Below are 72089 nucleotides of genomic sequence, written 5' to 3' on the forward strand. Positions count from 1 at the left end.
GTCCAAGGTGAACCATTATGAAATGTAACAGCCATATCTGTTTGTGATGAGCTATTCCTGAAAATAGTGGCTTTTGTGAACCACTATGAGAAATTACAGTTTATGACAATCCTTTTGGTGAATTGCCATGAGGAAATTGCTAAAGAAAGGAATTTTAACTCTGTGGTGCTACTCAGAGGGGAGGGCTGGAAATGAAATGCTTGTTGGTAGTAACAAGAGGGGCTGTTGAGACACCTACAGCAGGTGGTATGATATGCAGGATGTAGATGATGAGGGATGTGTTAATGCAGTGGTAAAAAAAAAGAGGGCAGAAGATACAGTGAAGAACGTAATATGCTGTGCATGAAGGACATAAAGGTGAAGAGTCACAACAGTCTCAAAACTGTTGTGGATGCCCGTGAAGAGTGTAGTGGCTGTAGTGGGAGGGTGTAACCCTGAATAATGCTACAGAGCACAGTACATAAAAAAAAAAAACATTATAGGATTACAGGTGCAGTTATATACCTATATTTCTGCAAACATGGAATATCTAAACATAGGGAGTGCCAAAACAATAGTGTAATAGGTACACTACCTTTGTGAGAGATAAGTGGTGTTCATGGTAAATAGGAAATATGTAGTAAGTTAGATATAAATATTGCGAGTACAGAGGACAGAAGCTGTTGTATCGCAAAACATAGACGTGGCTAGTGAATATGCAGGTGCAGGGAGCGAGGAAATAGAGTGGCAATGTTAGGGATAACAGGCATAAATAAAGAAACATTTATGCTAATGACAAAAGCTACAACATATGAAGCTATGATAGTGAAACAGGTAATACAATGCATATGGAAGTGTATTTAAACGAAAATCAGATTGCAATTTAACTGAAATACTGTCAGTCACATAGTACCTGATGTACAAATTTGCAGGAAAGGGTGTAAGCACCGGTTGCTGCAAATAAACAATGAAAAGTGAATAGAATACAACCGGGGAGTGACAACATATGAGGATATGTATATAGATGACCTATAATAGACAAATTATACATAGTTTGCATAACTCAAAAGAAAATTTCTACACTGATTTCATGATAGTTTGTCAATTTAATGAGAAGGAACTGGTTATATGGGCCACTGTCAGAGGTGATTCACAGCAACTATTGAAAAGGATAACACTGTTGCAGATAAAGGGATGATGCTCTGGTGACCAGCACTTTGATGTGACATGACCGCGCTTCTTCTTTCATGTAATAAGAACCCAAAACATGTAATTGGCATGTTCAACAAGAAATGCAAAATATCAAACCCATTCAACCTGCTAAGATATTGACATTCATAGTGAAATAACAGTAGGCTCATTTCAGCACAAGACCTTCTGAACATGTTCAGCAACTGAACTCTTTGCATCTTCTATTCTGGAGCTTGATAAGTATGAGGAACCAATACCATTGATCCCCAATTCTTTCAAGAAACGTTAATGCTGTATTAAAACATAACATGCTTGGCAATGCATTCTGGGAACTGGGAGGCTGTTGGGGGGTGCCAGAACAATGCGTGTGAGGTACAGGAGATGGTTTTACATAATCCGCACACGTGCGACGTGAACAAATCCTGAATACTCTTATGACCCACGATCAATAAAAAGGGAGAAGTAAACAAGGTAAGATGAAAGAACTGCCTCTAAGTAGGAAAAAAAAAACAAGACTAATGAACAACATCAATTAATGAAATAACTTGAAATAATGGAAATACGACTGCAGGTCACAAGTTTCAATGACTGAGACAATATACAGCAGATGGATGATGAAACAGAACACGACTAAAAAAAAATTGCCATTAATAAAATCTAAGGCAATGAAGTGAAGCACATATTTATGATATGAACATAACGAAATCTTGAGCATTTTGAACAACATGCTGATAACCTGCATCAAATGAGGCTTAACTGGTGCTGTTAGCGTGTATATATATATATGCTGAAAACAAGATGATAAAAGCATACACAACTTTCCCTGATTGCTCACAATATCATTATATGGTCTTCAACACTGGCTGAATATTTTCAGAACCATTATAATGCTTGCAAATCTCTTACTGGGCACAAATTATGCAAATAACACTAGGGTCTAAATTCTCAACTTGAACTACGTACACGCTTACCATCAAGGGGATTCTTTCCAACTAGATATTACACAGTCCATTAGTCTTGATACCACAGATGTTGCAAACTGAGACTTATACTAGTAGGCTGATGACAACTATATTTTTTTTTTATGAATCCGAATTTATACACCACCATCGACTATAAAATACGAATTGGAGCCAATAGTAGATGATGATTGTGATCCAGTGAGTTTGTCATAACGAAACCTCCAATATCAACAGCAATTCAATACGCAAATTTTGAGATGAAAGAAAAAAACAATGGGATGCATGATGTAAACAGTGAAAGAAAGGCATAAACAGGCAACAATCAAAGAAAAAAAAAGAAAACAAAAGAATCAATGCCAGTATTTCTGAAAATGCCAAATGTCGAGACACATTTTGATATCTGAGATTTCGACCCCGTTATAGAAAGTGGTTGACACAGGAATGTTATGACAGAAGTTGTAACATCAGACGATGTTGCTGATGGATTGAACATTAATTCTAGAAGGGATTGTTAAGATAACTTAAAATAAACTGGCGAGACTGATCTCTCTGTGGGATATTTCTGTTTTATTGCAGAAGATGCAATAATCTGTTCATAATCTTACCATGGGATCACATGGATTCTTGCCTCAACTATGCATAAGAAATGCTAAACTACCTGGACAGGAATCCATCAACGCAAATGAATAGCAAAATAGGAAACAACTGTAGGAACTGATCGTTCCATTGATATCGCATAGTGGTGGATCGGTTTTCCATAGGCAAATCATTATTGCCCTGGTGCTTTAATAAAAAAAGAAAGAAATAAAATAATAAAAAAAAGGGGGAAGAAAGAGGATGCTTACCGCGACTCCGTTGGAGTTCTGGAAGAGGGAACCAATCTGATTCCTTCAATCGACCAGAAGAGGCAATGTGATTCCCTCGGCTCTGCTACAAGATTCTCTTCAGTCGATTGAAGATGAGAAGAGGGGGAGGAGGAGACTTCTCCAGTGGCCTTGAGGGGAATAACTCAAGGAACAGAGGGGTCATGAATGTTTGCTCAGAAACGATCGCCCTCCAGAAGTAAAGTCGATAATGGATGATGGACAATGATGGTCGATGCTCCAGAAGAAAAAAAAACCCGACAGTTGCTTAAAAAAGATGGATGATGGATGCACCAGAAGAAAGGTTGATAATGGGTTATCGAAGGAAGAAAATGGATGCCTCGAGGGTTGCTGCGTGAAGGTTCGTGATAACGGATGAGGAAAAGGGTTTTGGGTGGTTTGTTTAAATAAACCGAGAATAAAAATTGGGAAGGATCGTTCAGTTGGAGATGAACGAGAGAGAGAGGGGAGGATCGACCCATTGCTGATGGGCGATCATGAGAGGTGAAGCAGAGAGAGGGAGAGAGTGCGAGAGAAAGAGAGAGCCGCCCTATTTTAGGGTTTTCTCTTTTTTCAAAACAAGTCCCTCTATTTTATAAAATTTTCCAAAACGCGGTAAAAAGATAGGTTTTATCAAAAAGGGCGCTTTTTCAAAGGGGTGGTTTTAAGAGCTTATTTCTTTGTATTTTCTTTTTGCTTTTCTGATATTTTTGTATTTTTTTAGAATAAAATCCTAAGATTTAAGAGAAAATAAAGATTTAAGACTAATTTTTTTGTATTTTTGCAAAATATTTACAAAAGAAGGTTTTCTTGAGAATCCAAAGCTATTTCTCTGAAAAATTCTTTAGAAAGCGAATTTATATACGGATTTTGAGAAAATATTCGAGGTTTAGAACCTCAAATCGAGAAATGCAACGTTGTCGATCCAACAGAATACCAGATGGGCTGTCTGAGCCTTTCAAAATTTATTTTTGGTATTTTAAAATTTTAATTTAAAAATTCGGATAACGAGGCTCAGATTTGGGTTTTGATACTGGGTTCGGATCCGAAATCAAGTTGGATATATCAACATGGAATTTAATTCAGAAAATCTGAAGAATAACTGAATTTTGGCTTTGAAATTGCTTTGATTTTCTCAGAAGATGGGGCCAGGGTCAAAAAGGACATTTTTTACAAAACTTTGAAAAATTTGGGGTGTTCACAAGCACCCATCTGCTGAAGGCACATTTTTTGTAACACGTTATATTTCACCTTCTTCACCCACCTTTGCTACACTCTCCACACTATTGCCACCATTCTTCAGCATCTGCAAACTGCACTTTCCCTTCACCACAAAACCCAGGTTGCCACCCATAGCCACCTTCTGCAGCATCCACCTTCCACTTCCCTCACTGCTTAACACCATCGGCATACATTTGCCTATTGTATTTCACCTCAGCACCATTTTTGCTTTTACCTGATATTTAGTTACTTCACCTGCATTTGATTTTCACGTTAGCATTCACCACCTATAAATATCATCGCATGTTAACAGCAGGTTTGTCACCATTTTTTCATATATGTCAGTACATATTTGACCTTCATTGCATACTCCCAGCATGCATACATACAGTAGGTATATTTATTAAGTCCATCACCCAAACTCCACTAAGGTGCTGTTACATTTCCAGCACCATCAAGCTTACACTCCACCTACTATTTTTCACAATATTATCTTATAACATTTGTCAATGGTTACCTGTTGTATATCTCCACAGCAACGTCTACCACTCTACCATCCACCTACTGTGTCATCTATATACCCTCACAACACCCATCCCATTTCCAGCCCATTGCCATGCTTTGCACTCTAGCACATTACCCCCCCCCTTATGCTTTCCCTCACATTCATTTCACCTCTAACCTCCCCTCATAGTGGCACCTTTGTGTTTCTAATTATTTCCCTGCATCTTTCATATCTGCCATATTACATTCTATTCATGTTCTCAGCTTCACGATACCCACTGTGCTACCTATACAACACTTCCCATAATAGCATCCTCCACAACATTCATCTTCTCCATAAACCACCCAAATAAGGTTGTAGATCCTAGGTACTTGAATCCCTTTTTCCATTAGGTTGGTGAATCACATATATGCATTCTAACATGTAATTTCTTTCATGAACCTGTACATTACCTTTAGACCAAGTTATGTAAGTTTTTCCATCAATGTAAGGCATTATATATGCCTTTTCAGATGCTAACCCAATATTTTGCAAGAAATACATGGAGAATGTTGTTTTCTTTCCTAGATTAGGGATTCTAATCTCAATTTCAATTTGAAGATTGTAATAGTTAGATATAATGAGAAGTTTACATTTCCAGTATTAGAATAGAATGTAGGAGCATGCAAATGACACTTGTTTCATATTAATTTTCTCTTTCATTTCAAAATTTCACATGATGGAACACAAATGGCACATGCACCATTCTAATGAGAGGTAATCAATCCTAAGCAAATGACTCACATTGATGGCCATAGTCAAAATGTGAGCAATGCTTATGATTCTTATCTTTTATGGGATAATACTGGATCCACATTAGATCTTTCTTTCAAAAATCATCATATTTTCAAATATTTTCTTCCTTTATTAGAGTTTAACTTAAAATTAACTCAGGATATATATCAATGGCCATAGTCAGGATATATTGAGAGTTAATTTCATTTTCAACTCTATAAAGGCACAAAATGTGTTTTATTCTTCACTTGAATTTAAATATGATTACTATATAATACATTCAATGACCATAGTCAGGGATGTATTACATCTTTAATCTTATTTTAATTCACTTAAAGAATGAAATATGCTTTTCAAGTTCAATTTCAAAATTCTTTAATTCATTTCATCATTTAGGATAAGATTACATCATATTTTCAAAATTCTTTTTTTAAACATCCAAGTGATTTTGAGATAATTCTTCAAATACCTTCTTCATTTCTTAAATCAATTATCATTTATAAATTCAAATTCTTTTTCTCGATTCTATCTCATTTTAAAATTCTAATTTCAATTTCAAAGTCCAATTTGACTTTGAAATTTCAAAATTCATTTTTTGTATTAAAAAATTCAAATTCCCATTCAAGTCAAATTTCAAAGTTCAATTCAAACTTTGAAAATCCAAATTCATCTTCAGAATTCAAGTTCAAATTCAACATTTTCAGATCAAATTTCAAAGATCAATTTAACTTTGCAATTTTCAGATTCATCTCCAGATTCAAGTTTCATTCTCTGCCCTTCCTTTCAAATTTCAAGAGTCAATTTAGATCTCTTAGATCCAATTCCAGGTTTCATCTGGATTTCCGAAATCCAATCCTATCTTCAAATTCTATGGGAATTTCTCAAATCTACTTCAGATTCAATATGGATTCTCAAATTCAATTCCAGATTTCTCAAAATCTGATTCTCCACTTTTTCCAACTTGTATATTTTAAAGATTCCAATCCAAATCCAATTTAGATCTTGAAATCCAAATGCATATTCAAAAACCATAATTCAGGATCCAACTCCCCTTTAGGATTCTAGATTTCGGATTCCAGATTCCAGATTCCGGATTCAACTCCATTTTGGATTCCAGACTTTGGATCCAAATCCATTTAAGATGCCAGATTTCAAATCCAAGTCTATCTTGATTTCCAGATTCCAAAAACCAATTCCATTTTTCATATCCCATCTTGATCTCTTAAAACCCAATTCTATTTTCAAACTCCATTTGGATTTCTCAAATCCAAATTCCATCTTGATTTCAAACTTTGAATCTGGAATTCAATTCCACTTCAAATTTTATCTCCTCTCCTGAATCCAGGTTCAAAATTAAAATTTAAAGTCCATTTCTGACTTTGAAACTTCATTTCTTTTTTTCTCAGCTTCAAATCATTATTTTCAAATCAAGATTTATTTTCCCAACTCTGATTATTTCAAAGACTTAGAACTTCAAACGTCTTTTCAAATCCATCTCAAGTTCTAAGTTAAATTCAATTATTCAAAAATCATTTCTTTATTTCCTTATCACATTTACTTCAGAATCACTTGGAAAATCTCAAATTTCCAAAAGTGTTTTCTCAAAAGCATACATTTCTGCATTTGCATTGCACAAGCATGATTCTTTGTGCATTTTAGACTTAGAATAAATTCTTAGATGACATTTTAGCAAAGCAAAAAGGCATAAATTTGATCCTTGGTTCGATTACCCCTGGTAAAGGCGCTAGGAACGGTCGAACCTCATACCGACGAGCAAATCCCCTCTCCCAATTTTTCCACAAATATTTCAAAATGGAGGTGAGTAATTTTTCTAAATATTTTCAAAATTAAGGTCAAGTGAGACCTTCGCAAAAGAGTTCCTTTTTTTCTTCTTTTCTTTTCTCTTCTCTCTTTTTTTCTTTCTTTTATTTTCTCTTTCAAAGAGGAGAAAATAGAGGTTAGAAAGGAAAAGAGAAAGGAAGAGAGAGAAACCAAGAGGAAAAATTTTGCGATGATCACAACATCACATCCTGACACTCGTACTGAGTAGTGTGTACCTCGACTGGTACATTGCTTAAGACATTGATGAGTGCACGAAGTGCACCTAATTCATAAAATGAAAAGGCTAATACACAAAGTTTGAACACCATAGGGTATGAATAACATTATTTTGTTGGACTCGGTTGGAGTCTTTGGGCAAGGGCCCTTTTGTCGTGAGTAAACTCATGTGTGACTATACCCTAAATTATGAAAGAGATAATGTGGTGTTATGATCTCTTTCACGAGCGATGTGCTCTTGTTAGCCGTGTGAGGCTGAGCACGTGAATGGGCAGGCTAAGTCCTCGTTTGCGTACCCCGCGGGGACCACGAGGCATAAATTCTTCGTCAGGAGGTGTGACTGAATAATGAGCCTAAGTAAGATAAACCTACTTCGCCCCATTCACAAGACAGTTCACCTTAGAGAGGGTGGATGGTACAACCCTGAGTGACTTATCGTTACTACGACACATGTTTTGACAGAAGCTGTAGCGTCCTTTGACCTCCAGTCACTCAGAGTCAGGGAGGTCGAGGTTGCCTTTTTAGGACCTCACTACTGTAGTAGTATGGATTGCAATCCTTACCTATGTGAGAGTTTCTCTCAGCTACGTGCTGCTCGCATAAAGTTTACTCGGTCTGTAGCATCCCTGGTTACCACATTAGAAATTGAATAACAGACGTCGGGTGCATGTCTCACAGAATGCGAGGTTCCTTCGCATACCCGAAGGAGTAATAAGAAGAACTTAAAGACTAACCAATCACAGGACATACTGTAGATGTTACCATACTTGCCCTCTTGTTTCAGTTCTTGTTACGTTTCTTACTGCCTTAGTACTTGTTTTGCAGTTACTCTAGTTCTGTTACCTGTTTCACTTGGTTAGCACTTGTCACATATGCACTTACCTGACACTGACACATATACATGTTATTTTATGTTACCACTTTCTGTTTTTTCTCATAGAAGTGAGATATATATATTGTTGTTGTTTCTTCACCACCTCGCAAGAGGACTGACCCCGTTTTATAGGGATGCAGGTGATGAATAGGTACGGTGTTGATGCGACGAGACACGGTGGAGGCTTGGTGACCCACACTTAGCTGCAGATCTTGCTCCTGTTGGTTTTGGGTTTTGTAGGGATACATTCCCTATTTTGAGACTTGTTGTACTGTCACATTTTGTAACTTTTAAAATGTTGGATTGTATACCCCTCGATACTTGTGATTGTACCCTTAATTTGTTTTAATAGTCATGTATAATTTACTTACCTGTGGCCATCCAAACTTGCGGCTTTGCTACCTAGCTACCCTCTTTACCCTTGTTTCTGCTGTTTTCAGTAAAACCATTTCAAAAAAAAAAATCATAGAAAATTTGTGGTTTTTTCAAGGTCGGGGTTTGGGGCGCCACAGAGGTTGGTATTAGAGCAGAGGTTAAGTGTGGTCCAAGGCTTTATCATGCATCATCCATCGCACTGTAAGTATGTTGAAATTTTATTTATTTGTATGTTCCTTGCTTCTTAGTTAGAATTGTATGCTTTATTCTATGTGTGTGGGTTAGATGTCGACGAACCCAAGTTACGAGAAGATTTTGGATGTTCTTCAAGACTTAGTCCGAGGCGGGGAGTCTTTTGGTAGAGCTGTGCAACACCTAGCTCGTGGTGTACACATGTTGGCACAACAAGCACCTCCTTGTGCCAGATGTCTTGTGTATCACGCAGGACAAATTTGTCCCCGTGAATTGAACGATTGCCCCTATTGTCATTTTTGGGGGCATATCGAGGAAGAATGCCAGACGAAGCTGCGAGATGAGCTCTGGAAGAGCAATGCTGATGCCATTGACGATGTAACCTCGGTCACTAGACCCATTATGGTTGAAGTGGACAGTCAGGATGGAGACAGGCATGGAGCGCCAGACTCTCCCCAGTATTCTCTGGAATCTTATGCTTATGCGATTATATCAGAGTACATGTCGGATCCTCCTATGCCGCCAGTACTGATAGAAGTCCAAGAGATATCTGATACGCCGTTGAGAACTCATGCTTTCCCTCCTTGTATCAGGCCACGACGTTGTGGAAGTCGGAAGGACTACCAAGATTTCTATACTAGCAAGCCATGATGATGTCATGTTATGTTGTTAGAGACACTGAGTCAGTGTTTCATTTTTGGGTTCTTGCTTAAGTTATTAGTAGTGTTTTGGATAACCCTGTCTAGATGAAGGGTGTTTCTGTCATATAATGCATGCAACTTTCTTATTAATGCAATGAATTTTCTATATTCAAGTACTTGTCTCGTTGCTTATGTATGATTTTTGCCTATTTAGATGGCGTGGAGTGCGCGTTGTGACGACCTCATGGAGACGCTCAACAACCTCACTGAGGTGGTTGGCCATCAGGCTGAGACGATGAGGAACATGGGCGATCACATCCAACAGACCGCCTAGGGACAGGGAGCACCTGCCCAAGTTCCTGGTACCGTATTTCCATACAAACATTTTATGAGTATGAATCCTCCTTCGTTTGACGGGAAATCGACACCGGAAGCAGCAAAAGACTAGGTACGAGAGATAGAACAAATCTATCGTGTTTTACAAGTGATGAACAGAAGGTTGATTTTGGGATGTACCTGTTTTCATCGTAAAATTTTTCCCTTCCCTATGAGAGAGATCGAAAACCTTCTGTGAATTAAACTTGACCAGAATTTAAAAATTGTTTTGAAATACTCACCTCCGTTTTGAAATTGCGAAAAATATTTCGTGGAATGGGACTCGACCTGTCGGTACGAGGTTCGACCGTTCCTGGCGCCTTTACCAGGGGTAATCGAACCAAGGACCAAATGTGTGCTTGGCTTAGCTAAATTATCAAAATCATGTTCTATCCTAAATGCACAGGAAATTCAGGCATGTGCTATGAAACTTTGTAAAATGTAGGTTGGAAAACATGATGTATGCTTAGAAAATGCTTTGGAGTTGGAAAATATTTCTAAGGAAATCAATTTCTCAAGAAAACTCAGATAAAAGGATTTGAAAATCATAATAAAGTTTTTGAGGATGTGAGAAAATCCTGGGAAAGTGGAGAGAATTCTTGAGAAAAGATAAACATTGAAAGAGAAAATGTTTGTTAGGAAAACTCCAGCTTTGAAAATTTTCTTTGGGAAATGATTGAAAATTCATAAGAGAACTCTTTGGAGAAGGAAAATCAAAACTCAGGAAATTGAAATTCTGAGAATCTCAGCCTTGAAGTATTTGAAAATCGATTTTGATTCTTGAGAATGATGATAAACTCCTTTTGAAAATAAATCTTAAGAAAAAAACATTTTCCAGGGAAAATCATAGGAAACTTAACTTGAGAAAATCCAACTTTGAAAATTTTCAGAGTCTCTTGAGGAATCAATTTCCTTAGAATGAAATTTTCTTGAGAAAAAGTATAAGAAATGCATGTAATTTCATGATGCAAACTATCCTGAATGAATGAATGTCTTTTTATGAAAACATCTTTTCAGGAAAATATGCAATTTTAAAATTAAACTAAGATAATATTACCACATATTCCGACTATGGCCATAAATATGCTTATAATTTACTTAGTTAATTCTAAAATATTTTATAAAATTGAAGATATGCAGTGAATTTTGGAAGATAGCCTAAGAGTGTAGGCTCGATGTGACTAGTAGGAAGATGCTGAATCTGGGTCTCATCCATATTTCGACTAGGGCCATAAATATGGACTCCACCGAGTTCATCAACTCCCTAAGAGTTGTTGCACGTGCCATTCGTGTTCATCCACAGTGATTTTGAAATCCAATGCATGAATCGCATAATCAAGATATTGCAGGAATTCAAACTACATGATATGCATCCTAATCTAAGCAACAAATTAAATCTCTTATTCCAAGGTTACACCTAATTGTTACATTGCTGACGTAAAGCAAAAAAAAAATATAGAGCTAAAAGAATCAGCATCCTTCAGATTTTCCCTGCAAATGAGAACTGGCACACAAAATAGAAATACAAGATATGCAGAGGAATTGAGAACATCATATTTAAGCTAAAATGTTTGTGCTAATGATGAAACCTATGGGCAATGCCTGAAGATTATACCTATACTAAATGAAGGATGTCTAAGATTATACCTAAGTATACTACTGTGATCATCGCAAAAATTTTCCTCTCTTGTATCTTTCTCTCTCTTCCTTCTCTTTTCCTTTTCTAACCTCTATTTCCTCCTTTTTCAAGGGAGAAAATAAAAGAGAGAAAAAGAAGAGAGAAGAGAAAAGAAAAAAAGAGAAGAGAAAGATGAACTCTTTTGCGGGGTTTCACTTGACCTTGATTTGAAAATATTTAGAAAATTACTCGCCTCCGTTTTGAAATAGATTGCGGAAAAATGGAGAGACGGGATTCGCTCGTTGGTACGAGGTTCGACCGTTCCTGGCGCCTTTACCAGGGGTAATCAAACCAAGGATCGAATTTATGCCTTTTGCTTTACCTAAATATTAACTAAGAATTTATCCTAAGTCTAAATGCACAAAGAATCATGCTTGTGCAATGCAAGGATGTATGCTTTTTTGAAAGATGTTTTGAAAATTTCCAAGTATTCTGAGATGAACTTGATAATGGAGTGAAGAAACGGTTTCTGAATGGTGAAATCTAACTTCGAACTTGAGATAGATCAGAGAAGTTCTAAGTCTTTGAAGTAAATCAGAGTTGAAAGAATAAATCTTGGTTTTGAAAAAGAATGATTTGAAGCTAAAATGAAAGGAAAATGAGTTTTCGCAGTCAAGAATGAACTTTGAATTTGGATTTAGGGAAGGAAATGAATATTTGAAATGGAATTTGAATTTCAAATTTGAAATCAGAATGGACTTTAAGAAATTCAAATGGTATTAAAAATAGAAATGGATTTAGGAAGTTCAGATGAGATCTGAAAATAGAATTGGATTTGAAAATCCGGACTTGGGAATGGAATTGGATTCTAGATCCTAAGTAGAATTGGATCCAAGATCTGGAATCCAAGATGGAATTGGGTTCTGAATCCTAAAATGGATTTTGGATCTTAAAAAATGGATTTAGGATCTGAAGTCTGAGATCCAAAAAGGTGGAATTGGGTTCTGGACCCTAAGATGGATTTTGGATCTGAAGTCTGAGATCCAAAGTCGAAGTTGAATTTTAGATCCTAAATGAATTATGGATCTGAAGCCTGAGATCCAAAAAGGTGAAGATTATACTTGAAAATCTGGATCCAAGTTGGGATTAAAATCTAACTTTGTATTTGGATTCTGAAAGTCCAAATGGGACTTTTGAAGATGGATCTGGGTTTGAAAACCCAGATTGAATTTAAAATTTAGAAAAAGACTTGAATTTTGAGATTCAAAATTAATCTCAAAACTTGGATTTTTGGATTTGAGATGTTGATTTGAATTCGAATTTGAATTCCGAAGATGCATTAAGAATTCCAAAGTTTGAACTGAACTTTGAAATTTGATTTGAATTTTAAAAATTGAATCTTGAATATACAAATGAATTTAAAAGTCAAATTGGACTTTGAATTTGAAGTTTGAGTTTGGAATCAGAAGATGAATCAGAGATTTCAAAGTTAATTGAACTTTGAAATTGGACTTGAATTTGGAAATGGAATTTTGAATATAACATTGAATTTTGAAATTTCAAAGTCAAATTGGATTTTAAAATCAAAATTTAAAATTTTGAAATAAGATAGAAGAATGAATTGAAATAGAGATTGAAGAGAAGGTATTTTGAGATCACTTGGATTTTGGAAAAGAATTTTGGAAAATATGATGCAATTCTATCCTAAATGATGAATGGATTTGAATAATTTTGAAATTGGATTTTGAAAGGCTATTCCATTCTTTAAATGAATTAAAGATGAGATTGAAGATATAATACATCCCTGACTATGGTCATTGAATGTATTATATAATAACCACTATTAAATTCAAGTGAAAAATAAAATACATTTTTTTGGTGCTTTTATAGAGATTAAAATGAAATTAACTCTCAATATACCCTGACTATGGCCATTGGTATATATATTGAATTAATTTTAAATAAAACTCTGATAAAAGAGGAAAATATTTAAAGAAAATATGACGAATTTTGAAAAAGATCCAGTGTGGATCCAATGTTATTTTATAAAAGATAAAAATACTAAGTTTTGTTTACATCCTGACTATGTCCATTGATGTAAATCATCAACTTAGGATTAATTACCTCTTACGAAATGGTGCATGTGCCATTCGTGTTTCCCCATTTGTGAATTTTCATAAATAATGAAACAAATATTATTTACAGGCTCATCTATTCTAATCTAGGACTTGGAAATGTAGAATTTTCATTAATATCTGGCTTATTACAATGTTGGAGTTGAAAACATTGAAAAATTTCTAATTTCAAGCTTCTCTCATGTTTCTGTAAGATAGAATTTGCACAAAAGGAAATTTAAAATGTGAGTGTAAATGATTATTCAAAATTTTACATAAGATGCTTTATTTATATTTGAATGAGAAAGGCATATGGCCTACCCTGCATTTGTTAGAAAACACACACATATATATAGGAATATGTATATATGTACAAAGAGAGAAAAAGTTACAGCGGTTCCCGGTGAACCATTGTAAAAGAATGATAAAAATAAAGATGATAGTTATGATAGTTCAAGAATGAACTATCATAACAAAGAGAGAAGAAGTTATGGTGGTTCCCTGTGAACCACTGTAAATGATGAAGAATGATAAAATGACAATTATGGTAGTTCAAGAATGAACTATCATAAGAGGGAAAAAGCTTATAGTGGTTCCTTGTGAACCACTGTAAATGATAAAGAATAATGAAATGACAATTATGATAGTTCAAGAATGAACTACCATAAGAGGGAAAAAGCTTACAGTGATTCCTTGTGAACCACTGTAAATGATAAAGAATAATGAAATGACAGTTATGATAGTTCAAGAATGAACTACCATAAGAGGGAAAAAGCTTACAGTGGTTCCTTGTGAACCACTGTAAATGATAAAGAATAATGAAATGACAGTTATGATAGTTCAAGAATCAACTACCATAAGAGAGAAAAGGCTTACAGTGGTTCCTTATGAACCACTGTAGATGATAAAGAATGATGAAAGGTAGTTATGGCAGTTCAAAAATGAACTACCATAAGAGAGAAAAGTTTACAGTGATTTATAGGTGGCATTACAAATAATTGGGAGTCAACCACATCAGCAGAGCAAAACCACATTTGGGAATTAGACAATAAATACCTGCGTAATAGGCTTTCTTCATACATTGTTGATGGAATCTCGATCTCTAATAGAATTTGTTTAATGAAGGAGAAAGGGTTAACAAAAAAGGATAAAAACTCCTAACAGATGACAAAAAAAAGGAAAGAATGAACTTCATCATGTTTCAAGATATCATTTTCAGAAAGAGAAGTTTTAGTAACAATATAGTGATAGCTTACTGACAGGATTTTGTAGATCCTGGAGACTTACCTGGACACACTTCCAAGGCACGATTTTAGGCTGGCACTTGAAATCAGAAAAACAACCGAACAGAGCAACTTGGCATGCTTAAACAAAGAACAGAGTTTTCTAACTGCATTCATTCTGACTTTTCCTTTAGGACAATGATATATGCAGCAGGGATGGTCGACCAAAATATCAGTCAGAAAGACTCAGCTGAATGTGGAAGCAGTAGGAACATGTGTGGCACATATATGGACATAAAAATAAACAAGCTGGAGAACAACTGTGATAATAAAGCTATAAGCAAACTACAGTTTAAACTCTTACCTTGCCAATCAGGAATTTATCTTCCTTTCAAGACCCCTGAGGATTTTGCAATAAGTAAAAATGACACACGATTCACAAGATATTTGAAAAAATGGAAACTACAGAACACTTTAATCAAAAGGACTATATGACAAAATAGAATAAATGAAAACCAACATATGAAAAATCTCATACCAAAGCCTAAGAACATTCCTTTTCTAAACCTGCGGCAGACAAAGTGCCTTCTTGGGATTGCCTCTTACGATGGGATCCATTTTTTTTGATAAAGTGATCCACCTTGAATCAGAATTCCACATATTCAATTTGTTGTTATTGTTGGCCGAACTGTAGATTCCTGATTCTTTAGTCTATACTGTCATCAAAACTCGTAAATCCAATTTTCTGAGCTTGTAGAACTCAAGGGCCTTTGCGATGCACATGGGGAGTCACAACAGAAGTGCATTTTCCTGTTTCTGTGCTAAATGTTGCAGCTTCTTTGTATACCAATCTTCAAAATCAGAAAAAAAAAATGGACCTTATTATCTATAAAAAGTTTAACCTTAAGCCGACCCAAAATTCTATTTGTTGCAGCTTCCATTTGACAGGAATCAACCACATTGCGCACAGGTTTGTGGGAATTATGAATGCGATGAAGTCCTTATAATGAAACCACCTTGTCTTTTACAAGAGACCAACTTGAAGGGTGTCTCGAGGATTGCAAACTTGGCACAATAGGATGGTCATTGTGAATGGGACGCTACGGGTATGCAAACATCATACTCATGCCGATGCTATACTTCTGCAAAAATTAACGAGTTAGATGTACAGGTATAGGCAGAATATCCTAACATGCTTGAACCATTTGAAAGCTAAAATTAGGCTTTTTGAGCTGGAGCCATCGGTAGCTCCACTGGATCCAAGAGCTGAAATAAGCCTTTCCGCGACTGTAACAAATTTATGGTGCGCAGGGATAGTCCTGGAAAAGTTCTCTTTCTGTGATTTCAGCAAGCTCAAATGGACCTAACCGATTTTATGTCTAGGGCTCCTCCCTTTTCTCGAGTGAACATTGGCTTTCCTACCAGATTGGTAGCATCCACTCGCTGGCTTAGGTTCAGGATAGCCACTGATATTCTTGATCGCATAGCCGAACTCGGTATAGGTGTCATCTTCCCAGTCCCAATCTCAACCATCGAAATGCTTTGCTACGCAAGACATCCATGGTGAATCATCAATGTCGACAAAATAACATTGACCTCTTATACGATGGTTATTGAAACATCTCCAGTACGACACGCCTAACTTGCAACCTCGTTTGATCATCATTATGAAGCATATACGTTTTGGCCCTTTATCAGCAATAGCATCTTTGCAGGAACTGCAATTGGTGGAGCAAACACACTCGTAGGTTTCCGATGCATGTGCTGGGCATGCGATACTCAGCAAGTGGAGTTTGAATGCCACCCAATCACATGATTATTCGAGCTATGGGATCAGCAGAGGTCTAGCGAATGGCATTTAACAACTTCCAATTATGGGCATTCCTTGGTGAGAGGTCAATTGGTGCCATTGGGACAGGAAATCCAGAAAAATAAGGTAATAAAATTGCAGATGTAAAGGATGACTCGTGATTTTTATCATTAGGTGCAGGAAAATCAGATAATCCAAAATATGATCAGAGAGAGATGCTGGAATCTATACAAAAGATATCATGAGTAAAAATGCTGAAGAGAGAAGAAAAAAAAAGTATATGCAGGGAACATCAACTAACTATATACAGTGTGATGCGTGAAATCAAAACAGAAAGAAAGTGGTGAATCAGGAATATAACAGAGAGCGAATATGAAAACTAAACATAATCAAGTGTAAAGAAAACACAGAAATTATAAGGATAATAAGAGAACAATAATCCCAATACAAGACAAGAATCATATACGAAAGGGAGAAAAAAAAAAGAAGACAGAAAAAGAAAGAAAGAGAAAAAAAAAGGTGAAAATAGGTGTAGGAACTGCACGTTCCGTTTATTATAGCACAAGGGTGGGTTGATGTTGCACAGGCAACTCACCCCACCAGAAGTGCGTTAATGGGACGATGAAATTAGAAAATCCAAAGGGGAAATAAGATAATAACAGAGAAAAGGGGACTTACTGGGTTTACAGGGACTCCGAATGAGCGAGTCGAGATCTCTCCGGTAGCGTGGCTAAACCTGGTTGTGCAAAACTCCGAAGAAGGGAGGGAAGGAAAAAAAACTTCCTCTCGTTCATCAGTGGATTTGCTTCTCCTACCAAGGAGGGAGGAGGAGAAAAATAGAAGGCAATAGAGGATAAAAGGGTGATGTCGAAGAGGAGAGGTAAACAATCAATGGTCCAGAGAGGTGCGGTGGTAGGGTGAAAGCCGGTGAAGATTGGGAGCCCTGTGTGCTCTTTTTAAAGAGAAAAAGGGGAAAGTTCGGGAGGGTGGTCGGTTGGAGATGAGCGGAGGAGGATGGTTTCGGTGGATTCATTAGAGATGGGCGGCGACGGAGAGAGGCGATGGGAAAAGGGGTTTTAAGGGTTTCGTGAAAAGGGAAGCCGAGAAGGGGAGAGAGGGAGAAGGAGAAAGAAAGGGTTTGGAAGAGGGTTTGTGAAGGGTTTATTTGTAAAAAAATTTAGTTTTTCCAAAAAGAGGCTCCTTCAACAAGATTTTTCATAAAAATGGTTTTTAAAAATGATTTTTTTTGCAAAATCGACTTAAAAAGTTTAAACTCATTTGTTTTTCTCGTAATTTTTCCAATTTTTTTTTGGTTTTTGCATTTTTTTTCCATTTTTTGCATTTTTTAGAATAAAGTCCTAAAAGTTTCATGAGAAGACAAAGATTAAAACTAATTTTTGTGTTTTTTGCAAAAATATTTACAAAAGGGAATTCTTTTGAGAAATCAAAGCTATTTCTCTGAAAATTTTCTTCAGAAAGTGAATTTGGACCCGGAATTTGAATTTGAATATATCACTACGGAATCCAATCCAAAGATTCTGAAGAATGATTGAAATTTAGCTTTGGTTTTCTCAGAAAATGGAACCAGAGGCAAAAAGGATATTTTTACAAAACTTTGAAAAATTTGGGGTGTTCACAACTACTTATACTAGATGAGAAATGGATATGACTTGATAGAATGGAATGGGAAATGCATAGGATATATCCTATTGAAAAATACATATAACATATGTAAAGTGGAAATGAATGCTTATGCTGGATGATGCATCAATACCTAATTGGACAATGAAGGTGAGTAAAAGCCATTGTGACATAAACATGAATCTCTGAAAAACCTTGAGATGCAGGGTAGGTTTCCTCTTCAAAATGAGCATGTGACGATTGGACATATTAAGCTTCTATAGTGAAAAACTGCTTACTTAGAAATTGGAACAAGTCAATCAGAGATCCAGAAACTGTATTGACGGATAAGTCTAAACCCAGATAACAGTCATCACAAATCGCAGGGTGAACCTAAAAAAAAAAAATGGAATGATATCTCAAAGAAGATTCTATCAGCATGTCACCATCTTGATTCCCTAGAACTTTAGTGTTAGGTTCTTATGAACAAAAATGGGCAAACAGCAAGTAAGCTGCTAGGCTAAATGAAATATCATAGGCTGGAATGTGGTGTTGGTGATGCCTATAAGGTGGAGAAAGTGGATATGTATTAGGATGATATTATAGAAAATGAAACAAACACCAATGATAGGAGTAAAATTTGAAGTAGCGATGGGCTATAATGGCTGGGTCTATATACAAAATTCTGAAAGTAAAGACACAACATATGCTAAACTTATGACACAGACCCACTGGGGGCAGCACACATATTTATACAATAGATGGAAGCACATACAGTAATAACATGGGTATATCATATCTAAAGACCACTTACGATGTAATCAGAACTAAAAGGGGAAATCACCACTAGGGAAATATCAGAACAAATGCAAATCTTTCAAAGCAGTCAAGCTCTGATCACAGCAAGCAAAATGATAGTAAAATGTGCAACAGTAACTACTGAAAAGACCTAACTAAAATGTTACAGATAATGAAAATTAATCACTATTGAATGGAACTAATTCACAGACGTCAAGTATTTGAGATAAAAAGGCTAAATAAGATCAGACTGAATCTCATTAGATAAGGACGCAAACTGGCCAGAACACAGAGGCATACAATAAATTGAATATAACATTAGAAAATCGGAGGATATATACAGTACATGAAGTGCCTAGAGACATGAAAACTGAGATATGGGTGTAAGAATGATGGCAAATGAATAATATACAATGAAAGAGTATAGGATGCAATGCCAACTATCAAAGTGTAGAGGAAATGCTTATCGCCTATAGCCTTTGGGCTGATAGAAGTGTTTTGCAATATCGATTTCGTTTATATATAATTATGATCATCGCAAAATTTTTCCTCTTGTGTTTCCTTCTCTTCCTTCTCTTTTCCTTTCTAACCTCTATTTTCCCATTTTGAAGGAGAAAATAAAAGACAAGAGAAGTGAGAAGAGAAAAGAAAGAAGAGAGAGGAACTCTTTCGCGAAGGTCTCACTTGACCTTAATTTTGAAAATATTTTAGGAAATTACTCGCCTCTGTTTTGAAAATTTGCGGGAAAAAATGGAGAGACGGGATTCGCTCGTCGGTACAAGGTTCGACTGTTCCTGACGCCTTTACCAAGGGTAATCGAACCAAGGATCGAATTTATGCCTTTTTGCTTTGCTAAAATATCATCTAAGAATTTATTCTAAGTCTAAATGTACAAAGAATCATGCTTGTGAAATGTAAATGCAGAAATGTATGCTTTTGGAAAAAATGTTTTGAAAAATTCCAAGTGTTTCTGAAATGGACTTGATAATGGAATGAAGAAATGGTTTCTGAAAGTTGAATCTATCTTAGAATTTTGAGATAGATCTTGGAAAGATGTTTGAAATTCTAACATAATCAGAGTTGGGAAAATGAATTTCGATTTGAAAAGAATAAAGAAATAAAAAGGGATTTAAAGCTGAAATAGAAAAAATGAGGTTTCAAAGTCAAAATGGTCTTTGAATTTGAATTTTGAATCTGGATTTCGAAGTAGAGATGAAATTTTGAAATGGATTTGAATTTCAAATTTTAAAATTCGAAATCAGGATGGAATTTTTTATTTAAGAAATCCAAATGGAATTTTGAGAATAGAATTGGATTTAAGAAATCCAGATAGCATCTGAAAATAGGATTGGTTGTGAAATATGGGATTAGGAGTGGAACTGGATCCGAAATCTGGAATCCTAAATGGAATTGGATCCGAAGTCTTGAATCCAAAATGGAGTTGAATCCGAAATCTGGAATGCTAAATAGAATTTGGATCTGAAGTCTGAGATCCAAGATGGAGTTGAATTCGAAATCTGGAATCCTAAATTGAATTTGGATCTGAAGTCTGAGATCCAAGATGGAGTTGGATCCAAAATCTAGAATCCTAAATTGAATTGGATCCGAAGCCTGGGATCCAAAATGGAGATTGGGTTTTGGGAATCCGGATTCTGAGTTGAATTGGATCTGAAGTCTAGATTTGGATTTTGAAAGTCCAAATGGGACTTTGAAGATGGATCTGGATTTTGGAAATCCAGTTTTGAATTTAAAAGTGGGATTTAATTTTTAGAAAAAAAAATCAGATTTTGAGATTCAGAATCAATCTCAAAACTTCGATTGAGAATCAAGACTCAATTTTTAGATAGGACTTTGAAGATAAAGAATAAACTTGATTTTAAAGTTTGAATTTGAAATCAGAAGATGAATAAAAAATTTCAAAGTTTGAGTTGAACTTTGAAATTGGATTCGAGATTAAATTTGAAATTGAATCCTAAAAAAAAAATTGAATTTTAGAATTTCAAAGTTGAATCAAACTTTGAAATTTGATTTGAATTTGAATTTTTGAATATAAGAATGAATTTGAAATTTCAAAGTTAAATTGGACTTTGAAATTGAAACTTGAATCTTCGAAATAAGATAGAAGAATTAATTGTAATAGAAATTGAAGATTGATATTCAAAATCACTTGGATTTTGAAAAAGAATTTTGAAAATATGATGCAATTCTATCCTAAATGATGAATGAATTTATAGAAGTTTGGAGTTTGAATTTGAAAAGCATATTTCATTCTTTAAGTGAATTAAAATAAGATTAAAGATATAATACATCCCTGACTATGGTCATTGAATATATTATATAATAATCATATTTAAATTCAGGTGAAGAATAAAACATATTTTGGTGCTTTTATAGAGTTTAAAATGAAATTAACAATCAATATATCCTCACTATGGCCATTGATACATATTTTGAGTTAGTTTTAATTTAAACTTTAATAAAAGAAGAAAATATTTGAAAATATGATGATTTTTGAAGGAGATTCAGTGTGGATCTGATGTTATTACATAAAAGATGAAAATTCTAAGTTTTGTTTACAGTCTGACTATGGCCATTGATGCAAATCGTCAACTTAGGGTTTAATCACCTTTTATTAGAATGGTGCACGTGCCATTCGTGTTCCCATTTGTGAAATTTTGCAATAAAAGAAGAAGAATGATATGAAAACAAGCATTTCTAGAATATCTATGCTCATACATTCTAATCTATGTTGGAAAGTAAATATTCTTATTAATGTTTAGCCATTTCAACATTGAATTTGAATCAAAGTCCCTAAATTAAGAAAGAAAAGCAATATTTCCATGTATTCCTGCAAAATACCGAGTTAGCACAATAATTGACGTGATAATATAAATGATATTAAAAAATATTATTTTAAGATCCGATATGCACATAATCATAATGAGACATACATATGCTTATCTAAATATGGTGATATGCTGGAGGTTGGAGGATATAACAACATGGAAGGTGGCAGTGAGTGGGTGGATGAATGCAAAATAACAGGCTAATCCCAGTGTAAATGCCAAACAACAAATATATACACATACGACAACAACATATTACCTTTATATCCACTACCGAACCTAGCAAAATGGCATTCATATGGTGGTTTGTAAAAGATTACAACATCAACGAATTATTTTTTGCCACGAAGAACCAACGAATTGATCATGACATACCAAGTCGGGGAATAGCTCCTCACAGCTATGAATCAGTTTCTGCAAGTATTCACTAGAGTTTAAGGTATGCCAAATACCTATGGGCTGCTGCCAGTACAGAATGCGTGGGCACCAGGACAAAATATATAGATGCCAGGACAGTGATGTCAGCAAATAAAAATATATATGATGAATACATGGGTGCTATTATAGACATGGGGGTATATCTGGTGGAATGTTGTAGGCAACATAATGAATAATGAGTACCAAAGGGATGCTATGTAGCAAGCATATAATGGATGGTGCAGAATATCAGTGGCAGGTGATAAAATACCTAGCACAACCCACAAATGATGAAAACACAGAGAATGTGCAGATATAAAAATGCAGATGTGGTTCAAATGAATGTAGAAACGCATATGTAAAACGAACAAATAACAAGGCAATCACATGATAGAAGAATGTAGTAGGTTGGTGGCTCAAACTAAATCGATTCACTGAGCACCTAAATTTGCAGGTTATTCTTGATAGCTCCAATTGATACTACAATATAAAATGTGTATGCATAATGTATATGTACAATGTGGAAGCTGCAAGTGCAGTGTAAGCATGCTAAAGATGTGACAGTAGCGATGAACAATACTATTTTACAGGAAAAAGGCAGACATATATGGCTGAAGTGAATGTGCAGCAGGTAATGGTGGAAAGATATACAGTGTACGGTGCAACAGGGGAAAATGAGGGGTGGTAATACAGTGTTCTATAGCAGTAGAGTGAATGTGGTATGTGCTGGGGCCATACACAGGTGAGTATAACAGGTAAGGTAGATGGATGATACAAAAATGGTGAGAATCTATAGGTAAACTAACCTGTGCATGGAACTAACTAGCCAATGACATATTGGTGAGGGATTTATATGATATGCTACAGATAGTTTTGCAAAGAATCTAAATGGCACTCTGCCAAATCAGATGATGACATAATGTGATATGAGAATCAAATGGCCTATTACAATAAATTACATAGCATGCCATGAAAATCAGAGGATATACTATGAGTGAACAGGTACACACATTGCACATAGCATGAAATATGAATGATGTGGGATGTTGTAAGAGGCATGCAAAAAGTCACACTTCATTATTAGACCCTTTGTTAACATTGATTTTCTGCATCAAGTAGGATACTCAACAAGGGGGCATCCTGCTAGCTGCTTCTTTTATGCCCTATCGAAAAGAAAGGAGTTACCTAAATCACTTGTGAAAATTTTTACCCAAATGTGACTTTATCAGGATATTGCACAGGCGCTCTAAAATCAGCAACTTCATTATCGAAGTTAGTAGCCACTGACTGGTGATGGACATCAGACCTATCTGTAGAAAATCCAGGCGCCTCAAGGTCACACCTTGCAAAGCTTTGACGAAGGAAACAGGATTAACAATATCAGACAAGCCATTGACAGAACAACAGTAAGGTCATCATCAGGAAGCCTATTGCAATAGGACTTCCCTAACTCTTGCATTTCTTTTTACCAGCCTTAACCACATCTGACAGAGCGTCCTGCTGAACTTCAACCATTTCAAAATGAGAATCATAATTTTAAGTCAGGTATCTCCAAGGGCAAATTCGGCCTCACAAACATCAGCATTGAACTTTCAAGACCACGACACTAATTCAATTCATTTCGGATATGGGCTATCTAAAGCAAGCAACACTTTCACATCCTAAATCCCTGATTCAGATGAATCTAAATCTGTTGTTTTGGTTGACATCTTGGCATAAGCAGTTAATATTTGGGGTATAGTATTAACAACAAAATTTTCATGGGAACCATCTCAGTTAATCCAACTAATGTAAGATGATAAGAGTCATCATCATGACAGTAGTGGATTAAAGAGTCCAAGAACACAAGAGAAAACCTCTTAATATTGTATTTCTCAAGCAAATCAGCCACAATTGAAGGGACTTCCCTAATTCTGTTGAGACACACTTCCAAGGCAGCATTCCCCCTTTTTTTTATAGATGGTGACTGAACAAGGTTTTAAAATACCCCTAAGGGACATTTGAAGCAAAGACAAGTCACCTAGTTCTCCCACTTCCTGATGCGTCATCTTTATAAGGGAAATAACCAAATCTCTGAACAAGACCAGGGCCCAGCGTGAAAAGGGGTTTTATTATGAATCGTGTATAAAATCTGTTCCATATCAGACACAGGGATTGATCTAGATTTTTCATAGTCAAATCTGATTCCATGATAAAAGAGATGTGCTCAGTAAAGAAAATGAACTGGATATTACAATTACATTTTTCCAGTAAGCCGATATACAATCGTTTCAATTCCTTCATAGGACACCAGGTTGATGCACATGCAATGAATCCCATCTTGAACATTCTGCCATTCAGAGAATAAACTATGGCAGAAAAAGAGCGATGCAGATGATTGATAATGAAGTTGAATTAAAAACAGGAAGAAAACCGTGCAGAAACAGAAATAAATGGTAAATTAGGCCAAAACATGCCAAAAATCAAAATGAATCCAGAAATAAATTACGAATAAGGGAAACAAATGTTGGAATAAGTATATTCCATTGATATTGCACATAGATAGATTGATGTTGCTACAAGCAACTCGATGCTACCCAGGGTGCTTCAGCGGGGCAACAAACGAGAAAAATCAAAGAAAAACAGAAATCACAGAGAGAAGAGGGAGTACTTATCGTGAGTTTGATGAAATGAGAAAGAAGGAAGTGGTGATTACTATATGTTGCTGCAAGGTGAGGTCGGCTCCCTTCAACCAAATGGGGAAAATAAGCCAAAGAAAGAAGGAGAGGTGATCGATGGGTTGACGAAGGAAATGGATGCCAGAGAATGGATGCAATGGATGGCTGATGGATGTTGAAGGAAAATTGATGTGAGAGAATGGATCCCCTCGTAAGACCCTTGTGCTTTGTTTATATAAGAAGAGGGGGAAGATTCGAGAAGAGGAGCGACGGTTGGGCATCGACGGGGGGAGGAGAGAGGCAGCCGATCAGAGGGTCCTCCGACTTCCTTCCTGCGGTCTCTCCTTTTCAACAAGAGACCGTTGGAAAATTTACTGTCTTGATCCTTCTAATTTTTTGAAAATTTCCAAAACAGTGTCATTTTTGCAAAGTTTGTTAAAAGTGTGATTTTCAACAAAGAAAGTTTCTAAAGGAGGCTTGAAAGCCATTTTTTTCTTTGGATTTTCTACATTTACACATTTCTTTTTCTTTTGAAGTAAAACTCTAAAACTATGGGAAAATAAGAGATTTAAAACTTTTTTTTTTGTATTTTTAAGAAATATTTATAAAAGAAGAGTTTTCTGAGAAAATCTTTTAAAATTTACTCAAACAACGGGTTTAAATCCGTATTTTGAGGAAATGTTCAAGTTTTTGAACCTGGAACCGAGAAATACAGATCATCAAATTCAAATGGACACTGGATTGACTGTTTGAGCCTTTCGAAAATTCTTTTTGGTATTTTTGCGAATTTAATTTTGAAAATTGGATAAAGAGGCCCAGTTTTGGAATTTGGCGATTGACCCGGATCCAAAATCGAATCAGATGGATAAAGATGGAGCTTATTTCAGAAAATTCGAAGAACAACTGAAATTTATATTGAAATTGACTCAGTTTTCTCAAAAAATGGGGTCAGGGGCAAAAAGGAAATATTTACCACATTTTAAAAATTTTGGGGTGTTCACAGATGCCCCTCTTTGCTACTATGTCGGTTGTAAGCCGAGCTTAGTGGCAAAGAAAACAATCCAAATTTTAAAAAATGCCCCAGTCAGCAGCTCTAAACTGGGTGTGGAAGAATTTATTTCGAAAGACATGGTTTCTCAGGCTTGATACCTTATCCTGAATGGCTTTGGAGAGACAAAATCGTCGAAAATGATATGACTGAATAACAGAAATAAGGAAATCGCGATGGGACCTTGGGTGAAGATTCTCAAAATGGTGAAAATAAGAATTTTGATCAAGTCTCATGGGTGAGACGAGATCAACTTTTTTGGAATGACTCAGGTTTAGCCTTTAACCTGGATGGGATGAAGATATATAAAGATGAATTGAATAAGGAAAGGAATACATGAGGACCTTGATGGGACATTTTTGGAGAATGCCTCGTGAGATGAAGCTCAAGTAGAATCCTATCCCGAATGGATATACAAAGCATGGATTTCTCGATGGGAAGAACCATGATGGGATTGGAAGAAAACATACCTCGTTGAAACAAGAATCCTCATCAAAACGAGGATTAGGTTTAACCCAAACCTGAAAGGAAGATACCTCGTGGCATGAGGTTCAAGCCTAACCCTTAACCTGAAAGGGGCAACTATACGGAATCCTCGAACGAAGAAACCATGATGGGACCTTCAGATTTTGAATGAATAGATCCGAAAGGGGGTTTGCGAAAGGAGGAAAATGGGGTTCCCTAAAGCTTTGGAAAATGGATGATCTTGGGTGCCTCATTGCTGAGACTAAATCAGCTTTTGAAATTGATGACCTCTCACAGAAAGTACAAGTTTGACCCTTAACCTGAGCGGGAACGACCATACGGATTTCTCGAATGAGGAAACCGTGATGGGACAGGAGGAGATACCTCTCCTGAATGAGGCAACTCTTTTGAGAAAATATAAACAATGCTAGGTTGCATCAAAATAGATATTGAATATTTAAAATACTTTTGGATAGCCAGAAAATTTTGCCAATAAGATAAAGCTTGTAGTTAATTCAAATGCTTGAGAATGTGCACGTGTGTGCGAAAGATATTCCCTCTTTATACCTAAAGTATCCCTTCCAAATGAGCTTAACTCCCCGGTTTTTAGAGTCGAATTCAAATTTTAATGTTGTTGAGTTTCTTCAAGGAAGCTATCTCTTTTCTTGATATGAATAGAGAAGAGATATTCTTAATTTCATAAAAGCAAATAGTGAAAGGACATTGATGAAAGAATTTCACATAAGAAAAGATGATTTCTGGCAATTTCGGCAGTTTGACATCCTGGGGTTTTCCCCATAATGATCTTTCTGGCACTCCTTTTGAGACATGGAGCTTTCTTGGGTTTCAGGTAGAAGTTTATTACATCATCCTTCATTTTTGGAGATGTCCTGGCTTTTTCTTTTTTTCTTTGGGGGAAGGGTGTGTCACAAACTCTTTCATCTTGGAGATGCTTCGATCCTTCTTTTTCTCAGGAATTATACTGGTGATATTGGCTCATTGGTCAAAAAATCTCTTGATGATAACATCAATCAAATATCTTTTAGGGTTTGTCGGGAGGTTCAGCGCGGTCACTTTCATCTTAACGGTGATCTGAACTTTCCCTGGAAGGATCCGTCACAAACTCCTTCATCTCGGAGATGATCCAAATCTTCTTTGGCCCCGGGGGTCAAACTTGCATATTCGTCTTCATCTTGACTACAATTGAGAGATCCTTTTTGCGGATATTTGATTGTAGCTTAAATGAATGAAAAGATATGGATTGAGTGGATTCTTTTTATCGCTTAGGATATTTCCACTGTCTGATTGCCAAAAAATCATCTTTAAACATGCATCATAGCTATGATCAAATATCAATTCGCTTTTGGCTTTTCAACATCATTGAATATTTCTTTTGCTAATCATACCAAGGATATTTCTTACATCCTTTTGGTCGACCAACAAAGAAAAGATTTGAATTTTACTCTTTTTCGCAAAAAGCTTCACCCTTTTTAGAAGAATACTAAAGGTAATCGGAGGTGATTATTTTGTGTAGTAAAATATTGGAATCAACACATTTTTAGCAGATTGGCAAAGTTTTCGAGAATCCTTTTGTAAAATAATCACTCAATATAGATTTTGATGAGACCTTTAGCTGAAATTTAGAGGAATTGTGTAAGAATCAGACTTTGGAAAACTCGACTGGTAAAAGACACTAGATCTTGGAAATCCTGACCAGTTATAAGAAACTGGATTTTGATAATCCTGACCAGTTATGAGAAACTGGATTTTGATAATCCCGACCAGTGAAAAATTCTAGATTTTGATAATCCCGACCAGTGAAAATACTGGATTTAAAATCCTGACCAGTTATGAAAAACTGGATTTTGATAGTCCCGACCAGTTATGAGAAATTGGATTTGATAATCCTGACCAGTGAAAATACTGGATTTTGGTAATCCTGACCAGTGAAAAAATATTGGATTTTGGTAATCCCGACCAGTGAAGAATACTAGATTTTGAAATCCCGACCAGTAAAAACACTGGATTTTGATAATCCCGATCAGTGAAAATACTGGATTTTGGTAATCCCGACCAGTGAAAAATACTGGATTTTGGTAATCCTGATCAATGAAAAATACTAGATTTTGATAATCTTGACGAGTTATGAGAAACTGGATTTTGATAATCCTGACCAGTGAAAAATACTGGATGTTGATAATCCTGACCAGTGAAAAATACTGGATTTTGATAATCCTGACCAGTGAAAATACTGGATTTTGATAGTCCCGACCAGTTATGAGAAACTGGATTTTGATAATCCTGACCAGTGAAAAATATTGGATTTTGATAATCCCGACCAGTTATGAGAAACTGGATTTGATAGTCTTGACCAGTGAAAAATACTGGATTTTAATGAAAAGTTTTTTATCCGATGTTTTGAAAATGATTGAATTTGGGAGATTATAACTCGATGTTTGAGGAAATGATGAAATTTTTTAGAATATTGCAACCCGAAGGTTTGGAAATGATAGATTTGAGAAATTGAAACCTGAAGGTTTGGAAATGATAGATTTGAAAAATTGAAACCTGAAGGATTGGAAATGATAGATTTGAGAAATTGAAACCTGAAGGTTTGGAAATGATAGATTTGAGAAATTGAAACCTGAAGATTTGGAAATGATAGATTTGAGAAATTGAAACCTGAAGGTTTGATTGTTAAGTAAATCGATTTGGGAGCTCGACCGATGCGAGCTGGAGCCTTTGAAATATATGACCAGTGAGAACTGGATCCTTTGGAATACACAACCAGCGAGAGCCGGATCTTTTGGAATACCTGATCAGCAAAAGCTGGATCCTTTGGGAATATATGACCAATGAGTGTTGGATCTTTTGAAATATATGACCAATGAGAATTAGATCTTTTGAAATAGATGACCAGCGAGCGGGAGCTAGATCCTTTAGAATGCATGATCAACAAACAACTGGATCTTTATGGAATACATGACCAACGAATGTTGGATCTTTTTAAAATAAGTCAAATTTGGGAGTTCAAGTCAGAACTAGAATTTTTTAGAAGAAACAAACTTTAATCAGAAGATTGAATTTTGAAAGTTCCCAGTATGAGAACTAGGTTTTGCAAATGAGCTCGGTATATGATTGAAAATTTTGAGAAATAACCAGTGTGAGGACTGGGTTTCTGCAAATGAGCTCGATTTTTAAACTAAATTTAGAAAAATAAAGATTGATGAAAAATTCTGGATTCATTAGACCCTCATAGTTTACTGTATGTGGGTCACTTTCAAGATAATTCCCTTATCCTGAATGGGGAAAAGAATAAAGGAGTACCTTATTGAAAGGAGGCATCAGGTTTATCCCTTAACCTGAAAGGGTATTTAAAAATAAAGATTGATAAAATTTAATAATAAAATTGACGAAAAGTTGTTAAAACTTGACAAAAATTGGTAATAGTTTGATGAAAAATTGATTGAATCTAAAAATAAACAAAATGAATGAGATTAGTAAAGACCACAAGATTGATCGAAAATTGGTAGGATTTGAGAAAAGAGTTTTCGTATAATCCTGCCTGCATGTGATGAAGGGAAGACAGATGTATCTAAAATAAAATGCCCCAGTATTATGGAAAAGAATGCGAGAATTGATAGAAGATTATTGTTTTATTGAAACGGCTCTTTAAAGAGTACAAAAGGCTAGAATGAACATTTCAAGTATAAAACTTCTTCAGATGCAGAGCATTGACAGGATCTGGCATTTTCACCCCATCTGCGTTGATCAGACGATATGAATTACGAGGAAGTGCTTCCTTAACCACATAAGGGCCTTCCCAATTGGGTGACCACTTGCCCCGTGGTTGATGCTTGAGATGAGCTGTCGATCTGAGCACCAAATCGTTAACTCAGAATTTTCTCTCAATGACGGACTTGGCATAGTGTCGAGCTACCCTCTAACGATAAGCTTGAGCATGCTTTGCTGCCTTGAGCCTCTTTTCATCCAGTAGATCCAGCTGCACCAATCTCTGTTGCTGATATTGATCAAGTGGCAATTCTATAAGGGAGGCAAATTTGAGAGCGGGCTTCTGGACATGGAGAGGTAACACTACTTCAGTTCCGTAAACAAGTTCTGAAGGAGTGGCATTAGTCGGAGTCCGAATGGTGGTTCGGTATGCCCAAAGTGCATCATGAATTTTCTCATGCCAATCTCGACCTATTTTCACAGTCCTTTCCAAAATGCGGATTAAAATCTTATTTGTAGCCTCTGCTTGGCCATTCCCTTGAGGATAATAGGGAGTTGAGAAATAATGGCGATTTTTGAATTTAGAACAGAAGGTTTTCATCCTCTTATTTTTTAAATGGCTTCCATTGTCTGAGACAATGTCATGTGGTATGCCGAAGCGGCAAAGAATGTTCCTGTGAATGAAAGAAACCACATGGCGGCCTTTTACTATGCGCAGAGTGACAACTTCAACCCATTTTGTGAAGTACTCTATAGCAGCCAGAAAATACTTGTGGCCGTTGGAAGCAAAAGGAGTAATTGGGCCTACAACGTCGAAAGCCTACATAGAAAATGGCCAAGGAGAAACAACTAATTGTAGATACGTGGTTGGCGCATGCATTTGGCACTTGACGCTATTCTTCACAAATCGATGGCAGTCTTGTTGCATGGTATTCCAGTAGTACCCTGCTCGGATGATCTGTTTGACGAAAGTTTGATAGCCAACATGGCCACCACAAATCCCTTCATGTGCGTCTTGGATAATTTTCATAGCTTTGTTCTTGTCTAAGCATCTGGTATATTCAGAACTGAACCCACGACGATAGAGAACAAGTTGATATCTTGGTACCAAGATATCAAAAATTTCACCAATCTCAATGAAATTTTTGATATCTTGGTACCAAGGCTTCTTCTTCTAATTGACCTGGTTTACTTGCATGGTTAAAATGAAAGCAGGTTGCTCAAGCCTACCAACTTTGAAAGAACGACATGATTCGCCGCCTTTGAAGGATAAAATGGAGCCCAGGCTGGCTAAGCCATCGGCTATCTGATTCTGCTCTCTCTTGATATGATTGAGCTGAAATTCCTCGAAGCTGTTCACAAGAGCTAGGACGATCTTCTGATAGGGGATCAATTTTGAATCTTTCAACTGTCATTCAGTGCTAACTTGACTGACAACAAGTAATGAATCGCCAAAGGCATGCACTCTCTTGACATTGAAATTTTGCAGAATTTTGAGGCATTGTATTAGAGCTTCGTATTCGACCATGTTATGAGTGCATTGAAAACCAAGCATGAGAGAATAAGGGATCATTTCTTTTTCTGGAGTGATCAACAAGACTCCAATCCATATGCCAGACATATTTTTAGAGCCATCGAAAAATAGGTTCCAAACTGGAGGATGTTGGACATTGTAGATGTGCTCATCAGAAAAATCATCCTCTGCTTTTATTTCTTCTGTCAGGGGAAAATCTGCTAGCTGATCTGCGATAGCTTGGCCTTTGATTGACTTTTGAGAAACATACTCTAAGTCATATTGCATTAGAAGGATCTGCCATTTTGCGATTTGTCCAATGAAAAATGGTTGCTCAAGAATGTATCTGAGAGGATTAAGTTTTTATAGGAATTTGATTTCAGATGCCAACAAGTAATGTCTTAACTTCTGGCACATCCAAACCAGAGCTAGACAAGTCTTCTCCATCTGAGAATACTTCTTTTCTTAATCAATGAAAGTTTTGCTCACATAGTAGATGACGTGTTCCATCAGGCTGCCTTCTTCATACTGTGCAAGGAATCCACCACATGCATTCTGATTGACGGAAATATATAATAAGAGAGGCTTCCCCAATTTTGGCGGCTTCAAGACTGGTGGATTAAGGAGATACTGCTTAATGCGCTCAAACGAGAGTTGGCATTCCAATCCCCATTCGAATTTTACTCCCTTTCTTAGCAAATAATTGAAAGGCTCACATCTCATAGTCAGATTGGAGATGAATCTGCGAATAGACTGGATACGCCCTTGAAGACTTTGCAGTTTTCTCAGATTAGTTGGAGGTGGCATATCAATAATTGCTTTTGCTTTAGCTGGATCCACCTCTATTCCTCTTTTGCTGATAATGAAACCGAGCAATTTGCCGGATTCTACTTCGAAAATGCATTTCTGAGGATTAAGTCTCAACTTGTAAAGAATGAGTCTTTCAAAGACTTGACTAAGAGCATCGAGGTGATCTTCCTCTTCTTTAGACTTGACCAGGATGTCATCCACATATGCATCCATATTTTTGTGCATTTGATCATGGAAAATAACGACCATTGCCCTCTGATAGGTTGCCCCGGCATTTTTGAGCCCAAATGGCATTACAATATAGCAGAAGGTTCCCCATGGTGTAGTAAAGGAAGTTTTTGACTGATCACGAACGACCAGTTGTGAACACCCCAAATTTTTCAAAACTTTATAAATATTTCCTTTTTGCCCTTGGCCCCATTTTCTGAGTAATTAAGTCAGTCTTAAATCTAAATTCCAGTTTATTTCTCAAGTTTTACTAAAGTTAAATTCATTTTATATATCTGACTCGATTTTGGATCCGGATCCATTGTCAAAAACCAAAATCTGAGCCTCGTTGTCCAAATTTTCAAATCAAAATTGCAAAAATACCAAAATAATTTCAGAAAGGCTCAGACAGTCCATTCGGCGTCTGTTTGGATCCACTGCTCTGCTTTTCTCAGTTTGAGGTCAAAACCTCGAACGTTTCCTCAAAATCCAGATGTAAACCCATTTTTTGAAGAAAATTCCAAAAGATAACCTCGAACTTTCAAAAAAGCCTTCTTTTGTAAATATTTGTAAACTTTCTTTAGAAATCCCATAGTCTTAGAGTTTTTATTTTAAAAAATACAAAAAAATGTAGAAAATTTCAAGAAAAGAACAAAAAAAATAAGAAAAGAAAAAAAGAAAACAAAAAATGGCCTTTCAAAAGCACCTTTTTGAAAATCGAGTTTGTGAAAACACTTTTTTAGAAAAAAAAATTGTTAAGGCTTCCTTTTTTTGGAAAAATTTATAAAAAGTAGGGACTCGATCTGAAAGGGGCCTAACGGCCACCTCCTATAAGATCGACCCTCAGGGGGGTCGATAGGCCATCCGCTTCTCACCCCCTCACCCCTCGTTTCTTCTCCTTCCTCTCAATCGACCGCTTCTCACCCCCACACCCCTCGTTTCTTCTCCTTCCTCTCAATCGACCGCTTCTCACCCCCACACCCCTCGTTTCTTCTCCTTCCTCTCAATCAACCACTTCTTCAACCCTCCCCTTTACGATTCTATTTTCCTTCATTTTCCCCTTCTTGCTTCTTCTCCTGGTTTTTATCCATCGACTAAGGTAAGTCAACCTTACTACAGAAGCATCATCGACATAAGCCTTTCTCCCTCCTTTTCTAGTTTTTCTGTGAATTTTTTCTTTCTTCACAAGGTTTATTCGTTTTAAATTTCACTCCTTTTCAGTTGCTTTTGATCTCCTTTTTTTTATTTCTGTTTAAATCGCACGGTTAGAGCACCATTGTGGTGTCAGTTTTGCATATAGCAAACACCGATCCACCTACATCGTGCAAAATCAATGGAATATTCCATTCCAACACTTTTTTTTTATCCATTTCACATATTTATTCTGATTGCCAATTTATATCGGATTCCTTGTTTTATTCAATCTGTTAAGGTGCTTTGATCTAGCTGTGCCTTAGGGCCTGAGCACCATCGACGATCGTATCATGATACAGGTCGGCAGTAGAAGCATTTTCTTTATGTGGGTTCCTTTCTTTCTGTATGCGTGTGTTTCTTTTTTTTTTTTCTTTCTCTGTGACGCCTAAACCTTTTGGGGCTTCGCGATATCCTGTAAAGAATATACCAAGGTGTTACGTTCTTGTTTGTCTGCTAATCATCTCATAGTGGGACTGAAGTTGTCACAAGTTATTATGAGATTATCGTATGATTTGCAGAAATGTCTGGTACATTCCACTGAGATGTGTCCTACTGAAAATCAGTTGCTCCTATCCACTATGACTTCATAAAACCAGTCCATGGTTAATTTATTTTACTTTTTTTTTCATTTATGGTAATTTCCAATTCATATTTGATCTGTGTCTTTCTGTGGATAATCGGCCATTACTTATGATTCTCTATTGTTCTCTGTATGCCTATATTTTTGCAGGATATCTTCATTTCTTGTTCACTGATTCAACATATTATTCACATTCCTTTTTCTGGGTTTTATCATAACTCATTTTTTGCCCTTTCATTTGATGCTCGGATAGCGTGTCATCCGATGGTTTTACCTCAATGCCTGTTGGTTTTGGAATGAATATCGGATTTCAGATCCCCTGCAAAAAAGAGAAGAGACCAGTATAAACTCATGTTTATTACTGCGTTCCACATGTGTGGTTTCAGTTTATTAATAGATTTAATCATTTATGTTATATTCCTTTACTCTTGCCTAGCATTACTAACTTTTTTGTTTCATCGGTTGATTCCTTTTATTATTTTCTTTGTTCAGCAATATTGTAATCATCTATAGTACTTTTTTTCTCTCTCTGTTTGCTATCACAATGTTATTTCCCCTTTGACCCCCCCCCCTCTATCCAATGTTGCGACAATGCTCTGGTCGCATGATCCTTGCCTTGTTAAGCTGGTGAGGTTTCATAGAGATGATCAAATGGCTTCTGGAGGTTTAGCTCCCTCCTAATTGAGGTGTCCATGCTCTAAATGTTTTAGACAGGTTATTTACCCTTCAGAAGGCTTCTTTTGGGTGAACCGGCGAAGTGTCTCCTTCAGAATTACGCAGCCATGGTATACTCAGTCCAACTATTCTGAGAGTCTCGCTGTGATTCAATACAAGAAACCTAAGGGACGTATACTTCTTTCAATATGCTTAATTCATTTTTTTTCTGATGATTCATTACAGACATTACTACTTCAGTTTTGTGGTCAAATATTTTAAGCTTATCTTTTGATGACTTAGTTTCAGGTGATGCTCAACTAAAATCTCAATATTGGGAGGAGACGTAACTGATTAGATATGAGTTATCCGATGCTGATGGATCGATAACGGTGTCAAATTCTAGGAGCTTTCGGAGTTCCGGTGTTAGAAACTGGCTAAGCAGATGATATTGAGGTATTACAGAGATCAATCATTTTTCCATTGACATCGTTATCTGCTGCAGTAACTGAACAAACCTGCCCCACCAAATCTCTATTGAGATTTCTTCCTTGTTTCACCACATTTTCGTTGGAAGGTTAGTTCACCTTAATTTTATTGCTAAAAATTTATTTGCTGATAGAATATTTCCTGATTCATTGTAAAGGTCCTTCACATGAATGTTTGACAGCATCCCTAACAGAATTTACAGAAAATTTTCCTGAGTGAATGACCCAATATTGTTGTAGTGGTTCAAAATAGCATGTACTGCTGATTTGAAACTAAATATGCTTCCATTGCACAACTCTTGGATAAGGACTTTGGTCTGTGATTGGCTGAACCCATTTTTAACAGTGTGTAATTGAAATTTTTTTGTGGTGATTACCTCTAGAGTTGGTCTCAGTACATCATCCTTTATGGTTTACCTGTGGATGGTTCAACAAGCATAGTCGATATAATCAAGGAAAACTCGTTGTCTTAATTTCGTTGCTTGGAGGACCTTGAATTCTTTGCGTATGGTTCGTTTCACGAATTTGGTGATTTCACAAATTCAGGGTTGAATCTTGCGGTGGATGCTCTTGATTGTAAAATTTTGTTCAAAGTAGTGAAGTGGCTGGTTGCGTCAGCCAACGTTTGGGCAAAGTTGCAGCTCCTACACTTTATGAATCACTGGCTAAACCTCTTGGTATTTCTCTCGATGGTGTCTTGCCCTGTGTCTTGAAGATACTAGAAACAAGGTATGATTCATCAATTATGGAGTATCATACATTCGCATTTTGGATTGACTCAATTTGGGAGGAAAATATGCAGCACACAGAAAATAGAGGAAGTTTTCTATCGATATGTTGTTATCTCTGTTTGAATTCCATAACAAAGCTGACAGCTGGAACAAAAGTTTGAATGTAGTTAGAATCTTATTCCTGGCAAAAGGGACGCCAGAATGGGAATGGAAGAAAATGTTATGTCAATACCGATTTGTTGGTCTCTGTCTGTGTTCAAAGAATGATGTTTGAACCTACTTTGACCTTTTGTTTCACCTTGCACAACAACACCCTTTGTAGCCTACGTTCCTCACATTAATTCCCTGCTACAATTGCAATTGCAGTCACTATTTCCTCTGCTGCACAGCACCTTATCACTCCATCTACACCTATGTCCACTGCCCTTCATCATCAGCATAACACTTGTCCCATTCCCATTTCTTGTATCACCGTATTTTTATATTGCCATCTCAGTCATCAGCATACTAAATCTCATTTATGTATATAGTCCCAACATCTATATATGGGTCCATCGTTTGTGTTGGCAGTCATTCTAAGTTTTATTTGATCATTTACATATGAATCACTCACATTAGGTATGTCGATCAGCATATAAGTACAATCATTGTTGTAGCATAGCATTTATTTCACCCCATTTTCCGCTGCATTTGCATATCATACTGGGCCATAGTTTTGCATCCCATTTTGTCATTACATCTTTCATTTACAATCACACTTTTACACTCACCAACACTTGCTACATCACATTAAATACACAGTATATCTCACCTCTCACCATCTTGCGGCACTGTCTCAGCTCAATTCTCTGTCATCGCTGTCATACTCATTTCATCACATCCATGAACCTCCGGCACTTGCATTTTCAGCAAAGATATCTCTACATACACCTTGGCAAAGGTATATCAATTCATATTGTACCTAAGTCAGGAATGTGCATCCTTTTATTTGGCATGTGCATTTCATTTAGAATGTCCCTCTTCATTAATAATAAGCATGTCATAAAAGGCATATGTAATTTTTCCTTTTATGAGTATATCACTTGTAATATATATATATATATATATGTGTGTGTGTGTGTGTGTGTGTGTGTATTTAAGCATTTCACTTAGGATATACATTTCTTATTTAACATGGGCATTTTAGCATAAACATGTCATTTTTCTTTATATTTTGTATATTTTGCATTTTGCTAACCCTGTTTTACAGGAAATGTAAATGTTATTTCCTTTCTTAGCTTAGAAATTGTAAATTTCAAAATTCAGAATTGTCATAGCTAGATGATAATGAAAATTTTATATCCCTCTATTAGAATAGAAGGTATGAGCATTGTAGATATTATAGAGTGTTTGTTTCATATCATTTTCCCCTTATTTCTCAAAAATTCACGAATGGGCACACGAATGGCACATGCATCGTTTCATAAGAGGTGATCAAATCCTAAGTTAATGATTTACATCAATGGCCATAGTCAGGATGTGAACAAAACTTAGGATTTTCATCTTTTATGAAATAACACTGGATCCACACTGGATCTCTTTTCAAAAATCATCATATTTCTAAATATTTTCTTCTTTTATTAGGGTTTAAATTAAAATTAACTCAAAATATATATCAATGGCCATAGTCAGGATATATTGAGAGTTAATTTCATTTTAAACTCTATAAAAACACCAAAATATATTTTATTCTTCATCTGAATTTAAATATGATTATTATATAATACATTCAATGACCATAGTCAGGAGTGTATTATATCATCAATCTTATTTACAGTCATTTAAAGAATGAAATATGATTTTCAAAATCCAATTTTAAATTCTTTAAATTCATTCATCATTTTGGATAGAATTGCATCATATTTTCAAAATTCTTTTTCAAAATCCAAGTGATCTTGAATATCTTTCTTTAAGTTTTTATTTCAATTCATCAATTTTATCTCATTTCAAGATTCAAAATTCAATTTCAAAGTCCAATTTGACTTTGGAGTTTCAAAATTCATTTTTATATTCAAAGTTCCATTTCAAATTCAAATCAAATTTCAAAGTTCAATTCAACTTTGGAATTCTAAATTCATTTTCAGGATTCAAATTCGAACTCAAATTAACATCTCAGATCAAATTTTGAACCTCAATTTAAACTTTGAAATTCCTGATTCATCTTCTAAATTTAAACTTCAAAATCCAATTCTAAAATAAGAATCCAACTCCATTTAGGGATCCAGATTTCCAACTCCAATCTCCATTTCGGATTCCAGACTTTGGATCCAATTCCATTTAGGATTCAGAATTCAACTTCATTTTCGAATTCCAAACTTTGGATCCAATTCCATTTAGGATTCAAAATTCAACTTTATTTTTTGGATCCCAGGCTTTGGATCCAATTCCATTTAGGATTCAGACTTTAGATTCAAATTCCATCTTGGATCCCAGATTTCAAAACCAATTCCATTCCCAATTTCAGATTTCAAATCTGTCTTGATTTCCAGATTTCAAATTCAATTCAATTTTCAGATCCCATCTGGACTTCTTAAATCAATTTCTATTTTTAAATTCCATTTGGATTTCTTAAATCCAAAATTTCATCCTGATTTCAAAACTATAAATATGAAATCCAATTCCATTTCAAATTTCATCTTCACTTTGAAATTCAGATCCAGAATTCAAATTCAAAGTCCATTTCTGACTCTGAAACCTCATTTCTTTTTCTCTCAGCTTCAAATCATTCTTTTCAATTCAAAGATTTATTTTCCCAACTCTAATTATTTCAAAGACTTAAAACTTCAAATATCTCTCCAAGATCTATCTCAAGTTCTAAGTTAAAAATCATTTCGTCTAAAAAACACTTGAGATTTCCAAATCATTTTTCAAAAAGAGCATACATCCTTGCATTGCGCAAGCATGATTCTCTGTGCATATTTAGACTTAGAATAAATTCTTAGATCATATTTCAGCAAAGCAAAAAGGCATAAATTCGATCCTTGGTTCGATTACCCCTGGTAAAGGTGCTAGGAACGGTCGAACCTCGTACCGACGAGCAAATCCCGTCTCCCAATTTTTCCGCAAATATTTCAAAACGGAGGTGAGTAATTTTTCTAAATATTTTCAAAATTAAGGTCAAGTGAGACCTTCGCAAAAGAGTTTTTCTCTCTCTCTTCTCTTCTTTTCTCTTCTCTCTTCTTTTCTTTTATTTTCCCCTTCAAAGAGGAGAAAATAGAGGTTAGAAAGGAAAAGAAAGAGGAAGAGAGAGAAACCACAAGAGGAAAAATTTTGCGATGATCACAGTTTTGGTGACCGAGATGGGACTCGTCTTCGTCCGGTTGAATTTGCGCCTTTTTGCTTTGCTTTGATGTTATCTAGGTCTTTATTCTGCAAATGTCAGCTTCATTTCCATGCAAACCTTAGGAGCCTAGACTCTGTTCTAAGCTGACATCATTGCATATAGGATCTAAGTATGGTTTGGTAGGACCATATTGAGGAGATTATTCCATGTTTACATTAGACTTAGATCTGAAATACAACTCTCCTCAATTCTAGGGATTGAATGTAAACAATGTATGCAAGTGTATGCTTCTATTCATTTAAGTTCTATCTCTTTAGGACTTGCATTAGAGTCATCTGATTTCTTGCATGTTGAGCATGTTTTTGAAAACATCCCTACCTATATTGTCCTGGTCTTCACGTTGTTGGGTTGTCTCACTGAACCATAGTTCGGGAGAGAGCCTCACAACTGGACCACTTCTTTGGGTTCGCGCCCCCCTACCACGTACCTAAGGGCCATAGTCCGAGGTATATCGGTAGGTGCTGAAGGATGTTGGGAAGCCATTACATTAGAACCGAAGAAATATTTTTATGCCACGTACTTCGAGCTTCGGCTCGAGTATATTGGCATATCTTGATTGGAATCAGATGATCTAAATCTTAGAGTTAGAATTAAGGTCCTATCAGCCATTTCAAAATATTGCATTTAGAGTCAGCTTTAGGGAGTGTTGTTTGTGCGTCCTTGTTTTGTACATCTGTGATTGTGTGATATTTTATATTTTTTTATATTTTCCAAAACCCTGGGTATATATCATTTAAAATTTCCTCTTTGTTTTTAAAACCCAGGTGTATTTTCCTTTTCTTCTTCTGATCTCTTCAAATTCTTTTGATCCTGCCTGCAATTTTTTCAAGTTTTAAATCTTTGCCATTTATTCTCAAATTCATTTTTTTTCCTATCTTTCCAATGTATCTTCTAAATTCTATTTTTCTTGTTTATCTTTTCGTAAATAAAATCTCTTTCCGTCAAGATATATCCTTTTCAAAATAGCATTTTCTTCAGATTTTTAGTTGGTTACTCTCCCTCATAGAATAACAATGCAATTGTCATAAATTTTGTGGCGACTCAATCCCTGGTAATGGGATATCATTTTGTCGACCTAATTCCTTCTTTTTGTCAAAATTTCTTTCAAAATTCTTTATTCTAAATATCTCATTTTTAAAGTTCTCCTATTTTTTTCAAATAACATTCTTCAAATATTATTCTCCCTTCCCAGTTATACTGGGGCATTTTTTTTTAATATATAGGTATACAAATTCATATTTCAAAAATCTGTTTGCAGGCAGGATCAAACAAACTCATTTTTTCAAATCTTATAAATTTTCAGTTAATCTGTTATCTTTATTAGTTTCATTCATTTTATTCATATTTTTATCAAGTTTACATCAAATTTATCAAATTTTATCAAGTTTTATCAATTTTTCCTTAAAATTCACTAAATTTTATCAACTCTTTACCCTTTCAGGTTAAGGGATAAACCTGATGCCTCTTTCCCATGAGGTATTCATTTTCTTTTTTTTTCCCCTCAGGTTAAAGGATAAACCTGACCCTCGTTTTCCGAGATGTTTCCATTCAGGATAAGGGATAATCCTGAGACCCCTCATAGGAGCAATAATGTTACCTATGAGAATTCTTTTGCATACATAAGTTTCATCAATCTTTATTGATTTTCTAATTTTATATCAATTTCTCTTCATTAATTCTCCTTAAATTCTATTCTTTTTTCCCATTTATGATAAGGGATAATCCTGAGACCCCTCGTAGGAGCAATAATGCTACCTATGAGAATTCTCTTGCAACATAAGTTTCATCAATCTTTATTGATTTTCTAAATTTATATCAATTTCTCTTCATTAATTCTCCTTAAATTCCATTTTGTTCCCATTCAGGATAAGGGATAATCCTGAGACCCCTCACAGAAGCAACAAGGCTACCTGTGAGAATTCTTTTCAAAAAAACAAAATTTCCATATATTTATTCAAATTTTCTCCACTTTTATAAATTTTATTTCCCCTTTCAGGTTAAGGGATAAACCTGAACCCCGACATTCAAGGTATTCTTTTTCAGGATAAGGGATAATCCTAAAATCACTCATAGGGGCAACAATGCTACTTGTGAGAATTCTTTTACAAAAGAAATCAATTTCCTTAAATTTTTTCCATTTTTTCTTTCATTAAATTATATCTCCTTCTATCTTCTCAAAAAATTATTATTTCTTTTCCCCGTTCAGGATAAGGGGTTAATCCTGAAAATTGGATCGCATATAGCTAGCTGTGCAGGTCCATCTAAGTCATAGATCATAAATCATAAATCTTGTCATATCCCTTCTAAATTCAAGTCTCAGGTCATCTCTTCACAAAATTTTCTTCGTCCCTTTCACGTTAAGGGATAAACTTGAATCATTTTTTTCCTAAATTCTCATCAAATGTCTATTCTATTTCCTCTTCAGGATAAGGGATAATCCTGAAAACCTGGCAATCATTCTCGTTTCGATCTCCAAATATCTTAAGAATGTCGGTCTCCTTCCCGACTCTCAGTTCGAAAATCCAGTGCTCGTGTTGGTACATTTTCAAAAATTCAGTACTCTTACTGGTATGCGTTCAAAATACAGTCCTCGAACTGGTCATTTTAAATTTTCGATCTTAGATCGAACCATTTTTCGAAACTCAATCCTTGAACAGGTCATTTTTCAAAAATGGTCAAATAAAGAGCAAGTTCATTTGAGGAATCCACTCCCCGCACTTGCTATCTCTCCAAATTTTCAAATAAAGAGAAAGTTCATTTGAGGAATCCAGTCCCCGCACTGGTTATCTCTCAAATTTTTTAAATAAAGAGCAAGTCCATTTTAGGAACCCGGTCCTCGCACTGGCTATCTCTCAAATTTTTCAAATAAAGAGCAAGTTCATTTAAGGAATCCAGTCCCTGCACTGGCTATCTCTCAAGTTTTTCAAAAAAAGAACAAGTTCATTTGAGGAATCCAGTCCCCGCACTGGCTATCTCTCAAATTTTTCAAATAAAGAGCAAGTCCATTTTAGGAACCTGGTCCTCGCACTAGTTATCTCTCAAAATTTTCAACTAAAGATCAAGTTCATTTGAAAACCCGGTGCTCGCACTGGTTATTTTGCAAAATTTTCAAATCTAAAGACCAAGTTCATTTGAAAAACCCAGTCATCGCACGGGTTACCTCTCAAAATCTTCAAATCTAAAGATCAAGTTCATTCACAAAACTCAGTCCTCGTACTGGTTGTTTCTCAGAAAGTCTCAATCTTAGATTAAAATCGCTAAATTCAAAGGTTTCAGCTCCTTTGCTGGTCGTTAAATGAAAGGTCCCAGTTTTCACTGGTCGTTAAATCAAAGGTTCCAGCTCCTTTGCTGGTCGTTAAATGAAAGGTCCCAGTTTTCACTGGTCGTTAAATCAAAAGTTTGAGATCCCTTTTGCAGATATTTGATTGCAGCTTAAATGTTTAAGAAGACATTGATTGAGTGGATTCTTTTTATGGCTGAAGATATCTCCACTGCCTGATTGCCAGATTGCCGTCTTTAAACATGCGTCATAGCCATGATCAATATCAATTTGCTTCTGACTTTTCAACGTCATTAAATATTTCTTTCGCTAATCATATCAAGGACATTTCTTTCATCCTTTTGGTTGATCAACAGGGAAAAGATTTGAATTTTATCCCTTTTTCGCAAAAAGTTTCACCTTTTGGAAAGAATACTAGAAGTAATCTGAGGTAATTCTTTTGTGTAGTCAGATTATTAGAATCAACAAATGTTTTTAGCAAATTGGCACAATATTCTAGAATCTTTTTGTAAAATAATCACTCAATATAAATTTTGATAAGACCTTTAGTTGCAATTTTGGAGGAATGTTGTAAAGATCAGACTTTGGAAAACTCAACTGATGAGAGATATTAGATTTTGGAAATCCCGACCAGTTATGAGAAACTGGATTTTGATAATCCCGACCAGTTATGAGAAACTGGATTTGAAATCCTGACCAGTTTATAAAAAACTGGATTTTGAAAATCCCGACCAGTTATGAAAAACTGGATTTTGAAATCCCGACCAGTTATGAAAAGCTGAATTTTGAAATCTTGACCAGTTATGAGAAACTGGATTTTGAAATCCTGACCTGTTATGAGAAACTGGATTTGAAATCTCGACCAGTGAAAACACTGGATTTTGAAAATCCTGATCAGTTATGAAAAATGGATTTTGAAATCCCGACCAGTTATAAGAAACTAGATTTTGAAAATCCCGACCAATTATGAAAAACTGGATTTTGAAATCCCGACCAGTTATGAGAAACTGGATTTTGAAATTCCGACCAGTTATGAGAAACTGGATTTGAAATCCCGACCAGTGAAAACACTGGATTTTGAAATCCCAACCAGTGAAAACACTGGATTTTGATAATCCTAACCAGTTATGAAAAACTGGATTTTGAAATCCCGACCAGTTATGAGAAACTAGATTTGAATTCCCGACCAGTGAAAACACTGAATTTGAAATCCCGACCAGTTATGAAAAACTAGATTTTTGAAATCCCGACCAGTGAAAAGTACTTGATTTGAAATCCCGACCAGTTATGAAAAACTGGATTTTGAAATCCTGACCAGTTATGAAAAACTGGATTTGAAATCCCGACCAGTGAAAAGTACTGGATTTGAAATCCCGACCAGTTGTGAAAAACTGGATTTTGAAAATCCCAACCATAGAAAAATACTGGATTTTCGATTGAAAAGGTTTTATCTGAAGGTTTGAAAATGATTGAAATTGGGAGGTTATAACCCGAGGGTTGAGAAAATGATAGATTTGAGAAATTGAAACCCGAAGGTTCGGAAACGATAGAATGGGGAAATTGAAACCCGAAGGTTTGATTGTGAAGTAAATTGATTTGGGAGCTCAACTATCATGAGCTGGGATTTTGAAACACATGACCAACGAGAGCTGGGTCTTTTTGGAATACATGACTAGCGAGAGCTGGGTCTTTTTGGAATACATGACCAGCGAGAGTTGGGTCTTTTTGGAATACATGACCAGCGAGAGCTGGATTTTTGGAATATATGACAAACGAGAGCTGGATCTTTTCAGAATACATGACCAGCAAAAGCTGGATCTTTTGGAATACATGACCAACAAGTGTTGGATCTTTTGGAATACATGACCAGTGGGAGCTGGATATGACCAGCAAAATCTGGATCTTTTGGAATACATGACCATTGGGAGCTGGATATGACCAACAAAATCTGGATCTTTTGGAATACATGACCAATGAGTGTTGGGTCTTTTTGGAATACATGACCAACGAGTGTTGGATCTTTTCAGAATACATCACCAGCAGAAGCTGGATCTTTTGGAATACATGACCAACGAGTGTTGGATCTTTTGGAATACATGACCAGTGGGAGCTGGATCTTTTGGAATACATGACAAGTGGGAGCTGGATCTTTTCAGAATACATGACCAACAAAAGCTGGATCTTTTGGAATACATGACCAACGAGTGTTGGATCTTTTGGAATACATGACTAGTGGGAGCTGGATGTGACCACCAAAATCTCGATCTTTTGGACTACATGACCAACGAGTGTTGGGTCTTTTTGGAATACATGACCAACGAGTGTTGGATCTTTTTAGAATACATGACCAACGAGTGTTGGGTCTTTTTGAATATATCAAATTTTGGGAAGTTCAAGTCAGAACTAGAATTTTTAGAAGGAAAAGACTTTGGTCAGAATGTTGAATTTAGAAAGTTACCGGTGCGAGGACTGGATTTTCCAGATGAGCTTAATATATGATTGAAAAGTTTGAGAAATAACCAGTGCGAGGACTGGGTTTTTAAAGATGAGCTCGATTTTCAAAAAGAATTTAGAAAGCAAAGATTCTTAGTGAAAATTCTGAATTCCGTGGACCATCATAGTTTAACCGTATGTGGTCCGCTTTCAGGATTTATCCCCTTATCCTGAACGGGGAAAACAATAGAAAGAATACCTCATTGAAATAAGGCATCAGGTTTATCCCTTAACCTGAAAGGGTATTTAAAAGATGGATAAAATTTAATAATAAAATTGACAAAAAATTAACAAAAATTGTCAAGAGTTTGATGAAAATTTGATTGAATTGAAAAATAGAATTAATAAAGATCACAAGATTAATTAAAAATTGGTAGGATTTGGGAAAATGAGTCTTTGTCTAATCCTGCTTGCATATTATGAAGGAAGACAATTATAAATCAAAATAAAATGCCTCAGTATCATGGAGAAGAATGTGAGAATTGATAGAAGATCATTATTTTATTGAAAAGGCTCTTTGAATGGTATAAAAGGCTGGAATGAACATTTTAAGTATAAAACTTCTTCAGATGCAGAGCATTGACAGGATCTGGTATTTCCACCCCATCTGCGTTGATCAGACGATATGAATTGCGAGGAAGTGCTTCCTTAACCACATAAAGGCCTTCCCAATTGGGTGACCACTTGCCCTGTGGTCGATGCTTGAGATAGGCTGTCGATCTGAGCACCAAATTGTTAACTCGGAATTTTCTCTCAATGACGGACTTGGCATAGTGTCGAGCTACCCTCTAACGATAAGCTTGAGCATGCTCTGCTGCCTTGAGCCTCTTTTCATCCAGTAGATCCAGCTGCACCAATCTCTGCTACTGATATTGATCAAGTGGCAGTTCTATAAGGGAGGCAAATTTGAGACCGGGCTTCTAGACATGGAGAGGTAACACTACTTCAGTTCCGTAAACAAGTTCTGAAGGAGTGACATTGGTCGGAGTTCCAATGGTGGTTTGGTATGCCCAAAGTGCATCATGAATTTTCTCATGCCATTCTCGGCCTGTTCTCACGGTCCTTTCCAAAATGTGGATCAGAATCTTATTGGTAGCATCTGTTTGGCCGTTCCCTTGAGGATAGTAGGGAGCTGAGAAATGATGGCAAATTTTGAATTTAGAACAGAAGGCTTTCATCCTCTCATTTTTTAAATGGCTTCCATTGTCTGACACAATGTCATGTGGTATGCCAAAGCGGCAAAAAATGTTCTTGTGAATGAAAGAAATCACATGGCGGCCTTCTACTATGCGTAGAGTAACAGTTTCAACCCATTTGGTGAAATACTCTGTCGTAGCCAGAAAGTATTTGTGGCCGTTGGAAGTGGAAGGAGTAATCGAGCCTACGACGTCGAACGTTGTTATCATCGCAAAAAATTTCCCCTCCCTTGCAAGAGAGAAACGAATTTCGCGAGTTAAACTCGACCAAAGTTTTGAAAATGGTTTTGAAAATTACTCGCCTCTGTTTTGAAAAAAATTTTGGGAAAATTCCGTGGAATGGGATCCGCCTGTCGGTACGAGATTCAACCGTTCCTGGCGCCTTTACCAGGGGTAATTGAACCAAGGATCAATTACGTGCTTTAACTTGACTCAAATATCTAAATTATGCTCTATTTTTTCTAGAATGCACAAAGAATCAAGCTTGTGCTATGAAATTTTGAAAATAATGCAGGTTTGAGAAAATATGATGTTTGCTTTGGAAAATTGAAATGCATTTAGAAAAGGACTGGAAAATGCTTGAAAATGGAATTCCTGGGAAAATCATTGAATTTTATTGGAAATCAGAAATTTGCATTGGAAAGTGATTTCTCAGGAAAATTTGAACTTTAGAAAATCGATTTTGAAATTTGGAATTGCTTTTTTGAGAAAATGGATTTGAGAATTCTGAGAAAATCTAAGAAATTCATTGGAAAATGACTTTTGAAATGGAAAATGAATTCTCAGGAAAACTGGAAAATATGAGAAAATCGATTTCTTAAAACTTGGGATTTTGAAATTTGAGAATTTGAAAACATAGGAAAATCTTGATTTGAACTTGGGAAATGCTTTGAAATGTCATTTGAAAACTTAGGATTTTGAGAAAATCAGATCCTGAGAAAGACTTGGAAATTCTAGAGAGAATTGATTTTTCTGAAATTGAATTGGGAAATGAATTTGAAAATCATGCAATTTGAATAATATGAATGAATGAATATGAATTTGAAAAGGGAATTACATTGAGGAATTGAGAAATCCTTTTGAAGTTTTGAAAAATGCAGTGTATTTTTGAAGTTAGCCCAAGTGTGTAGGCTGAATGTGGCTAATATGAAGATCATAAATCTTGGTTTTCTTCGTATTCTGACTATGGCCATAAATACGAATCCCACCGAGTTTATAAACTCCATAAGAGCTTGTGCACGTGCCATTCGTGTAAACCATAGTGAATTTGAAATAATGTGCATGAATCATACATCACATATTGAAATTTGCATAAATTAAACTATATGCAATGCAACCCTATTCTAAGCAGAAAAGTAACTCTTATTCCAAATTATTACATTTGAGGTTACATTGAATTGAAATAAAAAAAATAAAAGCTAAGTCTTTTTCTTGAATGTTCCTGCAAAACTAGAAAACAAGGTTAGCACAAAAATGTAGGTTTTTCAGAATTTATCCGAAAATATGGGAAATTATCAGATATTATTCAGATATAAACCCAAATTCATACTCCCTTTGATATAAACATGATAAATAATGAATAAATTTCGAAAATAAACTTCAAAATTCGAAATTGGGGTCAAAATGACCAAAATACCCCTGATGACCTTGAAATCAGTGTTTTCTGAAAGAATTTTTATAAATTTTAGAATTTTGAAAATCAAATGAAAAAAATCAAACATAATATGATAAAATATGATGATATGCATGAAATTTTGGAGAATTAGAAATTGAAATTTCGAAATTTAGGTCAAAATGACCAAAATACCCCCGATAACAAGACTATGGCCTTGAAACCAGGGTTTTCTGAAATAAACTTTGCAAAATTGAAAAATATGAAATGCAAAGGAGATTGAAATTAACCCTAATATGATTTTACATGCTTATGTACATGATAAAAACCCTAAAATGGCGAAAATATCATAAATATCAAATTTAACCTGATTTTCGCTTCTGAATTTAAAGATAAACTAACACATGGAGAAAATGAACTTGGAATTAAACCAAATTTAGCATGGACACCTAAAATAACCCTAGAAACATAATGGATCTCGAAAATCTAATTTTTTTGTATTTTTAAATATGGAAATTCAAATAAAAACCTTAAATTTTGTGATTTTTGCATAAAATGTTGATTCTAAAGGGGATTTAGGATATCAAATGTCCATAAAAATTTCTCAAATTTTATGGGGTGACAGAGGACAGTAAGGAAAGGATTTTTTCATTTTACACTTTCTGGTTTTGACCTATGGTCGGAGCTGTGCCACTCCGTCAAGTCGGATCGGAATCCGGCAACTCTAGGATTTAGGGGAAACAGACAGGTTTCGGTAGAAAACATGGGAAAAATGGAAGACAGATGGGAAAAAAGCTGAAATTGTGGAAAAATGTGTCTGACAAACATAGGAAGATTTGATATTTTTACACCATTGGGATTCGGGTTATGGTTTGGAAAAGGCCATACTGTTATCAGAGACCTAGATCTCTGAGATTTCTGGACATTGGAATCTATTAGACACAAAGAGAAAATCCGGGAAAAATAATGAAACAGATCCAAAAATTTCCAAATTTTGGGAAACGACAGCAAATTATGTTAGGAACAACTTTCATGTTGAAAGTAGTAGCAGACGGGCTACGTATGGGGCGGAATCGGTGCATTAGGGTCTATCTATACCCTGACAAAAGAAAATCAAGATTTTCCCAGGGGTCTGAGAAATCCGATTTTTTACAGAGAGCAAAACTAACTGGAAAAACCTATAAATTTCCAGATAATTAGTAAATTCAATAATGAATCTACTGTGATTTTTAGAGGACAATCCGGATCTCCCACAAGGGTGGTGCCGGAGGTTCTTGTGTGCTAAAGCAGAAATTGGAATTTATGAGAAGTCGAAAACCCGAATTAGGATTTTGCTTTTTTTTTATGGGGTTATCAAACTCAAATGAAACTAAATTTTTTTATAAGAAATTGAGAACATATAAATCTAACAATATTAAAATTTTAAGAATTTATTGATAAAAAAAACAACTTCATGAAACATCATCTAAACGATACTTAAATGAAAATTTACAAGCTCTATGCTAGACATGAATGAAACTACATAAGATGAGTAAAAAAAAATCAAGAAAACCAACTTAGGTGCAGCATGAAAATATATGGAATATGAAAACAAAATGAAAATAAACTAGCAGGAGGATGTGATTCACTTTGTTGCTTTTGGCTTTCGAACGAAAGATCTAATCCATCCAACGGACATATCCCATCGTTCATCGAGACTACTCATATAGAATATCCTCTAAAAACATGTATTGATGAAACAAAGTGAATATCAAGTAAAATAAAAGAAAGAAAACACACCTTGGTCGTGGCTGAAGGTTGGGGTAGCTGTCACAAAAGGGGCTGGCTGACGGTTTCCTCGTGGTGGCTGCTAGAAGGAGGTCCGGAGGCGGCTGCTAGAAGGAGGCTTCAACGTGGAGCAGCTGCTGGAACAATGAAGATTGGGCTGACTTTGGCTGAACCGAAGGGAACGGCTGTTGTGCTGTGGCTAAAAGGGTGAATGGCTGTTGGCTGGAGTTGAGGGTGCTGGTTGAAGTGGCTTGGAGGTACCAAAGTGTGGCTGCAAGGAGGTGCTGGAGCTGCTAAGGATGATGCCACTCCAAAGCCTGTTGGAACCGTAGGTTGAAGATGATGACTGGAGCTGTTGGGTGTGAAGGAGGAGTGTTCTTCAATGGCTGGAAGTTGCAGCCAAGAGGAGAGGTGCTATGGCTGTAGCAGCAAAGGGGAGAGAAAGATATAGTTCAAGGGAGAGAGAGAGAGAGAGAGAGAGAGAGAGAGAGAGAGAGAGAGAGAGAGAGAGAGAGGCGTTGAATGGGGACCAGCCGTGTAAAGCCTCCTTTTTCCTTTCTTTTTTTTTTTTGTCCTCTTAACTTAGGTATTAATTCATTTTCAACTTAGGGTTTAATGAGAAGGGAATGAGAGGGAAAGAAGGGTTTACTTGAGATGGGTTGGAGAATAGGGAAAGGAAGGAAGGGAAGAAGTAAAGAAAGGAAGAAAAGAAGAAAATGAAGGGAAGAAGGAAAAGAAGAAAGGAAAGAAAAGAAAGAAGAAGAAGGAAAGGAAGGGAAGAAAGAAAAGGAAGGAAGAAGGAAATGGGGCTGGAGGTTTGAGTGACCACCTTGTGGGTCCCACCTCCTCTCTAAAATAAAATAAAATAAAAAAAATAAAAATCAATAAAAACAAAACAAACAAATAAAAAGAAATATTTTTTTAATAAAGTAGAAATGTAAATGAATGGGCCATCTCAGAGCGGGTCCAAATTCTGATTTTGAAATTCATTTTGACGATCAGAGGGGTAAAATAGTCTTTTCAGAAAGTTTCCAGACGAAACGAGTTGTTTTTGGTCGTTTTTGAAACGAACTTGGATTTTCAAGTTCAATACCCAGTGTAGAATTCAAAAAATTTGTGTTTGAAATAAATCCAGATTGTTTTTCTCAAGAAAAAATATTTTCAAAACGAAACGAGCTATTTTTGGCAGTTTTTGAAATGAGCTCAGATTTTGAAGTTCAATAGCTCATTGCGAAGCAAATCCAGTGTAAAATTTGAAAATTTGATTTTGAAAGAAATCCAGATTATTTTTCTTGAGAAAATATTTCCAAATTTAGACTCCTGGGGTGAAAATGTCAATTTTGGAAACCCGAGGTTTGAAATTGATTTCTGAAAACTTTTAAAACTCAATCTGGATTGAAATTTATAAAACTGGAGTTCTGGACTTTGAAAATGAAATGAAATGTGATGAAATGCTAAGAAATGATATGAAATGATGAGAAATGACATGCAAAATGCAGACCCTGAATGGAGAATTTTAGATGTTAGACTCCGATTGGCAGCTGTACCAGTTTAAAAAGCATTAAAATTGATAAAATTTGCAAAATAGCTCAAGAAATGGTTTTTGGACTCTACTGGGCTAGAGTGACACTGAAAATTGGGGTTCGAGCTGGATTGAACTGAGATGAGCTGGGTTTTAGAGTTTCAGGACTCCAATGAGCTGACAATGATACTGACTCAACTGACCTTTCCGACTGAATTTTCAAAACAAGTCATTTTTAGAGAAATGGTACAGAATGGTCACTGAAGCGTAGTGAATTACGAACCTGAGCTGGGTTTGAGCTAGAACAAAGGTCAGTAATACTGAGATGAACTAAAATTGAGGCTCAAACACTAGCTCAACTGACTGAACTCAGCTCAGTTTCAGGTGAAAGAGCTGAAATGGACTAAAATGGGCTCCTGGACACTTGGAAATAGTTTTGAACTGAAACTAGAGCGCTTGAACTCTTGATGAGCTCAAGTTAGACTCTAGGGAACATGACTGACTGTGAATGAGTGACTCAGAGACAATTGGCTTGGATTTGAGCAAGAAATGAGCTCATTTCTGAAGAAATGATCCCATTTTGGCAAGAATTGTCAGAAATGAAAATGGTTTGTTCATTGTGAGCTCGGATGAGCTTGAAATGACTGATATTCTAACTGTTTTGAACTGACCAACAAGCTTGGTTGACTCCAACTGACTAGGGTCCGGGATGACCTAGGGGTAAAATTGTAATTTTCCTAATGAAAGTTGGTAAAATGGTGATTTTTTGAAACTGACTCGGGCTTTTATTCCTACACTAACCTAACAGGGTTGGCACTGCACAAGGAGGGTTATTTGAGAATGGATGATGAAAATTTGGGGTGTTTACAGATGCCCCTCTTTGCTACTAAGCCGGCTTGAAGACGAGCTTAGTGGCAAAGAAAAACACACCAAATTTTGGCTATAAAAATGCCCCAGTTAGAAGGATCTGACTGGGTATGAAGAAATTAGCCCTGATGAAAATGGTAGATATGAAATGGAGAATAAAGAGGAAAATTTTACTTTAAAAGAAGTGAGATTCAGGTTTTTGCCCTTAACCTGGATGGGACGGGAAATACCTCGTGTAGAAACAAAACTCAGGTTTGACCCTTAACCTGACCGGGAATGAAATACCTCATCAAAGGAGGCTCAGGTTTGTACCCTTATCCTGATTGGGAGGAAAATGAAATACCTCATCAAAGGAGGCTCAAGTTTGTACCCTTATCCTGATTGGGAGATGAAATACCTCATCAAAATGAGGCTGAGGTTTAATCCCTTAACCTGATTGGGCGGAAAAATGAAATACCTCATCAAAGGAGGCTCAGGTTTGTACCCTTATCCTGATTGGGCGGAAAATGAAATACCTCATCAAAGGAGGCTCAGGTTTGTACCCTTATCCTGATTGGGCGAAAAATGAATGGAATCCTCGAAGGAAGAAACCATGATGGAACCTTCGGATTTCCGCACAATGAATCCGATAGGGATTTTGCAAAAGGATGAAATTGCGGTCCCTAAAGCTTGAAAAGGGGTTTGATTTTGGGCGCCTCATTGCTGAGACTAAATAACTTTTGAAATTGGTGACCTTTTGCGAGAAAATGATTGGTGGCTTAACCTCAAGCCAAAATTGGACTGTCTATGGTGGGACAGTGGGGACACAGGGAAGTGTGCGAATCTGAGAGCCCATGCGCTCAGATTATATCAATAGAAGGGAAGGAATCTTGAAAACTCCCGTTATCAAGTCCTTAAAAGGGATAACAACTGATGTCAAGATGCGCCAAAGATGAACCTCAAGCTCGTGCTTCACATCAGGATGGCTAGAAAATATTGTCAAAATGTTGAAAATTGTTGTTGATTCAAAATACTTGAAAGTGATGCACATTGTTTTGAAAATATTCCCTCTTTTCTACCTGAAGTATTACCTCTGACTGGGCTTAACTTCGTAGAATCAAGATTCGAATTCAAATTGCTTGCGATTGGCTTTCTTTCAAGGAAGTTATCAATTTCCTTGATATGAACGGAAAAGAGAGAATTCTTGATAGTGTGAAAGAATATTGTTAATAGAATTTCACAAAATTAAAGAAGATCCTTTGGCAGATTCGGCAGTCTGATATCCTGGGATTATTTTCTTATGATGATCTTTCCGCCCACTTTTTTTTTTTGGCAGAATTGGAGCGCTCTTGGGTTTTTGGGGATTACATCATCCTTCATTTTAGAGATGTCCTGACTTTTCTCTTCTTTTTTTTTGGAAGGGTACGTCACAAACTCCTTCATCTTGGAGATGTTCTGATCCTTCTTTTTCTCTCAGGGATTATATCGACGGTTATTGGCTCATTGGTTGAAAATCTCTTGATGATAGCGGAAATTAAATATCCTTTAGGGTTTGTCGGGAGGCTCATCACAGTCGCCTTCATTTTGACGGTGCTCTGAACTTTCCCTGGAAGGATTCGTCACAAACTCCGTCATCTTGGAGATGATTCAAATCTTCTTTGGCCCCGGGGGTCTACTCGCCTAATTCGCCTTCATCTTGACGACAGTTGAGAGATCCCTTTTGCAGATATTTAATTGCAGCTTTAGGTGATTGAGGAGATATAGGGATTGAATGGATTTTTCTATATCACCCAGGATATTTCGACTGCTTTATTTTTCAAGAATTATCTTTAAGAATGTGCCATTGACTGTGATCAATACCGATCACTTATGGCTTTGCAACAACATTGAATTTCCTTTGCTGGCCATATCGAGGATTTATTCTTCATCCTTTTGGTCGACCAATAGAAAGATTCTGAATTTTAAATCCTTTTTCGTGAAAGCTTTGTCCTTTCGGAAGTAATACTGAAGGTATTCTGAGGTAATGTTTTTGTGCAATAAAGATTTTGAAATCAACAAATATTTAATGACAAATTGGCAAAATTTTCTTGAAATCCTTGGTGAGAGCGAGCATTTGAAGCACAACTCAACGCATCCATGACATAAATTTTCTTCTCCTTTTCCCAAAGGAGAAGATTCAGAAATTGGAAATAGGAATTACTCCTCTCTTCACTGAAGAGGAGGTGTTTGCAAAACGAACTTTCGAAGAGAAATTAAGCTTTCGTCAAAACTTCCTAACATTAGGCTTCTCTTATGGAAAGGGGGCCGATAATGGTGAGGTCGGTGAATTGGTCATGAAGGAGCGAGTCCATCACACTCTCCCTGAAAAGAGGGTCCTTTACGATGAAATGGCCTAGTACGAAATTATGGTCACAAGGAAAACGAACTTTCGTCGAAGCTCTCCCTGAACTAAGGGTTCCTTGTATGAAATTGGAAATTTGTTTTGCAAACGGTTCACATAGACACGAGTCCCTTCAAACTCTCCCTGAAAAGGGGCTAGGTGAACAAAGGATAGCATGCGAAAAGAACGAGCTCCCTCTAAATCTCCCTATACAAAGAGTTTCTCGCAAGAGGAAATGATTGAAATTGTTATTGGGTGACCAAAAGGTCGAAATTAGAAGTTGAAATTTTGAAATTTGATATTTGAAATTGGAAATTGGAATTTGAAATTTGGAATTTGGAAATTGAAAATTGATTGACCCGAAGATTGAAGTTGGAAATTTGGAAATTGATTGACCCAAAGGTAGAAATTGGAATTAATCGACCCAAAGATCGAAGTTGGAAATTGATTGACCCAAAATTCAAAATTGGAAATTTGGAATTTGAAAATTGGAAATTGGAAATTGGAAATTGGAAATTGGAAATTGGAAATTAAAAATTGGAAATTGGAAATTGAAAATTGAAAATTGGGAAATTGATTGACCCGAAGGTCGAAATTGGAAAATTTGGAAATTGGTTGACCCGAAGGTCGAAGTTAGAAATTTGGAAATTGGATGGCCTGAGGGCCGAAATTGGTAATTGGATGGCTTGAAGGCCGAAATTGGTAATTGGAATTTGAAGTTTGATGAATGATCAACACAAAGACTGAACCCGAGAGGTTGACTGATACCACCAACCAGGGAGACACTAACCACGAGTGCTCAACTTTGAAAGAACACCAGCATGAATACCGGGTTTTTAAAATATGTCAACATAGACATTGGATTTTGAAAATATATCAATTCGAGCACTGGATTTTGGAAGTGTACCAGTTTGAGCACTGGATTTCAAAAATGTACCAGTTCAAGCACTGGGTTTTGAAAATATACCATGTTTTTAATTTGAAATTTGAATTTTTGAAAGAGACCTATGCTCTTAAAGTATTTGGGAATTGTAACGAGAATGATTGTCAAGGTCTCAGGGTTATCCCTTATCCTGAATGGGTAACAAACTTGATGCAAATGCATGCCAATGAATGCAGATGTATGCAAATATGAAAATGATATAAATGAGTGCACATGCGTGCAAAGTGAGAGATTTGTTTATCCTGCTTGCATATAGGATATTTGTAGATAAAAAAAAACAAAATTTTTAAAAATGCCCCAATATAACTGGGAAAAGAGAATCTGATCATTATTTGAAGAAAATTTGAGGAATTACAAAGAATAATTTAAGTATAGAATTTTTTCAAATGTCGAGCATTGATAGGATCTGGTAATTCCACTCCGTCGGCATTGATGAGCCGATACGAATTACAAGGTAATGCCTCTTTGACAACATAGGGACCTTCCCAATTTGGTGACCACTTGCCACCTGGGCGGTGCTTGAGATAAGCCGTTGATCTGAGCACTAGATCATTGACTCGAAATTTTCTTTCAATGATGGATTTTGCATATTGTCTGACTATCCTCTGACGATATGATTGAGCGTGCTCTGCTGCTCTGAGTCTTCTTTCATCTAGCAAATCAAGTTGTACTAGCCGTTGTTGCTGATACTGATCAAGAGGTAATTCGAGAAGTGATGCAAATTTCAGAGCAGGTTTCTGAACATGTAGAGGCAATACTACTTCGGTTCCGTAGACAAGTTCTGACGGAGTAGCATTAGTTGGAGTTCGAATGGTGGTTCAATACGCCCACAATGCATCATGAATCTTCTCATGCCAGTCACGACACGGCCTGTTTCCAAAGTTCGCTCCAGGATTCGAATCAAAATCTTATTGGTGGCCTCTGCTTGGCCATTTCCTTGAGGATAATAAGGAGCGAAGAAATGATGATGGATTTTGAACTTTAAACAGAAAGTCCTCATTCTCTCATTCTTGAAATGACTGCCATTATCTGACACAATATCATGTGGTATGCCAAAACGACATAGGATATTCTTGTGGATGAATGAGACCACATGTCGACCTTCTACTGTGCGTAGAGTGACTGCTTCTACCCATTTAGTAAAATATTCTTTTGCAGCAAGAAAATATTTGTGGCCATTTGAAGCAGAAGGGGTAATGGGGCCAACAACATCAAAAGCCCACATAGAAAATGGCCATGGCGAGATGATAGATTGCAAATATGTCGATGGTGCATGAATGGAAGGTGCATGCATCTGGCATTAAATGCACTTCTTTACAAAACGATAGCAATCTTGTTGCATAGTTCTCCAGTAATATCTTGCTCGGATGATTTGTTTGACAAGAGTTTGGTAGCCAACATGACCACCGCAGATACCTTCATGTGCTTCTTGCACAACTTCTTTGGCTTCTTCTTCGTCCAAACGTCTGGAATATTCAGAGCTGAATCCACGACGATAAAGGATGTCAGCAAGAATAAAATATCGAGCAGACATGCGCTGAATTGCTCACTGCTCTTTCTTTGAGAGCTCTGAAGGAAATTTGCCAGTTTCAATGAAATTCTTGATGTCATAATACCAAGGCTTCTTCTTTTGCTCAGCCTGGTTTATCTGCTCTACTGGGACGAAAGCAGGTTGATCAAGTCTGCCAATTTCAAAGGAGCGACAAGATTCTCCGCTCTTGAAAGACATGATGGATCCCAGATTGGCTAAACTCTCTGCAATTTGATTGAAGTCTCTCTTGACATGAAAAAGTTGGAATTCTTCGAAATTGCTGACAAGAGCTAAGACGATCTTCTGATAAGGAAGTAATTTTTGATCTTTCACTTGCCATTCAGCTAAGACTTGATTGACGACGAGCAAAGAGTCGCCATAAGCATGCACTCTTTTAACATTGAAGTCTTGTAAAATTTTCAAACCTTGTATCAAAGCTTCATACTCGGCCATATTATGAGTGCACTGAAAATCTAATTTGAGAGAAAAGGGGATCATTTCCTTCTCAGGTGTGATCAACAGAATCCCGATTCCTATGCCTGCCATATTCTTGGAACCGTCAAAGAATAAATTTCAAATTGGGGATTGTTGAATATTGCAGATCCGCTCATCGGGGAAATCATTCTCGACTTTAACATCCTCTGCTAGAGGAAAATCTGTTAATTGATCTGCAATTGCTTGGCCCTTGATAGATTGCTGAGAGACATATTCCAAATTGTATTGCATCAATAGAACCTGCCATTTGGCAATCCGTCCACTGAGGAAGGGTTGCTCTAGAATGTACTTGAGAGGATTTAATTTGGATAGGATCTTGACTTCAGATGCCAACAGATAGTGTCTCAATTTCTGACACATCCAAACCAGAGCTAGACATGTCTTCTCTATCTGAGAGTATTTCTTCTCATAATCAATGAAGGTTTTGCTCACATAGTAAATGGTATGCTCTATCAGACTGCCTTCTTCGTATTGCACCAAGAATCCGCCACAAGCCACTTGATTAACTGAAATGTATAGCAGTAGGGGTTTCCCCAATTCTGGCGACTTTAACATAGGAGGATTGAGCAAATATTTCTTGATGCGTTCGAATGATTGCTGACACTCTGGTCCCCATTCGAATTTTACTCCTTTTATAAGCAAATGATTGAAAGCCTCACATCTCATAGCCAAATTGGATATGAATCGCCGAATTGATTGCATATGTCCCTGAAGGCTACACAATTCTTTCAGATTAGTCGGAGGAGACATGTCAATGATAGCTTTGGCCTTAGCGGGATCAACTTCTATCCCCTTTTTGCTGACTAGAAAGCCTAACAATTTGCCAGATTCGACTCCAAAAATACATTTTTGTGGATTGAGTCTTAGCTTGTAAAGAATGAGCTACTTGAAAACTTGATTGAGAGCTTCAATGTGATCTTCCTCTTCTTTGGACTTTACCAGAATATCATCGACATAGGCATCCATGATTTTGTGTATCTGATCATGGAAAATGACGACCATAGCACGCTGATAAGTGGCTCCAGCATTCTTAAGCCCAAATGGCATGACTGTATAACAAAAAGTGCCCCAAGGAGTAGTGAAAGACGTCTTGGACTGATCACGAGCGGCCAACTTGATCTGATTATATCCGGAATATCCATCCATAAAAGAGAACATAGCGTGACCTGTTGTGCTATCAATCAAAAGATCAATATTAGGAAGTGGATAATCATCCTTAGGAGTCGCTTTATTGAGATCTCTGAAGTCGATGCAAATTCGAACTTTACCATTTTTCTTGGGAACAACAACAATATTTGCTAGCCAATCTGGATAGTCAATGGTTCCAATGAACCCTGCTTTGAGTAGGTCTTCTAGACCTTCCTTAACTTGTTGTTCCACTCGTGGATCCATCTTTCTCAGTTTCTGCTTAACCGGCTTGACATCTGGTTTTAGGATGAGACGATGCTCAACCAATTTGGTATCTAGACCTGGCATGTCTTCATACGTCCACGCAAACACTTCTTCATGTTGCTTGAGAAAATGGGTGAGCCTTTCTTTCTCTTCCGAGCTCAAACTGCTGCCAATCTTGAGAATTTTAGGATCGTCTTCTGATCCAATATTGATATTCTCAGTCGGATCCTGAACTAAGGATGATGGCTCATCTTGTTTCTGAATTGCTGCAAATTCTGGTAATTCTTGAAGAGCTGAATCAAATTCTGCAGGTTCTTCTGACTGCTTTGTAATCTGACTACATTCTGCTCTTATTTTAACCTAACGAATCATTGTTGGGTTCGAAAAGGCCTCTGGATTAAGAACGAGCTTCTTGATAGATCGGAAAGACATTCTGAGAATTGAAGAATAAATTGATTCAGGGAAATCGCCCATTATAAAACAAATTGCTTTTATTGAGAAAATAATTGGAAAAATAAAAGAGCAAAATAATGGCAATTTTGTAAAGATTAGATAATGAGATGAAAAGAGACAAATGGCATCCAGACAGACAAAGGAAATTTGCAACTTTATTGAAAGATTGAATTGAGGACAATGATTGAAATGAAATGGGATATCATCCTAAATGTGAAAACAAAAGAATAGAAATGAAAGACAAGCAGATGCCCTTAGTGCATCCCTTTGACAAAGATAGTGCTCTTCTGAGATCTTCTGCCCTTAAAGCCCAATCCGGCCCTCTGAGGATAGTGCGGAGGAATTACTGGCTCGAGACGACCATCTCCATTTTTTCCCAGGTCTTGAAAAGGCTGATAGCCATGCTTTACCAACAGATCAAATCCCTTTTTGGCTTTCACGAATTGAGAGAATAGAGGATGATCTTTGAATGTGCTGTAATCAATTCGTCCTCCAATCTTGAAAAACTGAGGGCCTCTCCATCGAGTCATGGCCACTGTATGCTCTGGCTGCTCTATCGTCTGCAGTATTCCTGAGTTTTCTTTGAAACTGGCCTCATTAATGCCCCTAATGCTAGGGATATCAGTAGTGAAAGTGGCCCTAGGAACCATGGGTTGTGCAAGCCTCTGTTCTGGATTTTCGGCCAAGACTGTTGTGATCATTCCACCTTTCGACCATTTGACACACTGATGCAGAGTAGACGGCACAGTGTTCATATTGTGAATCCACGGTCTCCCGAGAAGCAGATTATAGGTGGGTGGCACATTGACCACATGAAAAAGGACAGAGTGGACTGAATAGTCAATGAAAATCTCCAAGAAAATTTTTCCTTTCACTGTCTGACCATGATTATCAAACCCGTAGATAGTGATCGGGTCCGGGATATATTCCTCTTCTTTGATGCCCAAAGCTTTGGTTGTCATTTCTGGGCATATATTGAGGCTGCTTCCTCCATCTATCAGCACATGAGGAACAATCATTTCTCTGGCTCGAATCACAACATACAAAGCATTGTTGTGAAACACATGCGGCTTGGAAAGATCTTCATCTGAGAAAGTAATCAGAGCATTTGTCATGGCCTGATTGACTATCTGGGCCATGTCTTCAGGAGTTATGCTCGATTTCACTTTGATTTTCGCAACAGATCATTCAACACCTGCTGGTGTTTGGTGGAAGCTTGAGCTAAGTCCAAAATTGAGACATTGGATAATGCAGTTATCGGCTTTGGTGTGGACGTCTCACTTTTCTCCGGAGCGGGCTTAATAAAGTGCTTGGGGAGCCATGGCATTCTTTTAGCCACCTCAGGAGATACCCCAGCGGGTTTATCAGATACTTTCATTTTACCAAAAGCTGCAATGAGATCCATTTTTTGAGCTTTGGACTGAGCTTGCTGCAGTACAAGGACCTGATGTTGGATTTGCATATCCCTTTTAGAGCATGGCCTAATATGCTCCTGCGGCTGAAAAGACTGTTCAGAGATGACTGCCGTAGAATGATGGGGAAAGGGTTTCTTTAGAATATCCATATTTTCATCTTTGGCACCCTCTACAAGAAGATTCTTGTCGATAAGATCCTGAACAATATTATTGAGAACGAAGCAGTTCTCAGTATTGTGCCCCACTGTTCTGTGAAATTTACAAAATTGATCTTTGAATTTCCCCATGGGAATAGGGGGATCAGCCAACCTAGGCAGTTTGACCATCTCCTTGGTCAACATATACTCGAGCACAGTCTCGAGGGATTGGTCTAGTGGAGTGAATTTCCTATCATAACTCCACCCTTCATGCTTTGCTTTTTCTCGGGGCTTCGGTCCCTGTTCTAATTGAAGTGACTTATTGTATTGAAGCACTGACTTGCCTTTCTGATCATTCTTGTTGGAACTTCTTGCCCCATAACAGAAATCTTTGTTTTGTCCCTTACGGTGGCTCCAATTATTATTCCTGACAGAATGAGTGAAATGAGTCTTCTTCTTCTGCTCATTTTGGCCGTTATTCTTGGTGAAAGTGAAGCCTTCGTAGAAACCATCTCCATGCTCAACTCAAGCCATTCGGCTCGCTCTGTCAGTTCAATGAATGTCCTTGATGGTGCAGTAGAGATGAGACCTCTTAGAGGCTGTGAGAAGTTACTCAGAATTAGGGACAGAGCATGTCCCTCTGATATGGAGTCCCTCATCTTGTTGCAAACTGACCTCCAACGGTGAATGAAATCTCTGGCCTTCTCATTTTCTCTCTGTTTGAGGCCACATAGGTGACTGAGGGTGGGAAGCGCCTCGGCATTGAAAAGGAATCGCTCGATGAACATGTTTACCACTTTGTCAAATTCTTTCAATTCGATAGGATTGACATGTTCTGAATACCATTTTGCTGTTGTTCCCTCCAAACTGCGAGGGAAACAAAGGAAAAGTGCCTGGTTGTCTCGCTTGAATTTGGAGCATTCAGCGAAGAACATGGCGAGATGAGCTTTAGGATCGCCAGAACCATCGAATTTGATAAATTTTCTGAGGAAATTCTCGAGATTGTCATCCCCATCCAAACCATCATAGAAGTCTTCGCTGGTGAAGACTTTCTTGCCCTTGTCGCAGGCCTGCAGGTCTCGAAGCATTCTGACCACATCTTTGAACTGCGACTGGTCAGAGTCATTGACGGACTGCTCTTTGAATTTGTGGGCTGACCCCTGCCCCTGAGTATATTTGCGAAACGCCTAATGAGTCTCAAACTCTTCATTTGAATCCTCTGTTGATCCATCTTCATCAGTTGTATCAATATTCTGGGTAGGCTTTTTAGATATCTTCGCGGCTTTCTTGACTGTCCGACCTTTTGTCTTTTGATTTACCTGTGGTTTCTCTGTACTGGCTTCAGCTTGCTCTGTCAGCATCTTGGTCATCATCTTCTTGAACATGGCATACATCTGAGGATCAATGTCATCCTCAACCTGCTGCCCTTGATTTTTGCCCGAGCACGGGGAATCCATCTCTTCGTCTGAAGCTGTTGAATATGCGATGCCTTCAACTGGTGCGGTGCAGTTTTCTTCCCTGACCTTGTCTGAACCATTGAATGTCACGAATGTTCTCTGTAAGGCAAGATTGAGGGTTAAGCTTTCGAAAGAGATTTTGACTGGAAGAAAGATATTTGCTTAGAATTTTGGTAGACAATTAAAAGAATATCCCATTACTAGGGATTGAGTCATCGTTGGGATTACGACAATTGTGTTGTCATTCCTTTGCAAAGAAAATAAACAATCGAAAATCATGCCTTGTTACCTAGGCGAGGTCGTCAAACCAAGAATTGAAGAGTTTGCAAGATTTTTATTTATTGAAAGAAAACATGATTGCATCGATAATAAACTTGGGAAAGAGGGGGCGGACAGACAATTTGCCACCACTCTTTATAACTAGCAGAGACACGAGGACCGGGAAAAAACGGAAGAGTAACAAAAGAGTCCCAGCCATATCTGGCAGAATGGTATGCTCCGGACCACTGTGCTGATGTAAGGTCGAACTCTGGCACGACTCCTGATAGCAGCCGCATCTCTATGTGCTTCTGTCTCTGAGAAAACTGTCGAACACACTGCTCCGGATGATAGTAAACACAGAAGAATGGACCAAGCAACTTGAATCTCTTGCCATATGCATAGGTGTATCTGGGAGGCGATAATTCTCGATCAAAATAGTCCCACACCACTTCTTCTTCCTGCAGATAATCGATCATGAATCGGTACCGCGCAACTGAAAGAAGTTCCTTGCCATTGTATCTGAACGAACTAGCTCTGGCCGGTACATGCTGAAGAAACCAAGACTGAAGAGCATAAGTACATCCCTCGACTAAGATGGACTCTCCAAGTGTGAAACGGGTCAGTCCTCTGTATAGAAAAGCAAGCGCAGCCATGGCTATCGAAAGATGGATGGTCTGTCGACTTCCCCATCTCCTCAGAAGCTGAACTATTCTGACATCCACATAGTTCTGTCTGTCTGGAAAGAAAGCAAGTTCCACAGTGCACAAAACCATCGCATGCTGAATTCTCTCTCGAGCTGTTCTGGACAGCGAGCTGACTTCTGCAAATTCTCCATACTGTCGGTAGATCTCGATCAGGCTCACGTACTCATTCCCATTTTCTTCAATCAGTGGCCAAGACTTGCGCCCTGTCATGCGAGCTACGGCATCTTTGGGGTCCAGACCCTTGACATTGATCAGAAACTGCTGCTCTAACGGATCTCCAGGCTGACCGGCTGACTCAGGCAGTCCCATAATCTCTGAAAATTCATCCATCAGTAGTGTCATCTCGCCCCACGGGAACCAGAACGTGCAAGTGCACGGATTCCACCGCTTTGCCAATGCATGAATCAGATTGTCGTTGACTGTCAACTTTCCCACTGCAGATGCCAATTCCAACCCGCAATCGCTCAAGTGGTCCGGAAACATACGAGAGAAGTTTTTGAACCATACATAGTACCACCGGGGGAAGAATGGTCCGGTGCTAAGAGCTCGATGCTCAGGAAGACTTTGTCGCACCTCGTAGGAGATGTGACCCTCAGGAAAAACAGAATCGAGCTGACTGGATGCCATTGGACTGAATAACAAGAAGACTGGAATTAGACTTTGGAAAAATACAAGAATTTTGAAAATTGCAGGCAGGATAAAATGAAAGCTGGAAATTCGAAGTCTAGAGGAACGAAAGAATGAAAAATCTCCTGGAGTTTTGAAGGAAAAGGTGGATAATTTAGAAAAATCATCCAAGGTTTTTGAGAAAAAGGAGATATTTCACAAAAGATGGAAAATAGGGTATTTTAAAAAATTGTCCAATATTTTGGAAAAAATGGAAAAATATGAGAAAATAAGATGAAAATGAATATATTCAATCACAAACAATTATGCACATACAGCAATCCCTAAGAAGCTGACTCTAAATGCATTGATTTTGAAAGAGCTTTAGGACCCTAATCCTGACTCTAGGCTCAGATCAACTGTGTCCAATCATGCTATGCCGATATACTCGAGCCGAGGCTCGATGTACGTGGCATAAAACTCATCTCTGGGTCTAGGCTTGTGTTTTCTCAACATCCTTGAGCGCCTGCCGATATACGTTTGACTATGGCCCTTGGTACGTGGCAGGGGGGCGTTAGCCCAAATAAGTGGCCCACTTGTGAGGCTCTGTCCCGAACTATGGTTCTGGAAGAGAGCCGAGCAACGTGAAGACCGGGTAGACATAGGTGGGGGTGGTTTTTGAAAAATGATCACATGCAAGCAAACAGAGGGCTCTAAGTCCTAAAGAGATAGAATTTTGAATTTTTTTTTGAAGAAGCAAACATTGTTTTCATACAAGTCCTAGACTGAGGAGTGTTGTATTTCAGACCTAAGTCTAAGTGAGCATGAATAATTCTCCTCAATATGGTCCTACCAAACCATGCCTAGTCTACATGCAATCCATGTCAGCTGGGTTCAAGTCTAGGCTCCTAGGTTCACATGATATTAGGAATTAAAGCTGACATTTCATAGAATATAATTTTGATAATTGAGCTAAGTTAAAGCACATAATTGATCAGGCGAAGACAGGTCCCATCACGGTTGCCAAACCTGTTATCATCGCAAAAATTTTCCCCTCCCTTGCGAGAGATAAACGAATTTCGCGAGTCAAACTCGACCAAAGTTTTGAAAATGGTCTTGAAAATTACTCACCTCCGTTTTGAAAATTTGCGAGAAAATTCCGTGGAATGGGATCCGCCTGTCGATACAAGATTCAACCGTTCCTGGCGCCTTTACTAGGGGTAATTGAACCAAGGATCAATTACGTGCTTTAACTTGACTCAAATATCTAAATTATGCTCTTTTTTTCCTAGAATGCACAAAGAATCGGGCTTGTGCTACGAAATTTTGAAAATAATGCAAGTTTGAGAAAATATGATGTTTGCTTTGGAAAATTGAAATGCATTTAGAAAAGGACTGGAAAATGCTTGAAAATGGAATTCCTGGGAAAATCATTGAATTTTATTGGAAATCAGAAATTTGCACTGGAAAGTGATTTCTCAGGAAAATTTGAACTTTAGAAAATCGATTTTGAAATTTGGAATTGCTTTTCTGAGAAAATGGATTTGAGAATTCTGAGAAAATCGAAGAAATTCATTGGAAAATGACTTTTGAAATGGAAAATGAATTCTCAGGAAAACTGAAAAATATGAGAAAATTGATTTCTTAAAACTTGGGATTTTGAAATTTGAGAATTTGAAAACATAGGAAAATCTTGATTTGAACTTGGGAAATGCTTTGAAATGTCATTTGAAAACTTAGGATTTTGAGAAAGACTTGGAAATTCTTGAGAGAATTGATTTTTCTGAAATTGAATTGGGAAATGAATTTGAAAATCATGCAATTTGAATAATATGAATGAATGAATATGAATTTGAAAAGGGAATTTCATTGAGAAATTGAGAAATTCTTTTGAAGTTTTGAAAAATGTAGTGCATTTTTGAAGTTAGCCTAAGTGTGTAGGCTGAATGTGGCTAATATGAAGATCATAAATCTTGGTTTTCTTCGTATTCTGACTATGGCCATAAATACGAATCCCACCAAGTTTATAAACTCCATAAGAGCTTGTGCACATGCCATTCGTGTAAACCATAGTGAATTTGAAATAATGTGCATGAATCATACATCACATATTGAAATTTGCATAAATTAAACTATATGCAATGCAACCCTATTCTAAGCAGAAAAGTAACTCTTATTCCAAATTATTACATTTGAGGTTACATTGAATTGAAATAAAAAAAATAAAAGCTAAGTCTTTTTCTTGAATGTTTCTGCAAAACTAGAAAATAAGGTTAGCACAAAAATGTAGGTTTTTCTAAATTTATCCGAAAATATGGGAAATTATCGGATATTATTCAGATATAAACCCAAATTCATACCCCCTTTGATATAAACATGATAAATAATGAATAAATTTCTAAAAAAAACTTGAAAATTCGAAATTGGGGTCAAAATGACCAAAATACCCCTGATGACCTTGAAATCAGGGTTTTCTGAAAGAATTTTTATAAATTTTGGAATTTTGAAAATCAAATGAAATAAATCAAACATAATATGATAAAATATGATGATATGCATGAAATTTTGGAGAATTAGAAATTGAAATTTCGAAATTTAGGTCAAAATGACCAAAATACCCCCGATAACAAGACTATGGCCTTAAAACCAGGGTTTTCTGAAATAAATTTTGCAAAATTGAAAAATATGAAATGAAAAGGAGATTGAAATTAACCCTAATATGATTCTACATGCTTATGTACATGATAAAAACCCTAAAATGGCGAAAATATCATAAATATCAAATTTAACCTGATTTTCGCTTCTAAATTTAAAGATAAACTAACACATGGAGCAAATGAACTTGGAATTAAACCAAATTTGGCATGGACACCTAAAATAACCCTAAAAACATAATGGATCTCGAAAATCTATTTTTTTGTATTTGTAAATATAGAAATTTAAATAAAAACCCTAAATTTTGTGATTTTTGCCTAAAATGTTGATTCTAAAGGGGATTTAGGATATCAAATTTCCATAAAAATTTCCTAAATTTTATGGGGTGACAGAGGAGAGTAAAGAAAGGATTTTTTCATTTTACACTTTCTGGTTTTGACCTATGGTCGGAGCTGTGCCACTCCGGCAAGTCGGATCGGAATCCGGCGACTCTAGGATTTAGGGAAAACAGACAGGTTTCGGTAGAAAACATGGGAAAAATAGAAGACAGATGGGAAAAAAGCTAAAATTGTGGGAAAATGTCTCTGACAAACATAGGAAGATTTGATATTTTTACATCATTGGGATTTGGGTTATGGTTTGGAAAAGGCCATACTGTTATGAGAGACCTAGATCTCTGAGATTTCTGGACATTGGAATCTGTTAGACACAAAGAGAAAATCCGAGAAAAATAATGAAACAGATCAAGAAATTCCTAAATTTTGGGAAATGACAGTAAATTATGTTAGAAACAACTTTCATGTTTAAAGTATTTGCAGACGGGCTACGTATGAGGCGGAATCGGTGCATTAGGGTCTGTCTATACCCTGACAAAAGAAAATCGAGATTTTCCCAGAGGTCTGAGAAATCCGATTTTTTACAGAAAACAAAACTAACTGGAAAAACCTAACAATTTCCAGATAATTAGTAGATTCAATAATTAATCTATTGTGATTTTTTGAGGACAATCCGGATCTCTCACAATGGTGGTGCCGGAGGTTCTTGTCTGCTAAAGCAGAAATTGGAATTTATGAGAAGTCCAAAACCCGAATTAGAATTTCGCTTTTTTTTTATGGGGTTATCAAACTCAAATGAAACCAAATTTTTTTATAAGAAATTAAGAACATATAAATCTAACAATATTAAAATTTTAAGAATTTATTGATAAAAAAAACAACCTCATGAAACATCATCTAAACGATACTTAAATGAAAATTTACAAGCTCTATGCTAGACAGGAATGAAACTACATAAGATGAGTAAAAAAAAATAAAGAAAACTAACTTAGGTGCAGCATGAAAATATATGGAATATGAAAACAAAATGAAAATAAACTAGCGGGGGGATGTGATTCACTTTGTTGTTTTTGGCTTTCGAACGAAAGATCTAATCCATCCGACGGACATATCCCATCGTTCATCGAGCCTACTCATATAGAATATCCTCTAAAAACATGTATTGATGAAACAAAGTGAATATCAAGTAAAATAAAAGAAAGAAAACACACCTTGGTTGTGGCTGAAGGTTGGGGTAGCTGTCACAAAAGGGGCTGGCTGACGGTTCCCTCGTGGTGGCTGCTAGAAGGAGGTCCGGAGGCGGCTGCTAGAAGGAGGCTTCAACGTGGAGCAGCTGCTGAAACAATGAAGATTGGGCTGCCTTTGGCTGAACCAAAAGGGAAAGGCTGTTGTGCTGTGGCTAAAGGGGTGAATGGCTGTTGGCTGGAGTTGAGGGTGCTGGTTGAAGTGGCTTGGAGGTACCAAAGTGTGGCTGCAAGGAGGTGCTGGAGCTGCTAAGGATGACGCCACTCCAAAGCCTATTGGAACCGTAGGTTGAAGATGCTGGCTGGAGCTGTTGGGTGTGAAGGAGGAGTGTTCTTCAATGACTGGAAGTTGCAGCCAAGAGGAGAGGTGGTATGGCTGTAGCAGCAAAGGGGAGAGAAAGATAGAGTTCAAGGGAGAGAGAGAGAGAGAGAGAGAGAGAGAGAGAGAGAGAGAGGCGTTGAATGGGGGGCAGCCGTGTAAAGCCTCCTTTTTCCTTTCTTTTTTTTTTGGTCCTCTTAACTCAGTTCTTAATTCATTTTCAACTTAGGGTTTAATGAGAAGGGAATGAGAGGGAAAGAAGGGTTTACGTGAGATGGGTTGGAGAATAGGGAAAGGAAGGAAGGGAAGAAGGAAAGAAAGGAAGAAAAGAAGAAAAGGAAGGAAGAAGGAAAAGAAGAAAGGAAAGAAAAGAAAGAAGAAGGAAAGGAAGGGAAGAAAGAAAAGGAAGGAAGAAGGAAATGGGGCTGGAGGTTTGGGTGACCACCTTGTGGGTCCCACCTCCTCTCTAAAATAAAATAAAAATAAAAAAATAAAAATCAATAAAAACAAAACAAACAAATAAAAAGAAACTTTTTTTAATAAAGTAGAAATGTAAATGGATGGGCCATCTCAGAGCGGATCCAAATTCTGATTTTGAAATTCATTTTGATGATTAGAGGGGTAAAATAGTCTTTTCAGAAAGTTTCCAGACGAAACGAGCTATTTTTGGCAGTTTTTGAAACGAGCTTGGATTTTGAAGTTCAATACCTCATTGCGAAGCAAATCCAATGTAGAATTTAAAAATTTAATTTTGGAAGAAATCCAGATTGTTTTTCTCAAGAAAATACTTCCAAATTTATTTCCTGACGAAATAAGCTATTTTTGGCTGTTTTTGAAACGAACTTGGATTTTGAAGTTCAATACCCCGTTGCGAAGCAAATCCAGTGTAGAATTAAAAAATTTGTGTTTGAAATAAATCCAGATTGTTTTTCTCAAGAAAAAATATTTTTAAAACGAAACGAGCTATTTTTGGCAGTTTTTGAAACGAGCTCAGATTTTGAAGTTCAACAGCTCATTGCGAAGCAAATCCAGTGTAAAATTTGAAAATTTGATTTTGAAAGAAATCCGGATTATTTTTCTTGAGAAAATATTTCCAAATTTAGAATCCTTGGGTGAAAATGTCAATTTTGGAAACCCGAGGTTTGAAATTGATTTCTGAAAACTTTTAAAACTCAATCTAGATTGAAATTTATAAAACTGGAGTTCTGGACTTCGAAAATGAAATGAAATGTGATGAAATGGTAAGAAATGATATAAAATGATGAGAAATGACATGCAAAATGCAAACCCTGAATGGAGAATTTTAGATGTTAGACCTCGATTGGCAGTTGTACCAGTTTAAAAAGCATTAAAATTGATAAAATTTGCAAAATAGCTCAAGAAATGGTTTTTGGACTCTATTGGGCTAGAGTGACATTGAAAATTGGGGTTCGAGCTGGGTTTTAGAGTTTCAGGACTCCAATGAGCTGACAATGATACTAACTCAACTGACCTTTCCGACTGAATTTTCAAAACAAGTTGCCATTTTTTGAGAAATGGTACGGAATGGTCATTGAAGCGTAGTGAATTACGAACCTGAGCTGGGTTTGAGCTAGAACAAAGGTCAGTAATACTGAGATGAACTAAAATTGAGGCTCAAACACTAGCTCAACTGACAGAACTCAACTCAGTTTCAGCTGAAAGAGCTGAAATGGGCTAAAATGGGCTCCTAGACACTTGGAAATGGTTTTGAACTGAAACTGGAGCGCTTGAGCTCTTGGTGAGCTCAAGTTAGACTCTGGGGAACATGACTGACTGACTCGGAGACAATTGGCTTGGATTTGAGAAAGAAATGAGCTCATTTCTGAAGAAATGATCCCATTTTGGCAGGAATTGTCAGAAATGAAAATGGTATGTTCATTGTGAGCTCGGATGAGCTTGAAATGACTGATACTCTAACTGTTTTGAACTGACCAACAAGCTTGGTTGACTCAAACTGACTAGGGTCCGGGATGACCTAGGGGTAAAATGGTAATTTTCCTAATGAAAGTTGGTAAAATGGTGATTTTCTGAAACTGACTTAGGGTTTTACTCCTACACTAACCTAACAGGGTTGGCACTGTACGAGGAGGGTTATTTGAGAATGGATGATGAAAATTTGGGGTGTTTACAAACGCCCACATAGAAAATGGCCAAGGAGAAACAACTGATTGTAGATATGTGGCCGGTGCATGAATGAAAGGTGCGTGCATTTGGTACTTGGCACACTTCTTCATGAATCGACGACAGTCCTGTTGCATGGTATTCTAGTAGTACCCTGCTCGGACGATCTGCTTGACGAGAGTTTGATAGTCAACATGGCCACCATAAATCCCTTCATGTGCCTCTTGGATAATTTCCATAGCTTCTTCTTTGTCTAAACAACTGGCATATTCAGAACTGAACCCACGACAGTAGAGAACATTGGCAAGGATGAAATAACGGGTAGACATACGTTGAATTGCACGTTGCTCCCTTTTTGGCATTTTTGGTGGAAATTCACCAGTTTCAATGAAATCTTTGATATCTTGGTACCAAGGCTTCTCCTTCTGATTGACCTGGTTTACTTGCATGGTTGAAATGAAAGCAGGTTGCTCAAGTCTGCCAACTTTGAAAGAACGACATGATTCACTGCCTTTAAAGGATAAAATGGAGCCTAGGCTGGCTAAGCCATTGACAATCTGATTGTGCTCTCTTCTGATGTGATTGAGCTGAAATTCTTCAAAGTTGTCCACAAGAGCTAGGACGATCTTTTGATACGGGATCAATTTTGAATCTTCCACCTGTCATTCAGTTTTAACTTGACTGACAACAAGTAACGAATCGCCAAAGGCATGCACTCTATTGACATTGAAATTTTTGCAAAATTTTGAGGCCTTGTATTAGAGCTTCGTACTCGGCTATGTTATGAGTGCATTTGAATCCAAGCTTGAGAGAATAAGTGATTATTTCTTTTTCTGGAGTGATTAACAAGACTCCAATCCCTATGCCAGACAAATTTTTAGAGTCATCAAAGAATAGATTCCAAACTGGAGGCTGTTGAACATTGCAGATGTGCTCATCAGAAAAATCATCCTCTGCTTTAATTTCTTCTGTCAGAGGGAAATCTGC

Source organism: Nuphar pumila, chromosome 7, assembly GCF_984573655.1.
Source record: "Nuphar pumila chromosome 7, dmNupPumi1.hap1.1, whole genome shotgun sequence".
Taxonomy (NCBI): Eukaryota; Viridiplantae; Streptophyta; class Magnoliopsida; order Nymphaeales; family Nymphaeaceae; genus Nuphar; species Nuphar pumila.